This window comes from Alnus glutinosa, chromosome 1 (genome assembly GCF_958979055.1).
Source record: "Alnus glutinosa chromosome 1, dhAlnGlut1.1, whole genome shotgun sequence".
Lineage (NCBI taxonomy): Eukaryota > Viridiplantae > Streptophyta > Magnoliopsida > Fagales > Betulaceae > Alnus > Alnus glutinosa.
In genome coordinates this window covers 17639421-17705415 of record NC_084886.1, presented here as the reverse complement: position 1 = coordinate 17705415, position 65995 = coordinate 17639421, and the positions used below count along the sequence as shown (strand labels likewise).

At 37.7% G+C, this 65995-nt stretch overlaps 4 protein-coding genes and 1 pseudogene across 4 annotated transcripts in view; 1 reads left to right on the top strand and 4 right to left on the bottom strand.

Annotated features, from left to right (window-relative positions):
* Positions 1-28681: 28681 nt before the first annotated feature.
* LOC133858614 (stearoyl-[acyl-carrier-protein] 9-desaturase, chloroplastic-like) lies at positions 28682-30020 on the bottom strand. Its single transcript, XM_062294090.1, has 2 exons — positions 29434-30020; positions 28682-29322 (listed from the first exon to the last, which is right to left on the bottom strand). Exons 1-2 carry the CDS (start codon positions 30001-30003, stop codon positions 28765-28767), a joined length of 1128 nt encoding a protein of 375 aa, XP_062150074.1. The 5' UTR covers positions 30004-30020; the 3' UTR covers positions 28682-28764.
* A 3769-nt stretch (positions 30021-33789) lies between these two features.
* Positions 33790-35631, bottom strand: LOC133858613 (stearoyl-[acyl-carrier-protein] 9-desaturase, chloroplastic-like). The gene is made up of 3 exons (XM_062294089.1): positions 35615-35631; positions 34774-35388; positions 33790-34662 (listed from the first exon to the last, which is right to left on the bottom strand). The coding sequence occupies exons 2-3, from the start codon at positions 35341-35343 to the stop codon at positions 34105-34107; spliced, it is 1128 nt and encodes a 375-aa protein (XP_062150073.1). The 5' UTR covers positions 35344-35388; positions 35615-35631; the 3' UTR covers positions 33790-34104.
* Positions 35632-45797: 10166 nt separating this feature from the next.
* On the top strand, positions 45798-58874 carry LOC133875637 (mitogen-activated protein kinase homolog MMK1). The gene is made up of 6 exons (XM_062313837.1): positions 45798-46156; positions 46289-46418; positions 50047-50184; positions 56547-56879; positions 57247-57427; positions 58450-58874. Exons 1-6 carry the CDS (start codon positions 45933-45935, stop codon positions 58623-58625), a joined length of 1182 nt encoding a protein of 393 aa, XP_062169821.1. The 5' UTR covers positions 45798-45932; the 3' UTR covers positions 58626-58874.
* Positions 58875-59306: 432 nt separating this feature from the next.
* Positions 59307-60389, bottom strand: LOC133880331 (BTB/POZ domain-containing protein At3g19850-like; annotated as a pseudogene).
* A 602-nt stretch (positions 60390-60991) lies between these two features.
* The window catches only part of LOC133875648 (uncharacterized), a 5321-nt gene continuing 317 nt past the window's right edge, over positions 60992-65995 (bottom strand). The window contains exons 2-5 of the mRNA XM_062313848.1: positions 64938-65039; positions 62766-62907; positions 62644-62690; positions 60992-61329 (exon numbers count right to left, since the gene is read on the bottom strand). Coding sequence (XP_062169832.1) covers positions 61108-61329; positions 62644-62690; positions 62766-62907; positions 64938-65039 — 513 coding nt within the window. The 3' untranslated portion in view covers positions 60992-61107. The remainder of the gene's footprint in view (positions 61330-62643; positions 62691-62765; positions 62908-64937; positions 65040-65995) is intronic.

The following is a 65995-nucleotide window of genomic DNA, read 5'->3' as shown; positions in this document are numbered from 1 at the left end:
CAACCCCTAAGATAGACTTCAGTTTAAGCGCAACAACAACACACACAGCAACGGCTTTAGAGAGAACAACTCAGCTCAATAACCTCACAGAATAACTCTCTAAGCACTAGTGAAATTCAATACCGAATTCTTGCAATTCTCAAGAACGAGGGCCTCTATTTATAGCTGGGCGCCGTCTGGAAGGAAAACTGTGCGACCGAAATTCCAAAAATTTCGCTGAAAATCTTTCCTGTTTGAGAATCGCGTCCGGACTGCGAGGCACTGTCGTCCAGACAGTCGCACGTCTGCTGCAAGTAATTTCCTTATAAAGGCTTCGCGCGTCCAGACCAAGAGGAGGACGTCCGAACGGGTGATCTGCTACACGCAATTTCCATATCTGTTGTACGCGAGTCCGGACCATGGTAGACTGGCATCCGGACGGTTGGATTTAAATTGCGAACTTGCCTTAAGGAGTAGCGCGTCCAAACGGGAATGCACGTCGTCCGGACGGTTGCAGCAATCTTCCCATATTTGATTTTGGAAAGAAAAACTGAAGCTTGGTCGAACACTGAGAGACGTCCGGACGGGCTACTGAAACATCCGGACAAATACAAGCTGGAGCAGTTCGAAGCTTCTCGACACAGAGGAAGGTCTAGATGAGAATCCAAATCGTCCGAATGGATGATGCTTTAGTTTGAAGAGTGTCCGGACGGTATGACACGTCGTACGGACGTCTGGAGCTTTGGACAGCCGGGCGTCCAGACGAGATGACATGTTGTCCGGACGGCTGACATGGAACCACATTTTCTGACTTGCAAACTGTGCAGAATCTTCTGGAGATACTTCTGAATAGCAGAATCCCTTATGGAGGACAGCGTCCGGACGGGATCACACATCGTCTGGACGGTTTCATCCGTCTTCCCATAGCTGTGTCTTGAGGCAGAAACCTTAATGCTTGTCAAATACTGAATGGCGTCCAGACGGTATAGCCACGACATCCGGACGGATGCACTTGAACGCTGGATTCTTCTCGAACTCTGAATAGCGTCCGGACAATTTGCCATTACGTCCGGACAGATGCAACCTTGAACTGTTCGAAGCTTCTAGACACTGAAGGGCGTCCGGATGGAAAGTTCTCGTCGTCCGGACGGATGATGCTTTGACAGATGAGCATCTGGACGAAATACAACGTCGTCCAGACGGATATGCTGACTGATGAGCGTTCGGACGAAATACCACGTCGTCCGGACGGCTGACAGGGAACCGAAATAGACTTCCTTGAAAACTTCACAGAATCTTCTTGAAGAACATAGCTGAAGAGTAGACTGTGGATAAAGTAGTATCCCTGTGAAAGCAGCAACATTACATAGAAGTGATTTTGTCCAACGGAATGCAGCCAACACAAAAACTAACACTTAATTTATCCTTATCCTTATCATCATGCTAATTAAATAAATATTTTGATGCATGACTAAACCACATGTCTTTCAGTATGGATCATGTTTAATAGTAGAGTGTGATTTGTATGATGTGAATTTAATCTTTTAAGATGTTCAGGATTGACAATGAGCAATTGAGGTAAGTAAATGCTTACGGATCGGTCTAACGGTTTTTATCATGGAACATGTCTACTAAACTGAATATTATACTTCTTATTAAATAATCATGTTGCGAGCCAAAAGTTTCCAACAAACATTTATAATTGAATTGAGACTGATATTTATCAATTAAAAGAATTATGATAATTAGACATATGATGTGTGAAAATTGAAATTGACTTTTAAAATAAACAGCAAGTGTGTGCTCAAAGTGTCAACAAAAATAATAATGCAGAAATTAAATGACATAGAAATTTTTGTTGACGAAGTGGAAACTCAATTAAGAGAAAAACCACTACGGGGCAGCCAAACCCAGGATATCCACAATTCAGAAGACAAAGCTAGATACAAGATAGTAACACTCACATATACCCGATGCGGTGGTCGTACCTTGCTCTCTAACGTGTAACCCAACACAAACGCTTCCCAACCAAGTCTCCTACCTGAAGGGGTCTTCAATGGAATCCTTTACCTTAGGGCTAACCCCTAAGATAGACTTCAGATGTATCACAACAACAACACACTTGCAATGGCTTCAGAGGAAACTAGATCAGCTCAACAATCTTCAAAATAACTTCTCTGAGCACTTGTGAAATTCAATACCGAATTCTTGCAATTCTCAATGACCATGGGCCTCTATTTATAGGCTGAGGTGCAGAATAGACGACTGTTGTAATATGTATGGACGCCTTCCAGACGGTGAACCTGGGTCGTCCGAACGAACACCAGTGCAACAGGATTTTCTAAGAATTTCGCTGAAAATCTTTCCTGTTTAAGAGCCGCGTCCGGATGGTGAGACACTGTCGTCCGGACGGTCGCACGTCCGCTACAAGTAATTTCCTTATAAGGTTTCGCGCGTTTGGACCATGGGGGATGAGCGTCCGGACAGATGAACTTCAACACGCAATTTCCATATCTGCTATGCATGCGTATGGACCATGAGGGGCAAGCGTCCGGACGGTTGAAGTCGAATCGGCAATTTCCATATTAGTTGCACGCGCATCCGGACCAAGGCTGACTGACGTCCGGACGGTGATATTTGAATTGTGATTCTTGCCTTATATATGAGCGCGTCCGGACGAGAAACCACATCGTCCGGACGGGTATATCAATCTTCCCTTATTCTGAACTTGGAAAGAATCTGAAGCTGATCAATCACTAAGAGGCGTCCGGACGGGCTGCTGAGACGTCCGGACGGATACAAGCTGGAACAGTAGCTTCTAGATACAGTAGAGGTCCGGAAGGAAAATGTACATCGTCCGGATGATGCTTGGTCTGACTGGCGTCCTGACGGTATGGCATGTCGTCCGGACGGATGGAACAATGGTCATATGGGCGTCCGGACGGGATGGCACGATCGTCTGGACAGCTAGCAGGGAACCGAAAACTTCTGTCTTGAAAGCATTGCAGAATCTTCTGACATCACTCTGAATAGTAGAATCCCTGATAAAACAGCATCTATACACACAAGTGATTTTGTCCAAACAGAATGAGGCCAATAATACTAACAATGTGGATCCTCATGTACGGATGGCGGGCACTTGGGTATAAAGGCTTGCCCCTATAACCCATCATTTATTTTTATGTTGTTCTGCCTTGAATCCAATAGTTTTATAGGTGACCGCTGCAACCATGTACAGGTGGTGGTCACGTAGACGGCATCTGTAATACTCCAAAATATTAAATAGGATTAAGTGGGCCTTATTTGAATTAATGGGAATGTTAGGGTTTATTAAAGGGGGTGAATTTTTTACTTTCTCTTCTAATTAAACGTTTGAGGTATTGGTCAAACGTTCGAGTAGCTATCCCTGAATGTTCGAACATTTGTGGCATGGTATAGTTGATCGTATATCATAAAGTACAACCCATGCATTTGGTATGTATGTCAGATCGTACACAGAACTTTCGATTTGTGTACCAAACATTCGTGGAAACCCTAATAGTACATCAAGGTTTGATAGTTAGCCTGAACATTCGACAAGTGGCAGTACTGTGAAAAAACACTCCATCCATATCCAAACTACTTTTAAGCCTATAAATACACCTTCCCTTTCATCCATTTCATCTCCATTCCACCCCTTTTATGCCTGACATTCCTAAAGTGAGAGAGGGTGAGTTTTGGAGAGATAAGGAGCCTTCTAAGTAGGTAACTTTCCTAGCCAACCTTGTTTCATTTGTTGTTGTTATGTTGTTGGTTGGTTGTCATAGCATAAGCTCGTAGGTTTAAGCATCTAGATGGTTTTGTTGGCCTTAACACTAGCTTAACGATGGATTAGCGTATTGATGATGTTGGACGTATATTTTCCTGCATGGGTTCATTATTGTGGCTTAGGACTTTGTTATAGATTATGTTAAGACCTTAGAACTTGCCCAAGGGTAATTTTGTGGCTTTTTGGTTTGTAAATGGGTTTTTGCCCAGCACCAAACGTTCAACCCTTCACTAGATGAACACTCAATGTCGATACCGAACGTTCAACTCTTCTGTTCGAACGTTCAACAATCGGGCAGCAAACCTATTTTGAACTAATTTAAAGCTTAGGATTTGTTTAGCTCAGGTTTAGAGACTAATGACAGATCTTCTCACAGAGTTAGAGGTTAGCGAGTGTCCGAAAGATTACCCAGTGGAAACCTATGACTCAAGTGAGTAAAAACTCACATGGACACTTATTATTATTTTTTCCACAGAACATGATTTATTTTGTGTCCCAAAAATGCATATTTACAACTCACATGAAATACACTTTTGATTACTGTGAACTCTAGTTTGTGAAAATGAGTAATGAATAACAAGATAATGAAAATGATGTGTTATAAAAGCATGCATGTAAAAGACAGTAAATATTAAATTGCATCGTATGACATAGTACACCGTTACGTGTAGGATATCGGTCAAGGGCTTACAGCTATACAGGTTAACCCTTTGGTCAAAGAGATTTATTTTTATATTTGGCATTGAATTCAATTATTGTTTTGTGAGCAGGGCACCATGTACGGATAGGGTCACAATTACGACTTTGCTAGTAGCATGGACTACCTGAGGTCGGACTCGATCAGGTTGTTAGTATTTGACGGTATGCGTATAATATCAGGGGCACCTGTCTTGTATTATAGGTCCCTCGAGACAGTGCCAATCATGCTGGGACATGGTTAATATCCTACGTAGACCATATGAAGTTGAACTATGACATGATTCTCTTATAGCATATACTATATCTATATTTCATTCATTCTTCAAATGAAAACTATAACCTTACATTGATGCATGTGATTTACATCTTAAACATCTTAGTTCACTATATGATAACATGTACATCATGCGTATTTATGTTCACTAACAAACTCCCCCTTTGGCCATTCTGGGACAAAAATCATTTGACCGGTTTGGAAATACATTCTCGGTCCAAACAAAAATTACTCCCCCTTTTTGTCACAAAGGGACAAAGGGTAAAACAGAGTAATAAAAACCAACTGTAATAAAAATTACTCCCCCTAACGGTCTCAGAAGGACCCGGGAAACAGAGTAATATAAGTTAAACAGTTTGACATAAGTCAAAAGTCTTAAACAAAAAGACAACAATACAAGACAATAGGGAATCAAACATCCTCAGGCAGGGGTATAGTCCTATCTGCATCATCCTCATCATCACTGCTGCTAGGATGATGAAACCTCAGGCACTCCTGAAGGTCCAGCTGGTTTTGCTCTACACGCGGGTTGATGGAGTGTATCTCCTGCTGCATGGAGGACATAGTCACCTGCATACTACTCATCCCCCCCTGAATGGCAGCAAGGGCCTCCATGATCTGGGAATAGTTGACCTCCAGCTCAGAGGGAGGGACGGTTTGGGAGGATGAAGCCATCTCCGGAAATCCAACAGGCATGGTAGCAGCTATGGGCACCTCATCATCGGAGTCATCCCTCCACAGCTGCGCATTGGACTTCATTAAAGTCTACTTGCTGATGGGCTGCTGGATCTTCATCTTCGGTTCACCAGTGACATTGACTCCCGACTGAAGGATAATCTGAGTGAGTAGACAGCCAAACGGGAGACCGACATTTCCCTCATCACGGGCCTCCAACATAACACCCAGAATATGCTTGCACAAGCAGAAAGGCAAGCGAAGGTGAACTACATAGACAAACTAGGCCCGTTTCAGGATCAGATCACTGCGCCGAGCAACAGGCCAGATGTTCTGCTGAATGATCTTGGCCAGCATGCGGTGGGAGGGAGACAAGGCACCAATCCTGATGGAGGTAGAGCGCTCCTCGCTTTGGGGAATGGCATGGAAGAATTCCCTGAGATCATCCAGGGAAGGAGGAAGCACCACCTCATTGTATGGGCTGGCAGAAATCTCGAGCACTGGGACTCGGATGATGTGACTGATGACCTGAGGATCAACAGTGATGATATAGCCTGCAATGGTGGACTGAAGCACCAATCCACGATCATCGTTCTGCACCACTTCCAGGTTGGCGTAGAAAAGTTTGACCAATCTGGTGTACACCACACAGGCACGGCTATGGAGATATCCCCAATTGTACGTCTGGATAATGGCATGAATGCTGTCCAGCGGTGGCACCATGATATCAGACCGGATGACGTTCCCCTCAGCAATGACAGTGCGGTCCATAGTCTTGGCCTGGATTGCATCCCTATCTTCCACAGTCCTCTGACGGACCCTGCGCAGTGGACTGCCTGCAGACATGATCCTGCACAGAAACCAACAAGATTTTGCCAAATAGAATCCAAAAAAAAATTGGCAGAATAACAGCAGTAGGAATGACTTTTGCAAAAATATAGGCAGAATTTATCACAATTTTAGTCCTAAAAACATCATCACAAATAATCCCAATATAGCAGATATGCATCACATAATTTCAAACTCATTCCAAAATTAAATCTCTAACAATTTTTTAAAAAAAAAAATGAAAAAGAAAGAGACTAGAAAAAATACCTAGAATAGGGTGAGAATGCACAAAAGACAAGTAGGGATGAAATTACTCCAAAAACACCAAAAACAATCACTCACAAAATGCCAAATAGGAGATTTAGTGGGGTATGGTGGAGAGAGCGGCGATTCTGGGGTATATATAGCTTTTGTGGGGTCCCCATCCGGACGGTGCAATAACTTCGTCCGGACGTGTGCTGCATTGGGAACATGCGAATAGGTTGCCCGCGTCCGGACGCAAGCAGGTACCGTCCGGACGATTGGGCTCCATTCCCGTCCAGACTCCAAGAGAGTACCGTCCGGACCCCTAATCCGTTCGGACGCCAATAGATACCGTCCGGACGCTCCACACTGAAACATCAGAAAACTGAGGAAAATTCACAGAAATCAAATTTTTTCAGGTCAGTTTCAGAACACGCATGTATAAACCACTGATAACACAATCAGAGAGCATCTCAATACTAAACAGAGATAAAGAGTTGAGAAATCAATCAGCACAAATAAGTGCCTACACATGCAAAATTCAACCAGCCAACTCAACTCATGTAATGCGTGTGTGTGTGAAGACAAAAACCCTCAAGGTAAGACTTTCGATGACATGACAAAAAGTAACCAGATTTCCTAGACAGGAGAGAAAATAAATGGAAGATAAGCCAAAAGTCAAACCTTATAACTTACTAGGGCCTAGCCACCCTCATCTGATACATTCCCCCTAAGATGCAGCACCTAAATGATTTACTTGTACCATGAAGGACAACATAAATGTTTTACTTGCACATAGAGGGCAAGGCATAAAGCAAATGTAGCACATAAGCAGTGAATATACACTTAAAAACACAGAAATCATATGATTAACTGCTTGTTTCTTACGGTGCTGCAAACTAAAGGGAATGCCAGAGTTTATAGGTGCTAAGTTCAACTAGCATGTGGTCAATTTGGTCATCTTATCAAAAACTTCTTCTCTTATCGAGAATTTCTAGAAACAAAAAGTCAGAGAAGGAAAGATGTACCTTATAGGGGAGCTGTGGATAGTACACATTTTTCATCGCATGAAAAAAGAAGCTATCCAAATTTTTGCATAAACAGGAAAACACTTGGCAAATTATAGTCAAAAACTCTCAATTATATATAAGCAAAGTAAATTAATACCCAAGGAATTGAGATATCAGGAGAAAATACATGCAAATATCTGATAAGCCAAGAGAAAAAAAAAATATCCTACAAATTCTCCCCAATTTTTTTATTTTTTTTAATATTATTATTATAAAAAAATGCAATATGGAAAAACATCATATGCAAGGCAAGATCAAACCTGATGATGCTAATACAAAAAAACAGTCGCTCGACCTGCTTTTTCTATCTTCCCCAATAAACACCTGCAAAGATCTCCAAACAAAATATGGGGGGCAAAAACAAAGTACCACTAGTTCTTAGATTGCAAATATAACAGCAAAATAAGCAATCAAACCTGATGCCATAGGATTAGGAACCAAATCCTAGGCATGAACACCGAACCTGCTAGGTGTGTCTGTTCCCCCTCATGGGATGACGATCCTTCTTGATCCAAGCCTGCCTTCCTGTGGGTGGTTACTGGTATGACGTCATCATCCACTCCATCATATTCTGCATCCAGATAGGTGGCTCATTGTGGTGTTGATCTGCTTCCACCTTCTGTGGCCTTCTAAGGTGCTTGGCCGGTGCAAACCGTTGCTGAGGCCACTGATGCTAAGATGCCTGGACCCAAGGAGCATGAGACCGAGGTGCTTGATATTGATGAGCTTGATGCCTTGGTGCTTGTCTCCATGGTGCTTGATAAGGTGCCTGATGCCATGGAATCTGATGCTGGGCCGCAGGTCTAGTGCCATGATGAGCTTGTCTGGGCATTTCTTTCTTGACTTTGGCCTTTTGTGCTTTAAGGAGGGAGCACTGAGGACGAACATGCCCACTTAAACCGCAGTGGTGGCATATAGGAGGTCTTCTGATGGAATGAGGCTCCTGAGTGCCTGGAACATCATCGTTGACCTTGTCCTTCCCTTTATCTTCAATAGTGGGAGGAGGCTCTAAGACTGTAGGCTTCACAAATACAGTCTTTGAGGAAGAAGGAGCATCAGAAGAGGAAGCTACATACCCGAGACCAGTCTTGTCAGTTGGGCTCTTCTGGATAGACAGCATACGAGTCAGCTTCTCAGCCGTGACTCTCTCTAGCTGAAGCTGTGTCTCTAGTAGTTTTTCCTCGAGCTCTTGTATTCTAAGCAGCAATGAACTATTTTCAGTTTGCAGGCTATTCAGATCATAGAGGTACTGCTTACGGCCTTCCCTTAGCTTCTCATACTCTAGGTAGAGTGTCTTGTAGGCTTCCTTGAGCTCTTCCCCATTATCACTATGCTCCGAGTAATACGAGTCTTCTTCTTCAACATGTGGGGCTACAAAGGCCAGAAATTTTTCAGACTCTGGAGCATCTTCTTCTGACTCAACACTGAGAGTCACATTGTATGCCTTCCCCTTGCCCTTCTTAAGATTCCCACAATCAGCCCGGATATGCCCAAAGCCTGAGCATTCAAAACATCGGGGTCCTCTGGGGTCTTTCTTCTCTTCTTCCTCGGGTTCAACTTCTCTGGGAGGTTTCTTTACTCTTTCAGAAAACTTCTTCTTGAACCGATCATCTTTCATTAGTCTTCTGAAATTCTTGGCTAACATAGCCACAGCTTTTTCTTCATTCTCAGAGTCATCTTCAGATGAGGCTTCTACCTTCTTCTTGGAAGCCTTTAGGGCAATGGTCTTCAACTTCTTGAACGGGGGTAGAGACAGCTCATATGTTTGAAGAGATCCTACTAGCTCTTCAATCTTCATTTCCTCAAGATCCTTGCTTTCCTCAATGGTGGTCACCTTGATCCTGAAACGCTCAGGCAAAGATCTTAGAATTTTTCGGATGAGTTTTATATCCGAGATAGGTTTCCCAAGACTCACCATGGAGTTCCTCAGGTCACTCATCTTGAAGTAAAACTCTCCAAACGTCTCTTCTTCCAACATCTTAATTTCTTCAAATCTTGAAATCAACATTTGAAGTTTGGCAAATTTAACAAGTTTCGTGCCGTTATATGTTGTTTCCAAGATTTGCCATGCTTCTTTGGCTGATTCACAATTTGAAATTTTTGCGAATTCAGATAGAGAAAGTGCCTGGCATAGAGCATGGAGGGCTTTATCATTTGAAAGGTGTGCGTTCTTTTGAGGAGCTAGTTCAGGTGTTTCATCCTCTGGTTTAGTCCAACCAGTTTCAACAATACCCCAACAGTCAATAGATTTCAAAAAGAAACGCATACGTGCCTTCCAATAGCCATAGTTCATACCATCAAAGGCAGAAACAGAATTAAGAGTTTGAGACATAATATAGAAGTCAAAAAAAATAACACTCAAGAATTAAATCTACACAGAGTGTACCAAGCTCTGATACCAATTGAAAATTGAAATTGACTTCTAAATAAAAGACAAGTGTGTGCGCAAAGTGTCAACAAAATAAGCACAACGGAAAGTAAAAGACACAGAGATTTTTGTTGACGAAGTGGAAACTCAATCAAGAGAAAAAACATTCAGGGGCAGCCAAACCCAAGAATTCTACTATTTAGAAGACAAAGCTAGATACAAGATAGTAATACTCACATATACCCGATGCAGTAGTCGTACCTTGATCTATGACGTGTAACCCAACACGAACGCTTCTCAACCAAGTCTCCTACCTGAAGAGGTCTTCAATTGAATCATTTACCTTAGGGCCAATCCCTAAGATAGACTTCAGATGTAGCACAACAACAGCACACTTGCAATGGCTTCAGAGGAAAAATCACGTCTCTGAGCAGTTGTGGAATTCAATACCGAATTCTTGCAGTTCTCAATGCCTAGGGGCCTCTATTTATAGGCTGGGGGCTCAAATGAGCGTCAAGAAAAATATAGCTGGGCGCCGTCCAGACGGTGGTCATGGCCATCCGGACGGACAACTGTGCGACAGGATTTTATGAAAATTTCGCTGAGAAATCTTTCCTGTTTAAGAGTCACATCCGGACGAGATGGCACATCGTCCGGACGGTCGCACGTCCGCTGCATGTAATTTCCTTATAAGGCTTCGCGCGTCATGACCATGGGGGATGAGCGTCCAGACGGCTGAACTTCAACACGCAATTTCCATATCTGCTATGAGCGCGTCCGGACGGTTGAAGTCGAATCGGCAATTTTCATATTAGATGCACGCGCGTCCGGACCAAGGCTGACTGACGTCCGGACGGTGATATTTGAATTGCGATTCTTACCTTAAGGAGATGCGCGTCCGAACGGGATACTACATCGTCCGGATGGTTGAACGATCTTTCCTTTATCGGAACTTGGAAAGAATCTGAGACTGGTCGAGTACAGAGAGGCATCCGGACGGGCTGCTGAGACGTCAGGACGGATGCAAGCTGGATAGAAACTTCTCGACACAGTGGAGGGTCCGGACGGAAATGCACGTCGTCCGGACGGATGATGCTTGGTCTGACTGGCGTCCGGACGGTATGGCACGTCTTCCGGATGGATGGAATAGTGGTTAGATGAGCGTCCAGACGGGATGGCTCGATTGTCCGGACGGCTGACAGAGAACCGAAATCTTCGCAGAGCTAAGTCTTCTGAGAGTGCTCTGAATAGTGGAATCCCTGTTTACAGCATCTTTACACACACAAGTGATTTTGTCCAAACACAGAATGAGGTCAAAATACTAACATCTGAGACAGAATCTACTTCGAAATCTGAATCTAATGAAAACATCAGGAAAGTTGAAGAAGCCCTTTCAGGACTAGAACTGAATAGGATTCACAAGTCTAAGTTCCCTCCACTAAGTCTCACCAAGAATTGGTATCCTAAGCCAACCCCTCCAGATATCTAATTTGAGGAAAGAAGTTTCCAAAGCTAGTTTGCAGTTTCTGCTGATAAACTATACAAATGGAATATCGATGGTTTAGCAGAACAGCAAATACTTGATAAGTTAACCCATATGACCATGGTCTCTAATAGTTATGTTATGAATCATGACCTAAGTCAACCAGAGGTTGTTGACCTCCTGGTTTCAGGTTTCACAGGAACCCTTCAAGACTGGTGGGAAAAAATCTCACCAATGAGTCTAAAACCAGCATAAGAAGTGCTGTTAAAACCAACGAAGAAGGAATCCTTATATTCAATGAGAAAGTTGGATTAGGAGATTCTGATGAAGTCAACACTTTGTTTTATACAATTATAGAGCATTTTGTTGGCACTCCAAGCCACCTCACGTCTAGAATCCATGACCAACTAAGCAACCTAAGATGTCCAACCCTAAGCAACTTCAGATGGTACAAAGATGTATTCCTCTCTAGAGTCATGCTAAGAGAAGATAGTAACCAACCGTTTTGGAAGGAAAAGTTCATAAATGGTTTACCCCATCTGTTTGCTCATAAGATTAAACAAGTCCTAGTCAATGAGAACAATGTGATAGAGTATGATAATCTCACTTATGGGAATATCATAAGTGCTATCCAGAAAGGTCTTAAGATGTGTATTGATATGAAAACATCAAACCAAGCCAATAAGGAAAAGAAAAAGGCTAAATATGAAATGAGTAATTTCTATGAGCAATATGGTCTGCCTTTGGTAGCACCATCTAAGAAACATAAGAAGTCTCGTAAGCATGAAGAATCTAGAAAGCATAAGAAAAGGTTTAAAAGATTCAAGAAAAGAAGCTTTGAGCCGAATGAGTTCTATAAGAAAGAAAAAAGGAAACCTAAGAAACAAAGATTTAAGAACAACAAAGAAGGTTGTTATAAGTGTGGTAGGTCAAGTCACTTTGCAAAGGATCGCAAAGCTAAAGAAACCATTAAGTAGCTAAAAGTCTCTAACGAAGAAAAAGAAAATTTAATAAGAATGTTAGAGATACAAGACACTGAACCCAGTGACTGTGAGTCTGAAGTAAGTTCAAGTGGAAGTAGCTATTGCTCTTGCAGTAGTATTAAGTCAAGTCCCGACATAAGTTTTAGTTGTCAAGACACCTATTGTAAAACAATTGGTGTTATGACCAAAGAAGAAGAGCAAGAAGAATTGCTTCTTGATCTTATAAGCAAAATTGAGAATCCTGAGTTAAAAAGACAATACTTGGAAAAGTTAAGAAAACTTCTCACATAAAGAGAGGTAAATAAGTCTAAAAGCCTTGAAATAAGTTTAAGTAACACACTTAAAAGATTTGATAAACCCAAGGAACAGATCAAAATAAAAGATTTGCAACTTGAAGTTAATCAAGTCAAGTCTGAGACTAAAATACTTAAGGAAGAAAATCAAGAGTTAAAATAAGATGTTAATCTCTTGAAAATTGAGCATAAACTTTAGTCGGCCGCTAGCAGAAATAATGATAGCAAAGCCGAACCTGAGCCTAGAGAAGCTAAACCATCGATATTCCATTCGTATAGTTTATCAGTTGAACAACAAATACTTGATAAGTTAACCCATATGACCATGGTCTCTAACAGTTATGTTATGAATCATGACCTAAGTCGACCAGAGGTTGTTGACCTCCTGGTTTCAAGTTTCATAGAAACCCTTCAAGCCTGGTGGGAAAAACATCTCACCGATAAGTCCAAAGCTAGCATAAGAAGTGCTGTTAAAACCAACGAATAAGGAATCCCTATATTCAATGAGAACTATAAACGCTTTTTAATCAATGAATATTTATTTTCATAAATATTCATATATTTTTTTTGCCTTATTATTAGGTCTTAAAATATAATTTTAAGACATTATATTTTATGTGTTAAAATATGGGGTGCTACAATTCTAAGTTTTAACCCTAAGTTTTCCCTAACTCCCTATCACTGCAACAAAGCGCCGCATGGCGGCCCTGCAGCACCCCATGGTCCTCACTCGCCTCACCGGCCCTCACGTCACTCCCTCACCGTCACGGCCTACAGCTCCCCACAGTCCCCACTCACCTCACCGGTCCTCACGTCACGCCCTCACCGTCACGGCTTGCAGCAGCCCACTGCCCACTCGCCTCACCGGCCCGCACACATGGACGCACCCACAATCAGTACATCTCCCATTCTCTCGTTTAAAATTTTGGTTATTTTCCTCTTTGTTTTCCCCTATTCGACAATGCCCTTAATGCTGTGAACTTGGTTGCCTCTCCATTTTGAAAATCATCTTTTTCTGTATATTGATAATAAAGAAACCCATTTTGGTCGAGGAACGGTTTGGTGGGTGTTTGCTATTTTTTTTTTTTTTTTTTTCTGAACTTTTGGCCAAAAGGAGTTCGTGTAATTTTAGTACTTGTGTTTGGATAGGGCTCATTCGAGTCGAATTTCATGCAAGAAGTCATATTTTTGGCTGTCTCTTTCATGCGTTGCACTTCACTTATTTTTCTCTCATACACAGTAGCACAGGCCTGAAATTTTGCAAATGTAAATTGTACTCCAATGCCTAATGTTTCTTAGATCTGCATTTGTCGCTTTCCTAATGAGAGATTCTGATCAAGTTCAGATTTGTGCTTTTCCTTCTTTGTGATTAATAATTGAGAATATCTCCATTGTCCAGAGTTCATTCTTATAACATATGAAGGGGGGGACCATTTGTAGTAAACCCATTAAGAAATTGAAGTTTAAGTTTATGTTCAATTTTGCATTGTCTCATTTTGTTGGTACTGGTAGTTCTGGTTGCTGTGTACGTAGGCTGTGGATTCGACCTAACATGTTCGTATTTATTAAATATTTTATACAACTTCTAAAAGATGTAAAAAGTTTTGGCAACTGTTAGGATTTTTCTCAAGTAAGTAAGTGTTCACCCTCACTTACTTGACTTACATGGTTTGCAGGTATTTTCGGAGGAATCACTTTCACGGTTCACGGGTCTCGTTCTAACTTTTAAGGGATTTAGGCTTTGCAGGTATTGTTTGTTCTTTGTTTGGTTTATGAATGATGATACATGTGTGCCTATAATTTAGATTTGAATTTGTGGTTCAAGGGGCATGTGGGGTCTTAATAGAATATGTTAGGATTATCAATGTATGATTATGTTAGGTCTCTATCTGCTGTTGATTATGTTTTTTTTTTCCACTTAAATTGTAAAATCAAGTCATGGACGATTCAACTAGTGCTACTATTGGACCTATTGGTTCTAGTTTTGCTTCATCTAGGTCTAGTCTTTTGGATACTAATATGGGTTCTAGTTCTTCAACTATTGGCCCACAAAATCCTAGTTTAGCTCTCCCACCAAAACCTAAAAAAAATGAGCAAACATTAACGGTTTGAGAACATTTTACCAAGCTAGAGTCCAGTGACCCCGATGATCATAAATCACAATGCAATTATTGTAAGAGGGAGTTTAATTGTCACACTAGAAGCCATGGTACTTCATCTATGCTACAACATATCAAGAAAAGCTGTAAAAAAATATTCTGGTAGGTTTGATAAGACACAATCGAAGTTGAGCTTTGAGGCTAAGAGGGAAGGACAAGCGGCAGTGAATGAAGGATCTAGTGGTAACCTTGTGATTGCTAAGTTTTATGCTTTAAAAATAAGGGCAGCAATTTCTAAGATGATCATAGTAGATGAGTTGCCGTTTAGATTTGTGGAAGGTGAAGGGTTTTAGGACTTCATGAAAATAGTTGAACCTAGGTTTTCAATTCCTTCCCGTTTTACTATAATGAGGGATTGTTTTTAACTCTTTATGTCTGAGAAATAAAAGTTGAGGGGAATGTTCTTGACATCTGGTGTTCAGGTTTGTCTTATTACTAATTGTTGGACTTCAATTCAGAACCTTAATTACATGTGTATCACTGCTCATTTTATTGATAGTGAATGTGAAAAATTGAAATGACTTCTAAAAGTAAAGTGTGTGCATAAATGTCAACAAAAATTAAGGCACAGCAGAAAGTAAATGACACAAGGATTTTTGTTGACGAAGTGGAAACTTAGTTAAGAGAAAAACCACTCCGGGGCAGCCAAACCCAGGAATTCCACTATTCAAAAGACAAAGCTAGATACAAGATAGTAAAACTCACATGTACCGATGTAGTGTTCGTACCTTGATCTCTAACGTGTAACGCAACACGAACGCTTCCCAACCAGGTTCACCTACTTGAAGGGGTCTTTAATGGAACTCCTTACCTTAGAGCCGACCTCTAAGATAGACTTCGATTTATAGCGCAGCACACTTGAAAAACGGCTCTAGAGGAAATAACACGTCTCTGAGCTCTAATGGAATTCACACTGATCTTGCAGCTCTAAGTGCCCAAAGACCCCTATTTATAGTCTAGGGGTCAGAATGAGCGTCAGACAAAATAAGCCTGTGAGCCATCCAGACGGTGGACCATGACCGTCCGGACGGACAACTATGCGACAGGATTTTTCGAAATTTTCGCGGAGAAATCTTTCCTGTATAAGAACATCGTCCGGACAGGATGGCTCGATCGTCCGAACAGACCCACGTCCGCTGCAAGTAATTTCCATAACAGGCTTCGCGCGTCCGGACCAAGGGGCAGGAGCGTCCAGACGGCTAAACTTCAGCATGCAATTTCCATATCTGATGCGTGTACGTCCGGACCATAAAGGGGAGACGTCCGGACGACTGAAGTCGAATCGTCAATTACCATATATGATGCACCAGCGTCCGGACCACAGTTGTCAGATGTCCGGACGGTTCATTTTGAACTGCGATTCTTGCCTTACGGAGATACGCATCCGGACAGTATACCACATCGTCCGGACGGTTGATTGATCTTCCCTTTCTTGGAACTTGGAAAGAATAAGTGAACCATTCGAGAACTGATAGGCGTCCGGACGTGCTGCTAAAACGTCTGGACGGAGCAAGCTGGCACAGAAGATTCTCGATACAGTGAAGTGTCCGGACAGAAGAAGCACGTCGTCCGAACGGATGATGCTGGAGTGTCTGGCCATCGTCCGGACGGATGGAGCAGTAGACAGATGGGCGTCCGGACGGGATGACACATCGTCTGGACGGCTGACAGGGAACTTTGAAATTCTTCTGACTTCACTTCTGAACAGTGGAATCCCTGTTTGCAGCATCCTTACATATAAGTGATTTTGTCCAAACACAGAATGAGGCCAAAATACTAACAAACTCCCCCTTTGGCCATTCTGTGACAAAAATTACTTGACCGGTTTGGAAATACATTCCCGGTCCAAAATAAAAATTACTCTCCCTTTTTGTCACAAAGGGACAAAGGGTAAACAGAGTAATAAAAACTAACTGTCATAAAAATTACTCCCCCTAACGGTCTTAGAAGGACCCGGGAAACAGAGTAATATATATCCAAAAAGTTTTAACCACAAACAGAAATTGTCTCAAAAATAACAAAAAGACTACAAAAAAACATAAAAGGGAATCAAACATCCTCAGTCATGGGTAAAATCCCATCTGCACCATCCTCATCATCACTGCTGTTAGGATGATGATACTTCAGGCACTCCTGAAGGTTCAGCTGGTTCTGCTCCAAGCGCCTGTCGATGGAGTGCACAGCAAGCTGCAAGGAACTCATAGACTGTTGCATGGGGGACATAGACACTTGCAAGCTGCTCATCCCTCCCTGAAGTGCAGCAAAAGCCTCCATAATCTGAGCATAATTTACCTCTGGCTCAGATGGAGGTACAGTATGTGAGGATGAAGCCATATTTGGAAAGCTGACCGGCATAGCAGCAGGTGGGGGCGCCTCATCATCATCAGAGTCATCTCTCCGCAGCTGCGCATTAGACTTCATCAATGTCTGCTTGCTGATGGGCAGCTGGATTTTCTTCTTCGGTTCGCCATTGACATTTATGCCCGACTGAAGAATAATCTGAGTAAGGAGGCAGCCAAAAGGGAGACCAGCAGTGCTCTCATCATGGGCCTCTAATATAACCCCCAAAATGTGCTTGCATAGGCAGAAAGGCAGGCGGAGGTGGATAGCATAGACAAACTGGGCCCGTTTCAGGATCATATCACTGCGCCGGGCAACCAGCTAGATGTTCTGCTGGATTATCTTGGCCAGCATGCGGTGGGAGGGTGAAAGGGCACCAATCCGGATAGCAGTAGAGCGCTCCACACCTTGTGGAACGGCACGAAAGAATTCCCTGAGATCATCCAGGGATGGAGGCAGCACCACCTCATTGTAAGGGCTGGCCGAAATCTCGAGCACTGGGACTCGAATGATGTGCCTGATGACTTGAGGATCAACAGTGATGAGATGGCCTGCAACGGAGGACTGGAGCACCACTCCATGATCATCATTCTGCACCACTTCCAAGTTGGCGTAGAACAGCTTGACCAATCTAGTGTACACCACACAAGCACAGCTGTGGAGATATCCCCAGTTGTACGTCTAAATGATGTCAAGTATGTTGTCCAGTGGTGGCACCATGATATCAGCCCGAAGCACGTTCCGCTCAGCAATGACGGAGTGGTCCATAATTTTGGCCTAAAATTCAGCCCTATCTTCCACAAGCCTCTGACGGACCCTGCGGGGTGGACTACCAGCAAACATGATTCTGCAAAAGATCTAACAAGAATTTCCAAAGAAAAATATTCCAAAAATATTCTTGTTAGGATAACACAAATTTGGCAGAATAACAATAGTAAAGGGACTTCAAAAATAATATCAACTAAGTCCAAGAAATTTCAGCATGGCAGATATATGCATCTCATATTCCAAAAATAAATAACATTCTAACAGTTTTAAAAAAAAAAAAATGAAGAGAAAAAGACTAGAAAAATACCTGAAATATGAGAGATATATGCAAAATGCCAAAAACTTAAAGCCAACCTTACTCACAAACAGCCAAAAAATCTGATTTTGTGGGGTATGAAGAGAATTCGGCGATCTGACCATTTTATAGTCGCTGTGGGGTCCCCGTCCGGACGGTGGATTGATGACGTCCAGACGCTCGCTACCTCGGAAAGGAGCAGAACGGTCGCGCGCGTCCGGATGATATAAAGAAATCGTTCGGACAATGATGACAGCGTGCGTCCAGACTCTGTCAGGTCCTGTCCGGACATGTGGGCTCCATCTCCGTCTGAACTCCAAGGGAGAACCGTCAGGATCACCAGTCCGTCTGGACGTCAATGTAGACTATCCGGACGCTCCACACTGAAACACCAGAAAAGCTGAGAAGAATTTACAGAGATCAAATTTTCTCAAGTCAGTGTTAGAATACACATGCATAATCAACTGATAACACAATCAAAGAGCATCTCAGAAATACACAAAGATATGAAAGGAAGTTGAGATTTCAATTAGCACACATAATTTTTCCTGATTATATAAAAATCAAATAGGCAACTCAACTCAAGCAATGCGTGTGTGTGTGTGGAGACTCTTTTCCCACAAGGTATGACTTTCCAAGACATGACAAAGAGCAACTAGATTTTCTAGACACGAGAGAAAATCAAAGACAGATATGCCAAAAGTCAAACCTTATAGCTTGCTAGGGCCTAGACACCCTCATCTGATACACTCCCCCTAAGATACAGCACATATAATTTTTTACTTGCTCATAGAGGGCAAGGTAAATTTAAGCACATAAGCAGTGATTAAACAAATTTAAAGCACATAATTTTTTATTTTTTTTATGATTTACTGCTCGAATCTTATGGTACTGCAAACTGAAGGGAGTGCCAGAGTTTATAGATGCTAGGTTCAACTAGCATGTGGTCAATTTGGCCATCTAATCAAGGATTTCTTCTCTTATCCAAAATTTCCAAAAGCAAAGAGTCAGATAAGGAAAGATGTACCTTTAGGGGAGCCCGGGATAGTGCACTTTTTCATCACATGAGGAAATAAGTTATCCTACTTTTTGCATAAATAGGAAAAACACTTGGCTAGTATAGTCAAAACTCTCAATTATATCTAAGCGTATTTAATCAATGCATACCGAATTGAGATATAAGGCAAGAATGCATGCAATATCTAATAAGCCAAGAGAAATAATATCCTGCAAATTATCCCCCAATTTTATTTATTTTTTTTATTTATTAAAAGAAATGAACCAACACAACAAGCAATATGGAAAAAGACATCATATGCTAAGGTACAATCAAACCTGTGTGTGCTCAAAGATGCCACTACAGAAAAACAGTCGCTCGACCTGCTTTTTCTGTCTTCCCCAAAAATACCTACAAAGTTTTCTCAAGAAGAAAAAAAACACAAGGGGGCACAGCCAACTGGTTCCTAGATAACTAGCACATAAATATGACAAGGAAAATATGCTAGCTATCAAACCTGATGCCTTAGGATTAGGAACCAAATCCTAGGCATGAACACCTGAATCCGCTAGGTGCGTCTATTCCCCCTCCTGGGGTAACTGTCCTTCTCAGCCCAAGTCTGCCTTCTAGTGGGTGGTGGCTGACAAGACCGCATCATCCACTCCATCATGTTTTGCATCCAAACAAGAGGCTCACCGATGTATTGCTCTTGAGGCCTTCTCAAATGCCTGGGTTTGCTCTTGTAAGTGCCACTCTGATTGGCTGATACAAACCGCTGTTGAGGCCGCTGATGCTGAGGAGCATGAGACCAAGAGGCTTGGTACTGATGTCTTGGTGCTTGTCCCCATGGTGCCTGATGCCAAGGAGTCTGATGTTGAACTGCAGGTCAGTGCCATACTGAGCTTGTCTAGGCACTTCTTTCTTGGCTTTGGCCTTTTGTGCTTTCAAGAGGGAGCACTGAGGCCGTACATGCCCACTGAGACCGCAGTGATGGCAAATAGGAGGTCTTCTGATGGAATGAGGCTACTGAGTGCCTAGAACATCATCATTGACCTTTTCCTTCTATTTATCTTCAATAACTGGAGGAAGCTCTGGGACTGTAGGAGGCACAAACACAGTCTTCGAGGAAGAAGGAATATCAGAAGAGGAAGCTACATACCCAAGACCAGTCTTGTCATGTGGGCTCTTCTGAATGGACAGCATACGAGTCAACTTCTCATCAGTGACTCTCTCTAGCTGGAGCTGTGTCTCAAGTAGCTTTTCCTCGAGCTCCCGTATCTTGAGCAGCAGTGAGCTCTTCTTAGTATGCAGACTGTTCAGATCATTAACTTGCTGCTTTCGGGCTTCCCTCAACTTCTCAAACTCTTTGTAGAGAGTTTTGTATGCTTCCTTGAGCTCTACCTCATTCTCATTATGCTCCGAATAATATGAGTCTTCTTCTTCAACATAAGGGGCCACAAAAGCCAGAAATTTGTCAGACTCCGGAGCATCTTCTTCGGACTCATCACCGATAGTCACATTATAAGCCTTCCCTTTGCCCTTCTTGAGATTCTCGCAATCGGCTCGGATATGCCCATAGCCTGAGCATTCAAAACATCGGGGTCCTCTAGGATCTTTCTCATCCTCTGATTCAGCTTCTCTGAGAGGTTTCTTGGCTTTTTCAGAAAACTTCTTCTTGAACCGATCATCTTTCATTAGTCTTCTGAAATTTTTGGCAAGCATTGCCACAGCCTTTTCTTCATCCTCAGATTCTTCTTCAGAGGAGGCCTCTACCCTCTTCTTGGAAGCCTTAAGAGCAATGGTCTTTAATTTCTTGACCGGGGGCAGAGACAGCTCGTATGTTTGAAGAGATCCAACCAGCTCTTCAATCTTCATTTCTTCAAGATCCTTGCTTTCCTCAATAGTCGTTACCTTAATCCTGAAACGCTCGGGCAAAGATCTGAGAATTTTTCGGATGAGTTTTACATCCGAGATATGTTTCCCAAGACTCACCATGGAGTTCCTTAGGTCACTTATTTTAGAGTAAAACTCTCCAAATGTCTCTTCCTCTAACATCTTAATTTCTTCAAATTTTGAAATCAACATCTGAAGTTTGGCAGATTTTACAAGTTTTGTGCCTTCATATGTTGTTTCCAAAATTTGTTATGCTGCTTTGGCTGATTCGCAATTTGAAATTTTGGCGAATTCAGATGGAGAAAGTGCTTGGCATAGAGCATGGAGGGCTTTGTCATTTGAAAGACGAGCGTTCTTTTCAGTGACTAGTTCAAGCATTGTATCCTCTGGTTTAGTCCAACCAGTCTCAACAATACCCCAACAGTCAATAGATTTCAAAAAGAAACGCATACGTGCCTTCCAATAGCCATAGTTCGAGCCATCAAAGGCAGGAACAGAATTAAGAGTTTGAGACAAAATAAATATAGAAGTCAAATATAAAAACACTCAAGAAATTAATCTTCTCAGAGTGTACCAAGCTCTGATACCAATTGAAAAATTGAAATGACTTCTAAAAGTAAAGTGTGTGCATAAGTGTCAACAAAAATTAAGGCACAGCGGAAAGTAAATGACACAAGGATTTTTGTTGATGAAGTAGAAACTCAGTTAAGAGAAAAACCACTCCGGGGCAGCCAAACCCAGGAATTCCACTATTCAGAAGACAAAGCTAGATACAAGATAGTAACACTCACATGTACCAATGCAGTGGTCGTACCTTGATCTCTGACGTGTAACCCAACACGAACGCTTCCCAACTAGGTTCACCTACCTGAAGGGGTCTTCAATGGAACTCATTACCTTAGAGCCGACCTCTAAGATAGACTTTGATTTATAGCGCAGCACACTTGAAAAACGGCTCTAGAGGAAATAACACGTCTCTGAGCTCTAATGGAATTCACACCGAATTCTTGCAGCTCTAAGTGCCCAAGGACCCATATTTATAGTCTGGGGGTCAGAATGAGCGTCAGGCAAAATAAGCATGTAAGCCGTCCAAACGGTGGACCATGATCGTCCGGACGGACAACTATGCGACAGGATTTTCCGAAATTTTCGCGAAGAAATCTTTCCTGTATAAGAACATCGTCCGGACGGGATGGCTCAATCGTCCGGACGAACGCACGTCTGCTGCAAGTAATTTCCATAACAGGCTTCGTGCGTCCGGACTAAGGGGCAGGAGCATCTGGACGGCTAAACTTCAGCACGCAATTTCCATATCTGATGTGTGTGCGTCCGGACCATAAAGGGGAGACGTCCGGACGGCTGAAGTTGAATCGTCAGTTACCATATACGATGCACCAGCGTCCGGACCACAGCTGTCAGATGTCCGAACGGTTCATTTTGAACTGCGATTCTTGCCTTACGGAGATACGTGTCCGGACGGTATACCACATCGTCCGGACGGTTGATTGATCTTCCCTTTCTTGAAACTTGGAAAGAATCAGTGAACCGTTCGAGAACTGATAGGCGTCCGGACGTGCTGCAGAAACGTCCGGACGGAGCAAGCTGGCACAGAAGCTTCTCGATACAGTGAAGTGTCCTGACGGAAGAAGCACGTCGTCCGGACGGATGATGCTGGAGTGTCTGGCGTCCGGACGGGATGACACATCGTCCGGACGACTGACAAGGAACTTTGAAATTCTTCTGACTTCACTTCTGAACAGTGGAATCCCTGTTTGCAGCATCCTTACATATAAGTGATTTTGTCCAAACACAAAATGAGGCCAAAATACTAACAGAATGGAACTTACATAAAAGAATTTTAAACTTTTTTTTAATTCTTAATCACAAAGGTGAGACCATTGGGGGAAAGATTGAGTCGTGTATGCATGAATGGGGCATTGGTAGCATTTTCATTATCACAGTTGATAATGCTTCTTCTAATGATGCTGCTTTGGAGTACTTGAGGAAGAGAAGTGCTCATAAGCCTGGTGCCATATTAGAGAATCGGTTTATGCATGTGAGGTGTTGTGCACACATCTTGAATCTTATTGTGACTGAGGGGTTGAAAGAGGTTGACGAATCCATTATGAGGGTTAGAAATGCGGTTAAATATGTGAAGTCTTCTCCTTCAAGATTTGAGAGTTTTAAGACTTGTCTGGAAAGAGAAAACATTAATTTCAAGGGGTTGTTGTGTTTGGATGTTCCAACTAGATGGAACTCTACATTTAAAATGTTGGAAGTTGCAGGAAAATGTCATAGTGCATTTGAACTTATGGAAGAATTGGATGGATATTACGGTCCTGTGTTGTGGGATGGTAAAACTGGTTTAGGACCTCCTAATGGTGATGATTGGGCTCGTATTAAGGTTTTTCTCAAGTTTCTCGAAATTTTTTATGAAGCCACAATGCGAATTTTGGGGTCTTTGTATGTGACATGTAATATGTATATTGAAGAAGTTTCTGCCATTCAACTACATTCACAAGAATATTGTGACAGTGGTGATTATATATTGAGTTCTATGGCGGAGAAAATGATGTCGAAGTATAAAAAGTATTGGGGGGATCTTGATAAGGTTAATGTGTTGTTGTTTGTTGCCATTATACTTGATCCACGAACCAAGTTGGGGTCATTGGAATACTGGTTCAATGATATTCTTAGTGTTGAGCAATGCAATGATACGATAATAAAATTGAAGAACCACCTTCAAAAATTATATGATCACGTCAACACTGGAGAGAGTGTATCTCAAGGTGAACATAGTGGTGCACTTCCTCAAGGTTCCTCAAAGGTAAGAGAAACTGGGAAACGTACATATAAATTGTTAAATAGGTACTCAAAGCTCATGACTTCTAATAGTGATGTTCAACACAAATCGGAGTTAGAACGGTATTTGATGGAGGAGATTGAAAAACCGAATGAGAACTTCGATATTTTAAATTGGTGGAAGGTGACCTCAACCAAATTTCCAATACTTGCCCAAATAGCACGTATTGTGTTGGCAATTCTCATTACTACAGTTGCTTCAGAGTCGGCATTTAGCAGTGGAGGGCGTGTGTTGGATCCTTTTCGAAGTTCATTGGCCACAATAACGGTTGAAGCATTGGTGTGTGCACAAAACTGGTTAAGATTAAAACCCATCAATGGTTGTGACACAAAGATGGTTGAAGATCCTGAAAGTTATAAGCTCGAGTCAAGTAAGCTTTTAGCTTTCTATTATTCACTTCTTAATTTATTTTGCTATTTAAATATTCTAAATTTCTAATTATCGGTTCTAATGTTTGTAGAAATAAATTTGAAGAACATCAATATTTTGCTTGAGGAGGATTAGTGAAGTGAAGACTCAAAATTTTAGTTGAAACTTGGGTGCTTGATGCTTGTGGTGACCGATTGAGAGGTGCTTGATGCTCTGGAACAGTGTTTGATTTATGGTTTTCCTTTATCTGTACAAGTGTTTATTTTTTGTACTAAGCATTTTATGACTTTATATGTCTGTATTGGTTGAGATTTATGCGAATTGTGTGGTGGGGTTCATGGATTTTGCGTTTCTAGCTAACATTGTTGTTACTTGTTAGTTTTGTAATTTTCAGATTAACCTAGAACAATGTTGCTTATCTCTAATTATTTCATGTAATGGTGATGTGCTTATTGCGTGGAATCTGTGTTAAGCACTCAGTATTGTTTCAAATTAGTGTGCATATGATGAATTTTGCGTGTTTTGGCAGTAAAGAATATATGATGGTTAACTTGTTCACCATTTGTTTCGAATTTTGTTGGAGCTTTTGTGTTGTACAATGGAACTGTGCTTTTATGTGTTATAAGTTTTGTAGCAAATGGCCATGGTGGTGCACTAGTGGTAAGTACCGTAAGTTGGTAACTGGTAAGGTGTTCATTTGAATCATTTGAATTTGATCTATGAGACCTTTCATTTGCATTGAGATTGTGGCAATACAGGATAATTGGGTTGGGCCTTGATGGGCTCATTGACTCATTGTATATGATGTATTTAAAGTCATATGAGATTGTATATACGTGGACTGCAGATGAGAATGAGATTCATGTGTTTATTATAGTGTGTGGATGAGAACTCACAGCATGTTTTGGCAAAATTTCTCATTGCTCGCACTGACTTTTTATGGTGGGTGATAGTGAACATTGTTTTTCCTACAAGGCAACAATTGTACCTAAAAAAATCTGTATTATTCTTTTTTCAAAATAAATAAAAAAAATCTGTATTACCCCGCGGGGATCCCCGCCCCGCGCGGTTTCAATAGGTTTTTCACGGGTTGCGGGTTCCCTTTGGGTACCCACACCCCTGCGAGGCGGGGTCAAAAAAACCCCATCCCTCCCCCCCCCCCCCCCCCCCCCCCCCCCCGGCCCCATGCTCAGCCCTAGTAGTGACCATCATTAAAGGTAGTACATGGATCGACTTTTTTCTAGTACCATACACTTAACCTTGAAGTCAGCACCTCACCAAGAGAGAAGGCAAAATGTGTGGCTGCGGAACACTTCTTCCAATTTTTTTTTCTTTCATCAAGAACATGTGGATGTGGAATTACCACATTTCCCCTTTTTTTTTGGTTTTTTTTTTTTCTTTGTCTCTTATGCTCTGTTTGTTTCGACATAAAATGGTTTTCGTCGTAAAGTGGTTTTAAGAAAGTCATTTTTCAGGAAAATGTTTTTCACTGAAAACATCTTCTGGTGTTTAGCCCGTAAGGAAAATCACAAATATTTTTTATAATTTCATTCAATCATATTAACTTATAAAAATCAATTTTTATTTACAACATAGAAATATTAATATAAAATAATATAAAAATCACCGGTATCGAGATTCCATCACTAATTGCAGGATTCTGGCCACTTTCACTGGATTTCGGGACAAAGGCCGAAATTCGAACAATTTCGTCAGAATCTGAGCTAGCTGAATTCCTACGAAGGTGGCCGAAATCTGGCCATTTGTGTTGGATCCAGGCCAGTAGGCCGAAAGTCGACCGTTTTGACAAGATCTCGGCCAGCTAGCCAAAATTCGGTCATTCGGGCAAGATCCCGACCACATGGCCGGAATCCAAAGACCAGATTCCGGCGAAGGTGGTCGGAATCTGGTCACCGAAATCCGATGACAATGACCGGATGTTGTCGGATTCCGGCACCAACCAGATTCTGGTGATGGTTGACTATTTGAACATGAAGGTTGACTACGTCGTTTAAAAGAGGTTGGAATGCGTCTACTATCTAAAGAAAATGATTTACGCTTTTAAAAAGCGTAAATAATTTTTTGAAATTACTAAATACTTTTGATCAAACGAAAATCATTTTTCGATTGACTACTATTTTCGCCACCATCAAACACCGAAAAAATGCTGTAATCATTTTCCAAAAGTCATTTTATGCCGAAATAAACGGAGCATTATTTTAAGTTTCATTTTTGTCAACAAAAACTAAGTACTAATAATAAAACAAAAGAAAAAACTTTAAGTAGATCAATTATGTTGTGCCTCTCAATGCAGATAAGTCCGAATAAATTCTCGGCCATCAACAGGAAATACTCAAAATTTATTTTGAATAATAAAATTGTTTAACAAAAAAAATATATTAGGTTTTTTTTTTTTTTTTTTTTTTGTCTTTGTCTTTGCTTGTCTAGGTTAAGGGAATTAGATGATTTTAACATAAAGTGAAGTTGAAAAGATCTTTGATAAGTTCTATTCTTATTTTATTTAAATTTATATCAAAGATAATGTTTCTTTTATTTACAAATTTTTTTGTTGTAAATGTTTGCTAGAAATATGCATTTGAATATATAAAAAAGTTTAAAAAATATAAGAATAAACAAAAATTAACTGAAACTGAAAATAAATTATATAGATTTCATACTAGCAATATAATATTGAATTTCAAAACCTAGAAAAATAATTTTTAAATAAAAATATATTATAAAAATTAAAATAAATTATATTTATATTTATATAAAAATTACCTCATTTAAAATTATTGTCTTAGGACCTAAAATATATTGATCCAGTCTCTATCAGAATCCTTTATAGTTTGACGAAAGCAAAAGCATTGCTTTCACATCAAAACTAAAACTTCATTTATTATACTATCTTAGTGCATTTCAAATGTGATCTTAGTTGTACCTTTGAAAGCTACAAATGAAACAAATAAATAAATAAATAATAAAAAATAAAATTACAAAAGGTACATTTGAAAGCTACGAGCTTTCACTACTTTTACCATTTTTTTTTTGTATTTTTTTTTTATGCATATATTCATTCATTTTTCATATTTTATTATTTACTATTAGCATCGCTACTATTATCTCTATAACCTAAAATAACTTATTTAGCTCCAAATCAAATTCTCTGACCTTTTAATTATCCGTAGTAAAAATCATAGCCTATTAAAATTCCTTAATAATACTTACAAAAAAAAATCCTTAATAATAAAATAAAAGCTTCTAAACTAAATTCTCACAAACCACAAATTATTTCCATAATAGCCGCAAGTTTCCTCAATTTCTCCAAAATTATTATTTTGTCCATAAACTATATAATTTAATTATATGTTAGTCTAATTCCTTTCTCGTTGATCGAGTCGGTTAAACGATAATGATTATTATGAATTACTTTTTCATGGGAGCTCTATGTTTATAATTGATGATAGATGATAAAATCCAAGTTATTTAGTTTCATCTTAGATCAATTTTTTTTTTTTTTTTTTGGCTTTTTGATATATGTTACTCTGATAATTAGTGTTTAATAAGATAGTAATTTTAACTAAATACAAGTTAATTAATTAGTGTAGATACACTACGAATAACACTCTGAATTAATAATTATATATAGTTAATTAATTTTGAAGGCATTAAAAAAACCTCATTCAAAATTTGTAATCTACTGTCGGGTTTGCAGTTTGCTGGAACGTCCACCCCCGGCGAACAAGTTAGCACGAGAGTCAGTGTCAATAACAAGAGGACAAAAAGAAAAAGAAAAAAGTGCCGAAATGAAAAAAAAGAAAAGTAAAAAGTCTGCCACAAATGACACAGCATGCTCTCGTAACGATTCTTCCCCTGGCCTCCTCCATGGCGGAGAAGGATGAGAGGATCATTGTGGAGGCGGGAGAGAGAACATTAATTGTCATGCGCGCATGCATATTGGCCAACTTCCCATAGGACCAAATTGCATACCTTAAAAGAGACAGAACTTTTACTTAATTTCCTAGATATTGAAACTATATTTTGACAAGATAAAGTTCATAGAAGTACTTCATGTATTATATGTTTAGCATCATCGATCCTTACACGTACTACAGAATTATATATATTCAACCAACAACTAGAAAAGCTATATATCACAAAGGAACAAGAACAAACAGTACTTTATAACAAATATTTGGTTTAATTTATTGCAAACTCTCCTAAGTTGCATATGGGTACTAGTAGTAGTAGTAGTAGTAGTAGTAGTAAGCTTTGGCTTGAAGCCTAGCTTTAACATTTTGAACGAAGAAAGCTTTGTCTTTGATAACATCGATCTCTAACATATTGCAGGGTTTAGGGACCAACTCTATGCATTGGCTACACCTCCCTGCCAGAAATCCAGCTGAAAGGAACGGTGGGTACTTTTATCGCCATTGTCAGAGCTCTTTCCTCTACCCTTCTCAGTCTTCGAGCTAATCCACATACATAATCCTGTGCTTCTCGTCCCTCACTCGAGAGTCCAGTTAGTTTCTCCACGCCCCATATACCCACCAAATGTTCCAATATGCCTCCATAGTCCCTGGCCGTGTACACACCAATTCGAGAAGCAACATTTGCAAAGTGATAAAAAAGATTTTCATCATGGCCGTCGTACATCAGGTGGCCTGGCATTGATAGTTTCTTCCTCATCATGTCCGCAAAGACCATCACTGTTTCATTTGGATCAAGCTCGAAAAGCTTCCCAGCCATTTTTGTATAAGCAGTTTCGTGGCGCTTCTCGTCGGCGGCAATTGTGCCGCATATTTGGGCAAGCTTCTCGTCCCCGTGCTTCATGGCAAGCTTGGCTGTATTACCATGGGAGATAAATGTTGCTCTCTCTTGAAACGATGTGTAGATAGTTAAATAGCAGGGACTTGTCCTGTCCAGGCCGAAATCCTAAGAGCAAAATATACGACATTAACACTTGTTGATCGATCAGATGTGTAGATAGTTAAATGAAGCTTTGATATAAAATGTGTATATATATATATATCTCACGATTCTCACCGTTCCCGACCCAATCAGATATTGTGTCGTCTTCTCGATTTGTTTCATGTCCACTCGCCCGGAAAGGAAGAGGTATTTGTTGAGAAGATCACCGTGCCTATTTTCTTCTGCGCTCCATCCCCTTGCCCATGTTGCCCAAGGTGTAGTATCGCTACCTGTTTCGTCGTAAAATAATTCTGTGCTATTCAAAAGTGATTGGTAAGTTGGAAGGGCTTCTTCCGTGATCATATCGCCGACTAAGACGACAAAGTAGTCGTCGGGAATGTCCTTTGCTCTCTCCCTGAGTTCACTGACTTGCTCAATGAATCCATCTGAGGCAGGATTTGGCAAAAAGTCTTGTGGTTGCCAAGATTTTTCAACAGGTTTTAGGAGAGTTAAGATGTTACTCCTCACCCAGTCGTCCATGGATTTGAAGATTTCAAGCTTTTCAGCTGGTATCATGGGACGGACTAGGTTAGCATTAGAGCTGGAGTACACAGTGGAAGCCATAGATACCTTGGGAGATCCCTGAGCTCTCGCCGGTCGGAGAGCCAAGGATTGAAAGGCAAAGTAGTTGAGCTTTACAGCCATGCCTTCTCTTCTGACCTTTTTGCTTTGTTGCTAGAACACTGAGCACTGAGGAAATTAAAAATTTTAAAGAAATTAGACCAAAGTATATATTCCTTCAAATTCATCTATTTCTTGAAGGAAATCAATTTCAAAATAAAAAATAAAAAATGCTATGATAAGTCAAAATATAATTACAAAAATTCTTCTCAAAAAAATCTAATCTTTCAAAACATTCATTGTAAGAAAGTCTTAAAGAAATCAAAGCATAAGCTTTTCTTACAATCTATGTACCTTGACTCTCTTACTTGTAGGAACTCGTTGATATACTTCAAGACATGCCCGCCATTAAGCCATTTTATAAGCTCTTAACTAAAGACGGAGTCAAACATTTTAACAAAGAGATATAAAAAGGGAATGTGCCAAAAAAAAAAAAAAATTGCTAGGGTCAATAGGCAAAAAAACCTTATATTGCCTAACTTAAAGGCAACTTATTTTGGATAAAGTGTTCCTCCAAACTAACCGTCGATTTTAAAATAGCTTCCTAAATTTTTAAGAGTCCGTTTGGGTTTGCGATTTTAAAAAGTGCAATTTAAAATAACGATTTTAAAATGTACTATTTGAAAAAAGTGATTTTTAAAAACGCAGTTAAGCGTGTGACAAAATCTCAGTTTAGCCTTTAAAATCGCGAATTTACCTTCAAAATTTTGTATTTTCAAAAAAGCATCATCTTATCTGCCATTTGAAAAAGCAGATTTTCTGCGTTTTCAAATCGCAATTTTTAAAAACGTAGTTCCCAAACAATTTATGTTCTGCGATTTGGTTTAAAATCGGACTTATTGTCTACGAAATTGCAATCTCAAACGCACCCTAAATATGCTAAAGTGACCCATCAAACTACCAAAGTGTGCCAAAATTGTCACATTTTTTTTTTTTATAAAATCATTGGCCCACCCCAGCCCCAATATTCAAGACTTCAAGTTGATAAATAATAATAATAAAAAAAAAAAAAATAATAAATAACCCAGTGACGTGGGCACATGCACATCTGACTGTGAATAATTGTAATTGGGTGGAGGTTACAGAGTTACAACCTACCTTGAAGGCAACCCACGTAGTTGAAGCTGTACTTTCTAATTACGCCTACCTATACTAATCAAAAGAACCAACAATACTCTGAAGGGATTAAAGTTTCTCGATCGCCAACCAATAAACGTGGATAGATTCATGCTATAGAAAAGAAGGCTCTTAATTTTGTGTTTAATGACTGTGCATGCAAAATTTATTTTTGTTAGAATTTGAAATAAAAATACAAATGTTATGCTCCTCAACTAAAGCAATATCATATTAAGCATTTCGTTGTTGTAGAAATTTGCACAAACAAATATGTAAATGGAAGAGAATGTATTGTAAGTGGACGAAGGAGATCGAGGCACCAGGATTTTTCAAGTGTTTCAGAATTAGAGGCCTATGTCCATCACTAGAATTTTCCTTAGGACTAAATTTTGCTCGTCTTCGATGTCTTTACAATTCAAATGACTTGTATTGTTAATCAAATAGAGCGCTTACGAACATGTAGTGCCACAGATAATTATCGAGGATAATTAGGTTATATTTGAAAATTTAGAATCTTTTGACCATTTGAGTTGACCGAATCAGGAATGTTTGCGGTTTTCCTCCAGGAACGATACTGGTCCCCACCGCGAATGATCATTTGACATGTTGTATTGTGTGTACGTCGAAAAGTACATCACATGTCTTCAGCGTGTGTGTCAGACCGTACCACGAATGATCACCGTCGTACGCTAAAAGATCGTCTAACCCTAACTTTTCCACGAACGTTCGAGATACGCTTGGCAAACGTTTGCCAAAAGCCAGATAAGTTGATTCTTATCCACTTCGAACTCCTCACCTATAAATACCCTGCAGCCTCGCCCTCTTCACCTCATTTTCACCAATTTCGTCAATAAATCATTGAGGGAGAGTGAGAGAGTGTTTTGGAGAGAAAGAATGAGCTTTCTTAATCTTTCATCTTCGAGAGATGCAACCTCCTTAACCAAACTCATTTCTTATATTGTTTTTGCACTGATTAGTTAGTTTTCGTAGCCTAGTCTATTGTTTTTGTAATATCTATAGCTATTTTTACATCCTTAGTTAGTTTTTTTTTTTTGTTTTAATTCTAGATTAATGTTTTATTAGTAAGGTTTAACGTACTTAGTACTGCATGGAGATAAAATTGAGGTTAGGAGTTTGTTAGAGATCATATTAAGATCTTAAAACTTGCTTAGAAACAATTTTATGGCTTTTAAGTTCAAAATTTTTGGATTTTGCATAAGCACCCAATGTTCGCCCTTCACTGGCCGAATGAACAACGTCTGAGACGAACGTTCTCCATTCGCTAGACGAACGAATAAATTAACTGAAACTGAAAATAAATTTAGATTTGATACTAGCAATATAATATTGAATTTCAAAAGCTGGAAAAATAATTTTTAAATAAAAATATTTTATAAAAATTAAAATAAATTATATTTTTGTAAAAAATGCCTCATTTAAAATTATTGTCTTAGGACCTAGCTAAAATATATAAATCCGGTCTCTATGAGAATCCCATATAGTTTGACGAAAGCAAAAGCATTGATTTCACATCAAAACTAAAACTTCATTTATTATACTATCTTAGTGCATCTCAAATGTGATCTTAGTTGTACCTTTGAAAGCTACAAATGAAACAAATAAATAATAAAAAATAAAATTACAAAAGGTACATTTGAAAGCTACGAGCTTTCACTACTTTTACCATTTTATTTTGTATTTTTAATTTTTTTTTTATTTTTTTATGCATATATTCATTCATTTTTCATATTTTATTATTTACTATTAGCATCGCTACTATTATCTCTATAACCTAAAATAACTTATTTAGCTCCAAATCAAATTCTCTGACCTTTTAATTATCCGTAGTAAAAATCATAGCCTATTAAAAATCCTTAATAATACTTACAAAAAAAAAAAGAATCCTTAATAATAAAATCAAAGCTTCTAAACTAAATTCTCACAAACCACAAATTATTTCCATAATAGCCGCATGTTTCCTCAATTTCTCCAAAATTATTATTTTGTCCATAAACTATATAATTTAATTAGTCTAATTCCTTTCTAGTTGAGTCGGTTAAACGATAATGATTATTATGAATTACTTTTTCATGGGAGCTCTATGTTTATAATTGACAATAGATGATAATATCAAAGTTATTTAGTTTCATCTTAGATCATTTTTTTTTTTTCGCTTTTTGATATATGCTACTTTGATAATTAGTACCGTTTAATAAGATAGTAATTTTAACTAATAACAAGCTAATTAGTGTAGATACACTACGAATAACACTCTAAATTAATTGTCATATATAGTTAATTAATTTTGAAGGCATTAAAAAAACCTCATTCAAAATTTGTATTCTACTGTCGGGTTTGCAGTTTGCTGGAACGTCCACCCCCGGTGAACAAGCACGAGAGTCAGCGTCAATAACAAGAGGACAAAAAGAAGAAGAAAAAAATGCCAAAAGGAAAAAAAGAAAAGAAAAAAGTCTGCCACAAATGACACAGCATGCTCTCGATCGTAACGATTCTTCCCCTGGCCTCCTCCATGGCGGAGAAGGATGAGAGGATCATTTTGGAGGCGGGAGAGAGAACATTACTTGTCATGCGCGCATGCATATTGGCCAACTTCCCAAAGGACCTTAAAAGAGAAAGAACTTTTACTTAATTTCCTAGATATTGAAACTATTACATCCGTTGACAAGATAAAGTTCATAGAAGTACTTCATGTATATATGTTTAGCATCATCGATCCTTACACGTAATACAGAATTATATATATATATATTCAACCAACAACTAGAAAAGCTATCACAAAGGAACAAGAACAAACAGTACTTCATAACAAATATTTGGTTTAATTTATTGCAAACTCTCCTAAGTTGCATATGGGTACTAGTAGTAGTATTAGTAGTAGTAGTAAGCTTTGTCTTGAAGCCTTTAACATTTTGAACGAAGAAAGCTTTGTCTTTGATAACATCGATCTCTAACATATTGCAGGGTTTAGGGACCAACTCTATGCATTGGCTACACCTCCCTGCCAGAAATCCAGCTGAAAGAAACGGTGGGTGCTTTTATCGCCATTGTTAGAGCTCTTTCCTCTACCCTTCTCAGTCTTCGAGCTAATCCACATACATAATCCTGTGCTTCTCGTCCCTCACTCGAGAGTCCAGTTAGTTTCTCCACGCCCCATATACCCACCAAATGTTCCAATATGTCTCCATAGTCCCTGACCGTGTACACACCAATTCGAGAAGCAACATTTGCAAAGTGATCAAAAAGATTTTCATCATGGCCGTCGTACATCAGGTGGCCTGGCATTGATATTTTCTTCCTCATCATGTCCGCAAAGACCATCACTGTTTCATTTGGATCAAGCTCGAAAAGCTTCCCAGACATTTTTGTATAAGCAGTTTCGTGGCGCTTCTCGTCGGCGGCAATTGTGCCGCATATTTGGGCAAGCTTTTCGTCCCCGTGCTTCATGGCAAGCTTGGCTGTATTACCATGGGAGATAAATGTTGCTCTCTCTTGAAACGATGTGTAGATAGTTAAATAGCAGGGACTTGTCCTGGCCGGGCCGAAATCCTAAGAGCAAAATATACGACATTAACACTTGTTGATCGATCAGATGTGTAGATAGTTAAATGAAGCTTTGATATAAAATGTAAAGATGTATATATCTCTCACGATTCTCACCATTCCCGACCCAATCAGATATTGTGTCGTCTTCTCGATTTGTTTCATGTCCACTCGCCCGGAAAGGAAGAGGTATTTGTTGAGAAGATCACCATGCCTATTTTCTTCTGCGCTCCATCCCCTTGCCCATGTTGCCCAAGGTGTAGTATCGCTACCTGTTTCGTCGTAAAATAATTCTGTGCCATTCAAAAGTGATTGGTAAGTTGGAAGGGCTTCTTCCGTGATCATATCGCCGACTAAGACGGCAAAGTAGTCGTCGGGAATGTCCTTTGCTCTCTCCCTGAGTTCACTGACTTGCTCAATGAATCCATCTGAGGCAGGATTTGGCAAAAAGTCTTGTGGTTGCCAAGATTTCTCAACAGGTTTTAGGAGAGTTAAGATGTTACTCCTCACCCAGTCGTCCATGGATTTGAAGATTTCAAGCTTTTCAGCTGGTATCATGGGACGGACTAGGTTAGCATTAGAGCTGGAGTACATAGTGGAAGCCATAGATACCTTGGGAGATCCCTGAGCTCTCGCCGATCGGAGAGCCAAGGATTGAAAGGCGAAGTAGTTGAGCTTTACAGCCATGCCTTCTTTTCTAACCTTTTTGCTTTGTTGCTAAAACACTGAGCACTGAGAAAATTAAAAATTTTAAAGAAATTAGACAAAAGTATATATTCCTTCAAATTCATCTATTTCTTGAAGGAAATCAATTTCAAAATAAAAAATAAAAAATGCTATGATAAGTCAAAATATAATTACAAAAATTCTTCTCAAAAAAATCTAATCTTTCAAAACATTCATTGTAAGAAAGTCTTAAAGAAATCAAAGCATAAGCTTTTCTTACAATCTATGTTACCTGGACTCTCTTACTTGTAGGAACTCGTTGATATACTTCAAGACATGCCCGCCATTAAGCCATTTTATAAGCTCTTAACGAAGGATGGAGTCAAACGTTTTAATGAAGAGACGATAAAAAGGGAATGGGCCAAAAAAAAAAAAATTTGATAGGGGTTAATAGGCAAAAAACCTTATATTGCGCAACTTAAAGGCAACTTATTTTGGGTAAACTGTTCCTCCAAACTAACCGTCGATTTTAAAATAGCTTCCTGAATTTTTAAGGGTCCGTTTGGGTTTACGATTTCAAAAAATGCGATTTAAAATAACGATTTTAAAATGTACTATTTGAAAAAAGTGATTTTTAAAAACGCAGTTAAGCGTTTGACAAAATCGCAATTTAGCCTTTAAAATCGCGAATTTACCTTCAAAATTCTGCATTTTCAAAAAAACACCATCTTATCTGCGATTTGAAAAAGTAGATTTTCTGCTTTTTTAAATCGCAATTTTTAAAAACGTAGTTCTCAAACGATTTATATTCTGCGATTTAGTTTAAAATCGCACTTATTGTCTACGAAATCGCAATCCCAAACGCACCCTAAATATGTTAAAGTGACCCATCAAACTACCAAAGTGTGCCAAAAATGTCACTTTTTATGATATTCCTATAATACCCTTGCGACGTGTCATATTTTTCAAGAAAAAAAAATTAAAAAAAATTAATTTTCCAAATACTGATTTCAAACTCTACAACATTTGGCAAACCTCAACTCCCCATCATATCCCACAAACTACTTTTGCATTATCTAGAGGTAGGGGTAAGGGTAGGACTACTTGTAGGGGTAGGGTTCAACCTACCCCACAAGGGCTTCCAGCTTCTTCAATTCCAAGGGTTTCAGCTAGGGGTAGAGGTTAGTCCCAAACAAGAGGGCAACCTCATACCAAAACTATTGTGAGTACTAAAAACCCACATCTTTTGTGTAGTTTTTTATTTGATCTTTTACGGTTTATGTAATTTTGGTCTACTACTTTGATGTATCAGTCTCAATGTATTGTCAACACAATAAGGTTGTACGGACCTCCTCAAAAAAAAGGTCAGTCTCAGTCACAGCCTCAACCTCAGACCAATGCTATTGTGAGTACTCAAAACACTTATCTTTTATGTGTCGTCTTTTATTTAATTTTTTACTCAACCAGTTTATGTAATGTTGGTCTATTGTTTTAATGTGTCTTTACAGTCTCAAGGTACTGTTAACACAGTAAGGTTGTATGGACCTCTTCAAACAAGAGGTTAATCTCAGTCACAGTCTCAACCTCAGACCAATGCTATTGTGAGTCAAAACACTCATCTTTTATGTGTTATTTTTTATTTCATTTTTTACTCAACTGGTTTATGTAATGTTAGTCTACTGCTTAAATGTGTCTTTACAGTTTCAAGGTACTGTCAACACAATAAGGTTGTATGGACATCCTCAATCACACTTGTCTTCTCAGGCAGGAGTGTCTTCTCAACCAATAGGTTCTTCTCAGCCACAATGGTCCTCATCAAAGCCTGTCACTAGAGGTATAAATATTGTTATGACAGTGAAGAAGGCAGTTAAAGTAATAAGAAAAAGAGGAAGAAGCCGGAATGGCAAAAATACTAGAGCAGCCATTTTGTTTTTTTGTTTTTTGCTTGTGTCATAGTAGTGATATCTATTTTTTTTTATATCAAACAATTCATTGTGTTGCAGTGTGATAGCTATGTTTTTTAATATCAAACAATGTGTTGGGTTGTTAGTGTGATGGTTATGTTTTTTTATATCAAACAAAGTGTTAGGTTGTAAATGTGATGACTATGTTTTTTGATATCATTATGTAAAAGCTACACTCTTAGTATCATTGTGTTTTAGACCAATTTGGTAATGAAAATTGATGTTTTAGACCAATTTGGTAAATAACACCATTAAAAGCCTCTCACAATATGGAGAGATTGCATACAATCTCCATCCACAATTTATTTGTAACGTTTCTCATATACAATCTCCATCCCCAATTTTAGTATGCACATTTGATGATCTCCTTTGCATGCATGAAACATTATTAGGACAAATTTAGATAGGACTAGATGCAAGTTCATCAATTGAACGTGAAATTGCTAAGAAAAACAAACCAATTTCGTAAAAAAAAACAAGATCTCAAGCTTAAAGTATCTTGCCAAAAATTCAGAGGAGGTCACTCTAATGCTCAAGACCAATTTGGTTTTGTTTTTGTGGTAAGACTTTTACAGCTTCATTGGCGGATTGAAATGGCATTCTATATAACAATTCCGACATCTTCATGGACAAAGAATTAAGTTCATAACTGATAATCACAAATACATACTAGATCCAAATCATAAATTAATACATGTTGTTGTATAACCAAATCATAAACCAATTTAACCGAATTGTTTCTATAAGTTCATTTTAACATCAAATTACTACCTCTAGATCCACTATAACTTCTAAGATAAAATAGTAAAAGCAAAATGATTACTATTACCGCAACACGAAACATCTTCTCCCTATATTGGTAGAGCTTCCTATTAGTTTGACACAACTCTAACTGCTGCCAAAGTTTAATAGATTGATCCATATTCTCCTTGTATTTTGTTTCTATATATCAATTCTCAAATCTATCAATATCAGCATGTCTTCTTTTTTCCATGTCTTTCAGATGTTCTATTAATTTCTTTTCGTAAGAGGACATATCGTTATCAACCCACCCAATAAAATCACAATCACCAACTTTTTGTGTGAAAAAAAAAGGCAAAAATGTCACAAACTACTAATGAAAAAATATAACACAAAGTTAATTTTAAAAACTACCTACCTTTTTAGATTCTCAAAAAAAAAAAAAAATAGCTAAGCAAATGATTTTAATTGTTCAAGGCTTGGAGTAAGAATAAATACTATAAAAAGAAATTGAAATTGCAAATTGTTGAACCGCTTCTGATTCTATGAAAAATGAGATTTTGATAAATTGCAAACAACCAATTAGCACTTAGATCAAAAAAATGTTTTAGGTATATACCACATGAATGGTGAGGGTGGGCAACTAAGACTTATGAAAAAAATTCTCTTGGGGGTGTAAGGATAATTTTTGGGAGGTGAGGGGGGCATTTGACCCCTCTCGACCCCCTTCCCTCTGCCTCTAGTTGGTGCCTTTGTTGTCTTCTTTGTGTATTTAGGGAGTTTTTCTCAAATCTCATGACATATTGAACATCTTGTTTCTCAAAGTGAATCGTAGGTTTTTGACAAATTGTCTCACCTAACTTACATTTCTCTCTCTATGCGTTTTAGCATGTAACCACTACATTTAGGTTAACGTGTTTGTTTGCAACTTTTGTATGAATCCACTTTCCATAGTGACCATTTTGTGAGAGTAGTTTGTTTGAACATGCATTTGTGTTAGAAACTTGGTTGCATCTTCGGTAAGGGTATTCATGTGGTGGTTAAACGCTGCAACATCCGCTATCCACCCATTTGCATGGGTTACAGGCGGATTTTTAGTCCCTAATCCCAGGCGGGCAGATACCATATTCGCTATCCACACATATCCAGGTGGATAGTGAAATATGGGTAGGAGAAAGTGTATAATATCCGCATATCCATATATATTAAAAAAATAGTTTTGTTTTATTAAACTAAAACATCATTTTAGGGAAATGAGTAGAATAACCAGTGAGTCTTATTAGCAAATTGAAACTACATGTGTACAACATAGAGCCGTATAGGTGTTATAGTTTTAATTTCCTTGTATTGCCTAAAGTTTATAAATAGATGCATTTTTTCATATTAGAATTAAATTTATAAATATTTGTATTGCCCGATGTTTAAAATTCAATTTATATTTTCATATTACAATCTACAAGTATATTTAGCTCAAAAATCAGATTAGGCCCATCTAAAAAAGCTCATAAAAATCTTTTTAAAAAAATGCCATATAAATTAAGTTCATAGTTAAAAAATATATATATTAAAAATAAAAATAAAAAGAAGTCCAAGAAAGAGCCCAAAATGCAAAGCGGATGTCACAGGTTGTTAGTACAAAAAAAAAAAACTACTCGCGCGTGTGTGGTTATGGTCAGATTCTGCAAAGTACTAATGGGGACACGGATACTAAAACTTCTAGCTCTCAGAAAAGTGCGGATGTGAAATAAGGGTATTATCCACCCATGTAGTGCGGTTTACACCCTAGTCCTTGGTTTTGTTTTGGTTTGTAAGGATTTGGTAAGACTGTTGGGTCAATTTGGTGTTGTCTAGTGTGTGTTTTAGTTGGGATAGCTTTGAGTGATTAGGTTAGAGGTCCATGTGCATTTCCCAATCTTTTGGTTCTTCGGGGAATCTTTGTTGACCGTTTCTTGGCATTGTTTGGTTGTTTGATTTGCTGCAGGACATATGTCTTCTCAACCTCACAAGCGCAAGAAGATTATTACTCCTTCAGGGTCAAGCCCAAGGACCGAAAACACAAGACCTTAAAAGCTTCCCACTATGAGAGCCTCCACCTCTAATTGTTGTTGTTGTTGCACCTACAAAGGCCACTGAATTTGATAACCACTTTTTTTCAAAGGCTATTGAAATTTCTATTTGGATTGGTTCAATGGATGCACAATCTTTGCCGAATGTGCAGTAAATCTTTCTAATCTCACCAATGAATACTTTCAATTCATTGGTCAAATATTCAATTCTACGCATTGGACGTATTTTACATCCACACACTCCAAGCCCTTTGCGGATGTCATGCAAACATCTCAGGCTTTCAAAGAGATCCGCTCAAATTGAGCACATCTCTTAGGGGTACCTCCGTTAAGCTTATCCCAGACCTACTTGCTTCTGTACTCAAGATACCAAGGTTCCAAACCCTGTTTTTCCTTACTCCAAGGTAGATAGCCCTACCAAACACCAGTTAGGGCTTCTTTTTGCCATTGAGAGGGGCACTAGTTGGCAAAATTACATGTCCCATTTTCCTATGGGTTATGAAGGATGTCCCTATGAGGCTTTTAGTTCTCATTATTTTGAATAATTTGTGGCCTCTCAACATGCACATGCACAAAATTCAGCTTTGAATGGGCGTGTTCTATGCATGCTTTAGTAAAAGGTCATTGTGTGGATCTTTGCTCCCAATTCATCCTCCTCATTCGGAGTGTCTCGATGTTTGAAAACTATTTCTCTTACTTTTGGTGGTCTCATCACCAAATTGGTTGCTCACTTTGAGATTTCTCCTCGTTCAACTAAGTCATTCCTCACTCTTCGCAGTGCAATCGATAAAAGAACCATTTCAAAATTCATGGCTCAGCTTGCTGCCAAATCTTAACCATCTTTCATTTTTTTTTTATAGTTAGGATTTAAAGTTGTTGCATCTAACAGTATATATATGAAGTCAATATTAACATGTATTTAAAAAAAATTAAATGATGTGATTTCATGTATACCGTTAGATGCACAAATTTTAAATCTTGACCATGAAATAGATGATATCAATTCATTTGAAATAGAGAGGATTTTTGTCCAATGATTACAGCCTAGCTTAAAGGCAAGTTATTTTGAATAAAATCTTCCTCAAAAATGTATTTGAGAAATTTTTTTTCTAATTAAATTTACATGTATTCAAAATACATTATTCTCAATTTTTTTTAAAAAAAAAAACTGAGCAATTGAGTTGTACACTTGTACCCTTCAATATTGTCAAGGATCATTGTCAAAAGCATACAGGCGTCAAGGGTGGAGTACAATGCAGCAGACGTGTAGACAGTGGCCCCGTTTGAAAACCCCCTTGCCCTCCCCTCCCCTTGGGTTTTTTTTTTTGAATGATTGAAAATTAAAATTGATGTGATATAAAGTTGATATAATTTATATGGAAAAGTGAAAAAAAAATTTGTATTGTAGAGAGTTTTTTATTTAAAAAGTAATAAGAAAGTGTAGATGTGATATAAAAAGTGAAAAAAGTTAGGAATGTTTTGAAGTTGATATTTTTTGGGAGAAGTGAAGGGAAGGGGAGGGGAGGGGAAAGTGGTTTTCAAACGGGGCCAGTATGTTGTAAGCATTGATGCGTCTGATTATATGCAAGGACCATCCCTTTATTGCTTACTTCGAAAAAAAAAAAAAAAAAAAAAAAAAGGAAAATTGTGGCACATATATATATTTTGAACCTTGCCTTTTGTTTTTTTTTTTTTTTTTTTTTACTGAGAAGGTAGAAAAATAGTTATAATAATCATATAGTCATAGTACCTACCAAATATAAAATTAAAAACTAATAATATAGTTATTCTTGCAGTTTAGATAAGATTCAAACGGCCACTTTTTTGAAAGCATGGTTCATTCTTCCCTCTCTCATCCCTCCCTGGAGCTCGTCTATTCATTGGGTGATCCCTTTCTCTCACATTCAAGTATTTGCTCGACGTTTAGGCCAATGAGTGAGATTTATGCTCATTACAATCATTGTCAAAGTTTTTCTCAACGTGATAGTATGTTATGAAATTAATATAGGAATAAGTTAAAAAAGTCGTATTAGAGCAAATTATGTTAAATAATGATAATCCGTCAAGTTCGTATTTTAATTAGAGTAAAAAGTCGTAAGTTTGTATTTTAATTACTTCAGGAATCATTTAGTAGTAGGCTTTTATTGTTGTGCTTAAGAGTATATCTCCAAGTTAGAGTAAGAGTTTATTTTCAAGTAATTTATTTGTGTTATGTGTTTATCTATGAGTAGAGATATGAGCTCATCTCCTATTCTATATCTCTATTATATTTTATGTCTTTGTAATTCTCTTATTTATATACATGAGTAATTAATAAAAAATAAAAATAAAAAAAGCATAATTAATTACAAATTTTATGTTTGAAACTGGTTTTAGATTTCTTCAAAATCTAAAGGTCAAGGTTTTCTCGTGACCTAAAAATCTATCGTATTGCGTGTTTGTAAAACCATTTACGTAAGGACCATTATGCCCCGGCCCTTGGTCAAGTAAAGCTGCCCAATTATAAGAGTGTAGTTATCATCCTCATTGCAAGTGGATTGGTACGTGAAATTGGAAGAGTATCCATGATCTTTAAACCTACCGTGAAGATTTTAGGCTCATGTTAATTTGTTCTTTTAATACTCTATCTAGCTACTACTGAATTTCTTTCGTACTTGTTTGGCAAACCATTCTAATTCTTCCTCTATTTCATTTTACTTCTTTAAAAAAAAAAATCAAATAAAAAACATTTTCATTTTTTTACATTTTTTATACACATCAATAATTTTTTATTACTATTCAAATAAAAAAACTCACTATAAAATAAAATTTTTTCACTTTTTTATAAAATATTCTCAAATTTTATATCACATCAATCACTTCTAATTACTATTAAAACAAATATTTTACAAAACAATAACCTACCAAACAAGTTGAAAGATTTCTATAAATTCTTGAGGTTGTACTTGTTTTTCCTACCATACAAGTTCGAAGATTTCTATAAATTCTTGAGGTTGTACTTGTTTTTCATTTCCACGTACGAACCCATGCCGGCCACTAGTTATCCACCGCCCGCTGCCTGCTCCTCTTTCTTTAATTTAATGCTTTCACCAATATTAACATTATTGATAACTCTGACAGCCTACTTTTTACGTTATTTTTTTTTATTTTTTTTACACGTTCACATAATAAGGAGGAGAGAATTCGAACTAGTGATCTCCGCCTCATGAAGTGTGATTTTCAACTAATTGAGCTATCCCTTAAAGACTACTTTTTACGTTATTGAGACAGATACATAGGTAAAAAAATTGCGGGTGAATAATAATCGTGCCTATCCGTTATAGGCATTCAATCTCACTATTTGTTATTCGTATATGCGGCATTAGTTAGCAAATGTAGACAAGGATAGCAATTTTAAAAAATGCGAATACGATTAATTTCTTTATATATTTATATATTAAAATGATATTGTTTTGAATTTGGTAAGTGTAGCTCATTTAAGTTATTGTAATCCAAATCTTAATTATTCTATAAGACAATAATTTTCTATAGCTGATAATCGTAAATTGTGTAACAAATAAAATATTAATTTATTTAAGCTTACATATAATAATAACCGCATTATTTAATCTTGCAAATAGATTTAGATAATAATCCAAAATGTCTATTACCTCATATATGGATAGCGAATAATAACCGTATTTCATAACTGCGCAGATGCGGATAGCAATCATATAATGCGGATATGAATTCAGATATCTAAAAGTGATAATCGAATTTTTTAATTATCTTTTTTTTCTTTTTTACGTATTACATTTTAGTTATCGATTTTCATTATTTCATTTAAATATACGTAATTTTTCAAATGTTTCTTTACTGTTTCTCTAACAATTATATCTTTGACTTTTTATCTTTTTTTAGTGGTCAAGATTTTTAATTGTCATTTTTAAAAAAAAAAAAAAAAAAATGTATACCTACTCTCACTCCCATACTCCATAAGGTAACAACAAAAATTATTATTGGACCTAAAATTTAATGTAATTTATACTTTTCCGTCAAAGAATATACACTTAAATGTGAAACTATGTGTATCATTACTTTTTTTTTTTAATAAATTCATTGGCCCACCCCAGCCCCAATATTCAAGACTTCAAGTTGGTAAAAAAAAATAAATAAATAAATAAATAAAAAAGCCAGTGACGTGGGCACACATCTGCCTGTTAATAAATGTAATTGGGTGGTGGTTTCAAACTTACAACCTACCTTGAAGGCAACCCCACGTAGTTGAAGCTGTACTTTCTAATTAAGCCTACGCCTACCTTTAGTACTCAAAAGAACCAACAATATTCTGAAGGAATTAAAGTTTCTCAATTCTCACCAACTAATAAACGTGGATAGATTCATGCTATAGAAAAGAAGGCTCTTAATTAATTTTGTGTTTAATGACTGTGCATGCAAAATTTATTTTTGTTAGAATTTGAAATAAAAATAAAAATGTTATGCTCCTCAACTAAAGCAATATCATGTTAAGCATTTTGTTATTGTAGAAATTTGTATAAAAAAAATATGTAAATGGAAGGGAATTTATTGGAGGTGGACGAAGGTAAGGCACCAGGATTTTTCAAGTGATTCAGCATTAGAGGCATACGTCCACCACTAAAATTTTCCTTAGGGCTAAATTTTGCTCGTCTTGGATGTCTTTACAATACAAATGACTTGTATTGTTAATCAAATAGAGCGCTTACGACCATGTCGTACCACAGATAATTATAGAGGATAATTAGGTCATATTTGAGGATTTGGAATCTTTTGACTTTTTGAGTTGATTGAATCGGGAACGTTTGTAGTTTTCCTCTAGGAACAATCGTGGCCTCCACTAGTTTTGGATTCTAAAATTTCATGTGCATAACTTATATAAGGAGAAAGAATGTACTACCCCGATGTTTAATCCGAATTAAGTATATATGCTCTAATTGATAAAAGAGAGTGTTGGGATTAATTCCAAGTGTTAGGACGTAGAATTTTGGACTTTTTGAATTTTCTACCTAGACGAACGTTTGAAGTTTCCACCAAAAGTTACATTCAAAAGTGTGGAAGGATTATTATTATTGTTATTGTTATTATTATTATTATTATAAATAAATAAAAGAGAGAGAGAGAGAGAGAGGAACAATCAAAAGTTATAACTTTTTATCTAGACTAATAATAGTAACACGTTATCCGCTTGGAACTAAACTTTAAGACCTCATTTGATATACGAAGTATTTTATTAGAAAATATAATAGTTATTATTGGGAATGGGAAGACGGTGAAATGAAATAGTTATTCTTACTCCTTAATTTGGTGACAACACATATATTCTAATTGAAATTGAATAGAAATTACTATAAAAAAACCCTACATTAGGGTCAGCCATCCATAGCAAAGCATCTGGGAGTGGTCGCGACCACACCAAAAATCAATCGGAGGTGGCCAAGCCATCCCCGACGGTGCTTTTTGATTATAGTATCTTAATATATAAGGATTAAATTGAAATCTCAAAGAAACTTGAGAAACCAACAATAGAGTTTAATCAAAACTAAAAATGTTATAAGCTCGATGATTGCCATGGGCCTTCTTAGGCCCGCCCTGTTGGTTGTTATTTGGGCTTAAGTCCACATTGTTGTACCAAAAAGAAAAACAACAACGACGTAATAAAACACAAAGAAATGACACAGTTCTGCAGAGAAGTTGGTCCGCTTGACTAGAAAAAAAAGCATGAAAACGGACATCAGACGTTCAGAACGCTGGTTCACAATCATTTGTTAGGGCTTTCATTATTGTTACAGCAAAGCGGAGAGAGTGAGAAAGAAAAGAGAACATGGACGGGGCAGGAGCGCCAGCTCAGCCGGTGGACGCCGAGATGACGGAGGCGCAGCCCGAGGCACAGCAGCATCCGGCGATGGGGATGGAGAACATATCGGCCACGTTAAGTCACGGAGGGAGGTTCATTCAGTACAACATCTTCGGGAACATCTTCGAGGTCACTGCCAAGTACAAGCCCCCCATCATGCCCATCGGCAAAGGAGCATACGGCATCGTTTGGTCCCTCTCTTTACTCTCTCTCTCTCTCTCTCGCTCGCTCGCTCGCTCTCTTTCTTTTGTGGATTTCGCAGAGAAGTTATATATCCTTCTTCTTTTTCTGATTTTGTGAATTTTTTATCGGCTTCTGTGTAGCTCCTCGTTGAACTCGGAGACGAACGAGCACGTGGCGATAAAGAAGATCGCGAATGCGTTCGACAACAAGATCGACGCCAAGAGGACTCTCCGGGAGATCAAGCTGCTTCGCCACATGGATCATGAAAACGTCAGTGAGTGATTATATTTCTTTTTTAAATGCCATTTTTCGTTGAATTTCACTTTTTTCGTTTGTTAATTCATTGAATTATCGATTGTCTTTTTACTGGATTGAAATCTGTTATTCTATACGTGAATTGGCGGATACTGATTAGGGCTTGAGTACTAGTGAATGAGAACAGCAATGTGTGGTAGAAACGGTGTTGAAGATTAGGGATAGCTAAAGGAGGAAACCCTAAAGATTGTTATCCGTTTGATTAATGTATATGGAGGTAAATCAAACCACATTGAAAGGAATGTTATTTTTAGATAGCTTTTCAAATAGGGAATGCTTTGTTTATGTGCATTAATGTTGTTATCCTCTTATAATCCATTGTTCATCTGAGTAGAACTATAGTAAGTCCATCATCAAGTACAAAGCACAGTCTTTTTATTGGTTTGTTCCTTGTATACCTTCAGTGTAGTGGGGAATATTCTCCCCCCCCCCCCCCCCCCCCCCCCCCCCACTTTTTTTCCTTTTTTGGGCGATCGTTTATTATATTTGATTCTACCAATCCAAAAATATGACAATAATAATGCAAAGTAGAGTCCTCAAATCAAGTTGAACATGATTAAGAGCATTCACAACAGCTTTCATTTGATTTTCCTTAAATTTAGGGAGTAAAGCTACTTTTTGCTTCCCTATCCAAATACACTTCACAATAGCTTCCATTATCTTTCCTTATATCAATTAAATATTCTTTCTTTACAAATATAAGTTTGTACTTACCCTCACATTTTTCACAAAATTCAACACAATCTTCAATAAAAGGCAAAAAGATGAGAGATGAGAGAGGAAAGAAAAATATTTTGTATCAAAATAATGGATAGGGAACCGATAGGGCATCTGCTGTGGGTGGTTTTTTGTGATTTTTTTTTTACATTTTCCCAATATGTAGGGAAGGGAAGGGGCTATAGGGCAGCTGTTGTGACTGCTCTAATGACAGGAGATAAGATTTGTCAGTCATTCCTCGTTAGCACTTAGCATTGCTGATGTGACCAGTTAGGATTACTTATGCTGTCACATTGCATTGTGTGTTTTTTTTTATTATTATTATTATGAGTAAGAGAACTTTTATAACCAACAAAACAAGCACAATAACATCCTCTTTCCAGCAAACAACTGGAAAACAAGTTAAACAACACGGCTAAGGATACTCTACACCTACCGTATGCAACCTCCCATCCACACCCTTAACAACAACTTCACTAGGAAATTTAGAATCAGTATAAACCTCAACCAATATCCTAGAAAACCCCAACCTAACCTGCTCTTCAGTAATAGAATCAGCATACAAAGGCTTACCAATTCCACTGGCAACATAACTCAAACAGGTGGAATTCCAGAATTCCATCAGAAGGTGATTCAACTTGATCCAAATCAGAACTGATTCCAAAGAGAGCTTTAATAGCTGCATCCCTGGTTCCCAACGACGAAGGTTCAACAGCTTGTTCGCTATATGCCACGGCTTAGATTCTAGAACTTCATCCCTAGTATGTTCATCAGCAAAACGGAAAACGTACATACCATTCTCCATCAGGAAAAATCCACAGTGCCATATTGTCTCCACAACAAATCAATTGTCTTCTTTACCAAGAACGGAAGAGGCTTTTCCATAAATTGACCAACAAGACTCTGCAACCATTTTGCAATCCCTTTTTCAATAGATTGTGGGAAGCTTCTTGGGCAACAACTCAATAAATGAGCTACAATCATTGTGGCCTAGCTAGGTGGCTCTAACCGGTTACCACCATTCTTGTTTTTTAGTAGGAGTATGAGACCATGTGGTAAAAATTAGAGTAGGTTTGGTGAAGTTTTTGAAAAGTGTTTTGCTTTGTGTTTTGAAAAGGTGAAAATTGAGAAGTGTTTTTGCTGGAGGCTACATTTGAAAAGTATTACCTGTGGGGTTCACAGAAAATTAATTCGTTTGTTCCTTCTTCTATTTTTTTTTTTTTTTTTTTTGGGGGGGGGGGGGGGGGGGGGGGGGTGTGTTTTTTTTGAGTGTTCGCAAAAAAAAAATTAAAAGAAACAAAACCAAACCCTCTCTCCTCCACTAGGGGTAGCTGCGTAGCAACCCCCTCTCTTCCATTGCGCAGCCACCCTCTCTACTCCTTGGGGGTGGTTGCGCGGCCACTTCTCTCTCTCTCTCTCTCTCTTAATTGTTTTAATTTGTTTTTATTTTTTTTTATACGCAACAAGTTAGCCTCCACACCCGAAAATAAACATGTGTTTTCAAAATATTCCTATAAAAGGTGTTTGAAGTTTTCTAAAAAGGGTTTTGTTTTTTGAAAAGTATTTTGTGGTTTGTTTTTGAAAGTGTATTAGTTGTGGGAGCCTTATCTGAAACTCGTTCATTAACTAATGTCACTGAAAAATAAACATGTGTTTTCAAATATATAAGTGAAGTTTTCTAAAAAGGGTTTTGTTTTTTGATAAGTATTTTGTGGTTTGTTTTTGAAAGTGTGTTAGTTGTGGGAGCCTTATTTGAAACTCGTTCAGTAACTATTGTCTGAAAAGTGTTTTTCTATATTTTTTTTTAAAAGTAATTCAATCTTATTTGAAAGAGCAAGGAGACGCAACCCAAGTATATAGGGAGTATACAAGAGAAACACCACTTAGGGGAGGAGAAAGAACACATCCAAAAATTCCTAAAAATTAGAAAAGCAAAAACAAGTAGTAGCAGTCATCCACCCGTAAAGGGATTTAAACATAATATCTTTTAATTCTACCATTGCTCTCACGCAATCCTTAAAGTTTCGCCAATAACTTCACTACCTATTGGAACATTACCCACTCTATCCCGAAAAAATGAAAAACCAAAGCCCACTAGTCTCTAGCTACTTCGCAACGGAGTAGAAGGTGATCAATGGATTCCCCATTTTTCTTACACATGCAACACCAATCCATTACTATAACTTGCCAAACCTGGCCTAAAATTTTGAACAAAATCCTCATAATGAATTTTGGGTGTTTTCCATTTTTGCTTAGGTGAACAGATCTCATTATTTCATGTAGATGGAACTCATTTGAGTAAGGTCTCTATCCCCATTTTGGTTGTTGGGACTAGTGAAACCCTCTCCGTATTTGTAGGCATGTGCACAGCCAATTTAAGTTTGCTAAAGCCGTAAGAAATGCTGACTTACTGCATGATTACACTTTTCTTCGGGCAATTTCATGCAAATTAATTAACTTTGACCTTTTGCCACTTTGGGAATATTGTAACGCATAAAATGTAATAACATGATTCATTAGGTTTACTAAAGGTAATTGTATTTTGTTGTAAGATGGTAGCAATTATGATATCCTAATCAAAGTTTTTTTTCCTGCCATAATATTACATGACGCCAGCTATATTTTCTTGTCTTACCTATGCCAATGACCTCTAGCTCAAATGGCACCTCCTTCCTTGTAAGTGCAAGTTGGGGGTGAGGTCATGGCTTCAAGACACGCCGGGTGCATGTGTCACTTACCAATTTAAAACAGAAAAATGGTTCTTGTCTTACCTGTGTAATAAATCATAACAAGTTTACAATATGGTTGGTGGTCATCTTTTTAGCTATTATTTTGGTAATTAATATCGCTTAACTTTGTCTTGCAGGTGGTTGCAATCAGGGATATAATACCACCCCCACAGAGGGAGACATTTAATGATGTCTATATCGCATATGAGCTGATGGACACTGACCTGCACCAAATTATTCGCTCCAATCAAGCATTGTCTGAGGAGCATTGTCAGGTTCTACTCTAAGCATTTAGTTATGTTTAGGTTGCTACTGTGTCTGCTGTATGGATCACTACTTCATTGCATCATCAAAGAACTCAAATACTTTTCTAAGTTTATAATGTTTTCCTGTGAGGCGTTGGTTTTAACATGTCTTGGGGATGAACTAAATTAAATTAGTTTCTTAATTTACTCCTTTAGGGTCATACATCAAGCCAAAGAAGGGCCACCATATCTTTTGTTACTTCCCTTAACATTTGGATTATGATGTTAAATAGAGGAAATCGTGAATTAAAGAGATTGGTATGTTCAGTGAATTATGACGTTAAGGGAGGTCAATCTCATAAAGTGACAGGAAAGGGGAGGGGTGGGGTGGCAAATATTCTTTATGAAACCTAAGATTATATCATGGAATGTGAAAAGGCTTGAATGATAACGATAAAAGGATGGGGATTAGAGGGCTTCTAAGGGAGTGGAAAGCTGATATTGTGTGTTTGCAGGAGACCAAAATGGAAGTTATTACTAGATAGGTGGTTCGTAGTTTATGGGGTCGTAATCATGTGGATTGGCTGTGTTTGGGGTCGAGAGGGGTGTCAGAAGGTATCTTGGTAATGTGGGATAGGCGAGTGGTGGAGAAGATTGAGGAATGTGTGGGTAGGTTTGTGGTAGCGTGTTCTTTCATATGCATTGTTGAGAATTTCGAATGGGCATGGTCTAGAATTGATAGATTCTTGCTATGTCTAGAGTGGGAGGAATATTTCTCGGTTGTTTCTCAGAGACGCCTTCCTAGATTATTGTCTGATCATTTTCCATTGATACTGGATTGTGGTGTGGGGGAGTAGGGGTAGTAGGCATTTCAAGTTTGAGAATATGTGGCTGCAATTGGAGGCATTTGTAGAGCAGGTGAAAAATTGGTGGGGGTTCTTCAATTATCAGAGTTTTCCTAGCTATGTGTTGGCACAAAAATTGAAAGCATTGAAATCTGATTTGAAGAAATGGAATGAAGACGTATTTGATAATGTAGGTAAGTGGAAGAAGGAGATGGTGGAGCGTCTTTGTTAGATGGAATTGATTGCGGAGGAAACATCATTAACTGAAGATGAAAAAATGAAGAAATAAGCTTGTTTTAGAGAGCTGAAGGGGAATATCATTCTTGAAGAAGTATGTTGTAGGCAGAAGTCAAGGGCCCTTTGATTGAGAGAGGGAAACATTAATACAAAAATTTCCTGTCGTTTGGCAAATTTGCATAGAAGAAATAATTCGATGGAGTCTCTAGTGGTTAATGGGAATATGAGGATTAATTCAATAGTAATAAAGGAACATATTGTGAACTTTTATCAACAGTTGTATTCTGAACAATGTATGTGGAGACCAAAGGTGTATGGCCTCTCATTCCTTTCCATTGATGATGGGGAGAAAATTTGGATGGAAAGAGAATTTGAGGAGAGTAAAGTGTTGGAGGTGGTGAGAAATTTCAATGGAGATAAGGTGCCAAGACCTCATGGATTTTCTATGGCTTTTTTCCAGAAATATTGGGAGGTTTTAAAAAGGACATTATGGCAGTGTTCAATGAATTCCATAGTCGAGGGAAGTTCGAGAAAGAGTTTCAATGCTACTTTTGTATCTATTATTTTGAAGAAAGCTGGGGCAGTGGAAATTAAGGATTTTCATCCTATCAACTTAGTGGGTGGGGGTGTACAAAAGTATTTCTAAAGTATTGGCAAATAGGTTGAAGTCGGTATTGGGGAAGATTGTCTCAAGTTCTCATAATGCGTAAATTATGGATTCTATCTTGGTGGCGAATGAATGCTTGGAGGGTCAGATTTGATCTGGGGAGCCAAAATATTATATAATTTTTATTTTTTTATTTTTTAATATATATAAGCAATAAACCAATCTTATTAAAAGCATAAGGGCCTCCTAAGTACATCGGGAGTATTATGTAAATTGGATTTGAAAAATGCCTATGACCATGTCAATTGGAAGTTTCTGTTATATTTATTGAAGAGATGTGGCTTTCGGGAGAGATGGCGAGGTTGGATAGAACACTGCATATCTATGATGCGGTTTTCCATTCTCATCAGTGGGTCTCTTTCTGGCTTTTTTAGTAGTTAGCGTGGATTAAGATAAAGGGATCCACTGTCGCCATTATTGGTTGTGGTTAGGCATTAAGCAGGATGATGTCTACTATGGTGGATAATGGGCCTATATTTGGATTTTCAATGGAATCGAGGAATCAGGAGGAGATGATAGTGTCGCATTTGTTGTTTGCAAATGATATGTTGATTTTTTGTGAGCCTAGTGGTGAACAACTTAGTAACTTGAGAAGCATTTTCTTATGTTTTGAAGTGGTGTCGGGGTTGAAGATAAACTTGTCTAAGTCAAAGATTGTTCTTGTAGGCAATGTGGGGGATGTGGAGGGTTTGGCTAGCATTCTTACGTGTAAAGTGGCTTCGTTGCCAACTAAGTATTTGGGTTTTCCATTGGGAGTTCCTTACAAGGCTTCTACCATTTGGAATGGCATTATTGAGAAGATGGAACATAGGTTGGCGGGTTGGAAGAGGCTTTATTTATCAAATGGAGCCAGGTTAACTTTGTACTCTTTCTAATTTATCGACGTATTATTTACCCCTTTTCCCTATTCTGGTAGGAGTGGCTAATAGACTAGAATAACATTTTTTGATAAGTAAGAGTAATATCATTAAAAAACGCAAAGCGCGGCCAAGTACATAAGGAGTATTCAAGAAAAGCGTCTAAAAATGAGAAGAAAATAAAACAAGGAAATCATTAAAACTAATCACTAAGGGAGCTAGGAACGCAACAGTCCAAGAGAAAAGAAAATAGAAGAAAAAGGTTTTGCACTCCTCAATCGTCATTTTTTGGTCCTCGAAGTTTCTATCATTTCGTTCCCTCTACAAGCACCACAAAAGGCAAGAATGAACCATCTTCCACACAACAGCACTCCAAGAGCGCTCGTCCGTCCACCAGTAAGCGAATAAATCAACCACCAGAAAAGGCATAACCCAAGACAATCCAAAACCGCTGAAAATAGCATTTTATAAAGCGCGTGCAACCTCACAATGGAAAAGAAGGTGGTCCAAAGACTCCCCATTCCTTTTGCACATACAACACCTAACAATCACGATGACATGCCTCTTTCTTTTCTTTTCTTTTTTTGATAAGTAAGCAAAAGTTTATTGAAATGAAAGCATAATGCGCTCCTACGTAGGCAGGAAGTATACAAATGAGAGCCAAAGCTAACCCGCGAAAACCCAACATAAACCCCAAAAACTAAGCCTTAGAACCTCGAAAAAACATCCAAAGAACAACCCACAAAAGAACCCAAGCAACGTACCCACAAAAAAGCCGCCGACCAAGCGAAAAAAGCCATTTCAAGGGAACTATGGTATGCCAAATACTCTTCTAGGGGAAAGGAACTTCATCTTTACAAGGACCTTATAGAAGGATCTAACATCAAACTTGCCTTTGTGAGAAGGGCCCCACCAAACCTTGTCTTCCCCTTCCCTTCTCACTCTAATGGAATACAACAAAGTGAAGAAGGAAACCAAGACATCCACCTCCCAATCGTGGAATAAAGCTAACATCCCACTGAAGGGAACCTCTAGCAGAGTCCAAGTGAGTTGCAATAAGCGCATCCTTATCATGAGCAATGCCATATAAAACCGAGAAAGCTTCCTTGAGGGTTATCTCTCCACACCATACATTATCCCAAAATCTGATCTTGGACCCATCTCCCAACTCAAATGTGGTATGGCTACAAAACAAACTCCACCTCCTCTGTATATTCTTCTATAGCCCCACCCATGAGATCCAGAGGGATCAAAACAGCACCACCCACCCCACACACTACCAGATTTAGCATCCACAATAAGTTCAAAGAGACTAGAATAACTTCAAAGAGATTTTCTTTGGGGAGAATTGATGATGAGTTTTAAGTTTCATCTAGTGAAGTGATCGAAAATATGTACAACAATAATTTCAAAGGGGGGGGGGGGGGGGGGAGAAGGGGGTTGGGGGTGAAAATCTGATACAGTTTAATTGAGCCATTTTGGGTAAGTGGTTGTGGAGGTATGCTACGAAGAGGGAGACTTTGTGGAGATCGGTGGCGGATGTTAAATATGATAGTTTGAGGGGAGATTGGTGTTCTAAAAAGGTTGGGGGGGGGGGGGGAGAGGGGGGGCTATGATGTGGGAGTGTGGAAATGTATAAGGAGTGTGAAAGTTTTTCTAAACATGTGAGGTATAAGGTAGGAGATGAATCTAAAGTGCAGTTTTGGCATGATATTTGGTGTCGGGAGCAACTTTTGAAGTTCTTATTTCCAGAATTGTTCACTATTGCTCTTGGTAAGGATGCGTGGGTGTCAAATCATATGCAATTCCGGAATGGAAACATTCATTAGAATATTTTCATTACAAGGTCTGTGCATGATTGGGAGGTGGAAGTGGTTTGTAGTTTCTTTGAGTTGTATTCTCAAAGATCAATGCATGGAGTGAGGATAAAATTTGTTGGATTTCCTTCTAAAAGGAAATCTTTTGAAGTTAAGTCTTAATATCAGGTGTTATCTACTCTGATAAGTTTCCCTTTTCGTTGGAAGATTATTTGGAAAGTTAAGGCTCCCTCAAGAGTGGTGTTTTTTGCATGGATGGCAGCTTTAAGGAAAATCTGAACTTTGGATAATTTACGAAAGAGAAATGTTATTGTGGTGGAGTGGTGTTGTATGTGTAAGAAAAGTGGTGAGTCCATTGATCATGTTCTCCTCCATTACGAGGTTGCAACAGAATTGTAGAGTGCGCTTTTCCAATTGTTTGGTGTTGCTTGGGTTATGCCTCGAAGGGTGAGCGAGGTGGTGGTGTGTTGGAGGGGACAATTGGGAAACCGTACTACGTTGAAAATATTGAAGTTGGCTCCTTTGTATTTAATGTAGTGTCTTTGGAGAGAACGAAATACAATGAGCTTTGAAGATTGTGAGCATAGTTTGCTAGAGCTAAAGAAGATTTTTTTTTTTTTAATCAATCGGCAAATAGCATTAAAAGCATAAAGGCGCCTTTAACTATACATGAAGTATACAAGAGGAAGCACCTAACTAGAAGGCGCAAAAAGAACAAAGCTAAAGAAGCTGATGTTACAACCCCCTTATGAGTAATGCTAGAAGTCCTTCTTGTGTCCCTCAAAAAATGAGGTGCCTTTTAAAATTATCATTGGACTTGTGATTGATCACTATTAAATTTTGATCAAATAATGATTTTAAAAGCCACTTCATTTTTAGAGAGATACAATAGTGACATATGAAGAACTTCTAGAATTACTTCCCCTTTATACATGGAGAGTAGCATGGAATAGTTTGCATGTTTCTAATTTTTCTTAGTTTTTGGATTTTTGTTCTTTTTATATACTTTAGAGGTTCTCTTGTATACTTTATGTGTACTAGGGTTGCGCCCATTTGCGCTTTTAATGAATTTACTTTACTTAAAAAAAAAAAAAAAAAATTGCTTCACCTTCATTTCCTTTTTCTTTTTTCTTTTTTTCTTTGGTGAAAATGAATGATATTTTTCCTTATCAGTTTTGTCATTTTTCTTCATTAAATGTGACATCAATGCACATGAGTTGAAAATCTGATGATGCAAAACTAAAGTGGTATCATTCTCAATGAAAAGATTGTCTATAACCTTCTTGAATTGTTCATCAATGAATTTATCAGCTAGCTGGTAAAAAGTCAAAAGAATCAAAGCATGGCCTTTGAGGGATCAGAACTCTCAGCTTTAAATCTTTCTGATGCTGGACACGCCGTGTTAATTTCTTGAGGTCTTAGATATGCTATGTGAAAACCTATTACTAAATAACATTAGTACCAGAACAGAATGGTTCTGTTGACAAAAGCCTTATCCTAAGATGAGCATAGAATGGACTAAAATCTCATCTTGAGTTGGGAGTGGAAAATTTCTTGCAATAACTTCTTGTGTCTGATTAGACCCGTATGATACCTGACCAATCAAAGTTGCTTGGAAATTTTTAGCACATGTAATGTTTAGGTGATGTCCTTATAGAGATTGGTTGTTTAGAAAGCTGTGGAACCTTAAATATTTCTTTGCCTGTGTGATAAAGGTGATTGATTGGTGCAATGTAACATTAAATCAAGATGAGAAATATAATATGTCATGTATGCTATGCCCAGACTTAGGCTGGTTGTTTTTTTTTTCTTCTTTTTTTCAACTATGGCTTTGGCTTGTTCAACTTTAATAGTTTCTTGCTTCTTTCTTTTCCTTTTGTTTCTTCCTCTTTTTATTATGATTTTCAAAATTCACCATATCTATCAGCCACGGATTATAGTAACTACTACTTTTCAATGTTTTATGCAGTATTTCCTGTATCAGATCCTCCGTGGATTGAAATACATACATTCTGCAAATGTGCTGCACAGGGACTTAAAGCCCAGCAATCTTCTTTTAAATGCCAATTGTGACTTAAAAATATGTGATTTTGGACTAGCTCGTGTCACCTCCGAAACTGATTTTATGACAGAGTATGTCGTTACAAGATGGTACCGTGCACCAGAGCTGTTATTGAACTCTTCAGATTACACTGCAGCTATTGATGTATGGTCAGTTGGTTGCATTTTCATGGAATTGATGGATCGAAAGCCCTTATTTCCTGGCAGAGATCATGTACACCAGCTACGTTTGCTCATGGAGGTAATCCTATTCTCCTCAGTTATAGTGTTATATTGTTAGTTTCTGGAAGAAATAGGATCACTAGAATCTGGTAATTCCATGTACAATTTCTCTTATACTTATTTCTTTTTATTCAAGAAGACCAAATATTTTCCTTAATGTTTTCGTAAGGCTTAAAAATTTTCATAAAAATTTTACACTAAATTTGGCACTGACAATTGTGGTTGCATTTTTGGAGTCTTTGAACGGCATTCCTTTGATGGCATTCTTCCACCCCGCCTTTATTGAACTGCATACTTTTTCAAATGCACAATTCAATCTTCATGCTCTTACAAAACAAACATATGACCATGTGTAGTACAATTAATTGCACTAAATCATCTTGCAGCTGATTGGCACCCCATCAGAGGCTGACTTCGGGTTCTTGAATGAAAATGCTAAAAGATACATTCGGCAACTTCCTCTTCATCGTCGGCAGTCCTTTACTGAAAAGTTTCCACATGTCCATCCTGCAGCTATTGATCTTGTTGAAAAGATGTTAACATTTGATCCCAGACAGAGGATTACTGGTGAGTTTATGTTTCCTAATATTGTGTGCATAAAAATACAAGTCGAAACTCAAATCAACTAAGCCTTAATCTCAACTAAGCATTGCATTATGCTACTAGTCTAATTGTAATAATTATACCACATGTTTTACCTTTTTCTATATTTTGTTGGCTGGGAAACCTGTTTGTATTTCCAATTTTTTGTTCCTTACCTTTGTTTTTTGTTTTTGCCATTCCAAGCTGTTCGAAGGAACATCTTGTAAGCCATCAAGAACCTTTTGAATGACAGCTTCGATTCAAAAGATTCTTAAAAGGCCACACATATGTTAGAAGTCTATTTCATCCTTTTTACTTTGAACTTAAGTCACACTTGCAAACTTAAAAAAATATATATATATATCATACTTACGAGAAGAAAAAAGAATTTTTTTTTTTTAAAATGTTTGAAAAATCCAACTATAGGTTGTTAGAAAGGCCAAACACATGTTAGAAGTCTATTTCATCATTTTTATTTCTAACTCGAGTCACGAGATGAAAAAGTAATTATTATTTTTAATCCAAGTTCAACCACAGTTATTTTGGATAATCTTGGCCAAACACATGTTAGAAGTCTATTTCATCATTTTTATTTCTAACTCGAGTCACGAGATGAAAAAGTAATTATTATTTTTAATCCAAGTTCAACCATAGTTATTTTGGATAATCTTTTGATGCTGAATGTAATCTTGGCATTCAGAATCTGAGGGTACTACCAAACTTCCAATTCATATTCATACAGGACTTGATCTGTTGCCATTGTTTTTTTTTTTTTCCCCCTTTAAAAGGGTTTTGCACATAAATGTGGCATGAGAACCAGCTTGTCCATTGTGTCCAGGAGCACATATAAACAGTGCCAAAGATGGAAATAAGTTAGTGATATATTTAGTTTTGTGAATCACTAGTAGAAGTCACTAAATCCATGAAAGTTGTGTTTACTGCTTGTAACAGTCTTATTATGTGGGATGTCTCTGTCTCTAAGCAAATTTATTTTGCATTTCCGACAGTTGAAGACGCATTGGCTCATCCCTACTTAACGTCACTGCACGATATCAGTGATGAGCCAGTGTGCATGACTCCCTTCAACTTTGACTTTGAGCAGCATGCACTGACTGAGGAACAGATGAAGGAGCTGATCTACCGAGAGGCTCTTGCATTTAACCCCGAGTATCAACACCAGTAAGGTGTGATTGATTTCTTCATTGTATATATGTTCCATTCCAAACTGGGTGGCTCTGGAGTTAATTTTATTTATGAGCTGAATTCAGGGACTGGAACAAAATGTAATGATGTTTGTATCGGCTCTTTTCCATTTCATTGTTGCTCTATTTTTATTGGATCGAGCCAACTTTCCAGTGTCTCTCCTTGTTTGTTTCTCTTTTTTCAAGAATATCTCCCCATTTGCAGCATTTCCAGACTTCACTTACCCAAATTTTGATTGTGGTTTGCTTCTTAGTTTATATTTTCGAATGAATAGTGGAAACCTAATGACAGTGCCTCGCTGAAGGAACTTTTTTTTTTTTAAAAGACCTTTGTGCATCTTCAATTAAAACAAATGCAAGTAGATGTAAACATTAAGGTGCACTCGGAGGTTTGTTTACAGATGGCTCTTGCGCAAATTACTTTATATATATATAATAGGGTGAAGCTTTGACATGTTACAAGTTTAATCGCAATTATAGCCGTAATAAAGTTAAGAGCACTCACAATGGCTTATGTATATTTTAATTTATAATAGCTAATCAAAATTCATTTTATCTAGTTTAGCTAATGAGTTTTAAAAAGCACCATACATCCGATTATCTATTCTTAACTCTATATTTTATTTTATTACTTTTTTTCATTATAGTATTTTTTTTTATTTTTACATCTCACCCAAATACTTGTCAATCAATCTACCACTTTCTTAATCTTGCATATAGACATTTCATCACTACTAACAAATATCTTAATCAATCTTAAAACTAGATTAACATCATAAACACCCCTGTTATTCCCAGAGACCAGCAAGTCGTCTAGTGTCGCTTTGTCAAGCATACTTCCAATCAATTTCTCCAACCCATCTCTGTAATCTTTCTTCAGACCAAAACCAGAGACGACCCTTAAAATCCAACAAAGCAGGCTTCTGCAAGAAAATGCTTTTTTCTTCCCACCATAATAACAACCATGAATAGCTGTATCTGCAAGAGAACTATACTTAAACCTTGAGTATGCATTATTATTAGCTCTTTTTTTAGCCACAGTTTTCAGGTAATGAAGGAGAAATTTTGTGAGTACTCAACTGTTGTTACCAGTCCCATAAGCCCCCAGACTCTGAATGACTTTTTCAATGATCTTTGGGGGTAAAATGGCCAAATCATCAAACCACCATGCTCTGCTTGAGGATGATGGCTTGATTGAATCAGGGGTGGCTTTGGATGAGGAGGAGAATCTAAAAGTAGTTTCAGGAGAAGATGAAGATGAAGAAGACGAAGTGATGAAGTTTATATCTGAATTTTGAGCAATCCTTGCTAACGGTACAAATATGAGCTTTAGCACTAGACCAGATGAATCAGCATGTGTAAAGAATGAACCACAGCTCTTCAAGCCTACAAGTATATCACTCCACGACCAGTAAAGCATTCCCTCTAGAAAGGAATGTGTTTGCTGCAAGAGATTGCAGGATGAAACCTTTTCAGTCATGCCAAGAAAGACTGCCCAATAGTGGAGAAAAGGAACACATTTGAAATTGTGATTGAGATTCTGCCATTCTTGTAACAGAATCTAGAAACCAGCTCGAACCCGGTTGCGCCTCCCGGGAAGTCGTGGATTTCGATACCCAAATTCTTGATATGTTGGTGAGGCAAGAGTACTCGAGCATGCGGCATTGGAAGATGAGCTCCAGCATGAGAGAGTTGGTGCAGAACCAGTTGTGGAAGCCGAGGATGGCTACGAAAGCGCAGAACATGGATTTGTGGAGGAAAAAAAAAAAAAGCGCAGAAGGTGGAGATAATTAATAATAATAATAATAAAAAGATAGATATGTAATATAGCATTGCACTATTTATGAAATTAAGCAAAATCTATTCTAGAGTTCGAATAAATAAACCGATGGAATCTCTTTTTAGCACTTTTGTTATTTATTCTAATCTAAAATTGCAAATAGATAATCCATTAAGAGTGCTCTAAATATTAAATGTTCAAGCTTTATTTATCTATTTGAGCTTCTCACTAAGCTAGATAATTTGATCAAGCTTTGCTTATTAATTTTTCAAGCAAACTCGAGCTTGTTCACGCATCGTCAAACAGGCTTGTTCATTTACGGCCTGCTTATTTACAGTCCTAACCGCAACTATCACAATAAGCTTATTCACTTCTATACTCCTATGCACGTTTATCAGCAACATCTAAGGAGAGTTTATGCTAGAATTTTCCCCCATGACTAAAATTTCCCCCCTCTTAAGTTCTATAAAATTCTTTGCATGAATTGACATTACAAAGTTCAATACATGAAATTTCTCTTTTTAAAAAAAGAAATATTATCACAGAGAACTCAACAAAACCAGAAAAGGGAAGAAACAAATTCGATCCATATTTGCTAAGAGCTAGTCAAGAAAGAACAAATTCATCTCCTATAGTAGGAACAGAATTTTTATAAGTACACAACAGTGTTTTCAACAATGTAATTAGGTCTTTACACTATCGAAGAATCTTGAAAGTGGCACAGGACCATCAGCCTCTTCATCATCACTGCTAGAGTGCTTGGTTCTTGACTTCTGCTTCTTTTCCTTCCTCGCTTTCCTAGACCTAGATTTAGATCTTCTTGATTCTCTCTCATCTTCATCACTGCTGGATGAATCTGAGGATGAACTTGAGGAGATAGACCCAGAAGATCTCCTCCTTGAATGCTGCAATGACAAATGAGAAAGGGTTCAGATATTCACAGTTTTAAACAACTCTAACAATTGAGTTGCATTACTATGATCAAGTAATTCAGAGACAGGACACCTAATAAATAACCATGTGTAAATTTTAATAGCTCATTTTTGTATTCCATCAAAATTTACACATAATTTTGAAAATTTAAATTCTGATTTTAACTTTATGTCAACTCCATGAGAGTTCACAAGGGTTTGAAGCCACTACACAATTGAAGGCAAAATCATAGAAATGATAAAGGTTTCAATTTCTTTTCTGTCTCTTGTATCTTAGAAAAAGGTGAACATGAATGGTAGAGATGAAATCTCCATGTGATTTGTACTACATGGAGTATAGGGTACCCAAGTGGATCAAGGCTGTCGATTGTGAATCCACCATGCGCAGGTTCAATTCCCGTTTGCCCATAAATAACACAGTTAATTACTCCTATTTTCTATTTTTTTTTTGTAAAGACAAAGAAACAAATTCTATTTTCACTCCTATCCTCTTATTTAAAACTTTGATTTATTATAAATTGCTTCCAAGATAAAAAAAAAAAAAGAAGATTAGAACTACGATTGCTGCAGATCAGTTTTAACCACAATCACTAAAGATCAGTTTTTATTATTTTGTATCAATAAATAAAAGATGTATAGGTCATGACATGCTAAGAAACACCCAATAATGTGTACGTCTCAAGAGTCTGGCAATGGGAAGCAACCCAGAGCGAAGATCATTAAAGCGCCAAAAAGAGAGGAAAGTAAGAGAAAATGCATCTATCCACCAGTGCCTCTGATTTACGACAAATTCATCAGTTCCCTTCAATGCTTCCCTCCTCTCTAACCAAATTAGTTTTTTCTCTCAAGAAGAGAAACGGATGAGCAAGGGGGACTAGGGGATTCAATTTTACAGCCAAAAGAAACGGCATATGCATTTAAGTTCTAATGGTCTCGTCTACATAAGGCATGTCATAACAGATGTCCAGAACGACAGAAGTTATTATAAATGGACAACCAAGATTCCAATTCAATTTTCAAGCATCCCTGGAAATTTACTTCAAGACTAACATTATGAATGGTCCAACAGGTGCCATCTTAACTGGATGTTATACACAAAAGATAGTTCCCTCATTATGGTAACCAATTCAGAGAAGGAGGTGGTTACCCTATGTGCTTACATTTTCATGGGAACAATGGTCAAGTAACATCAAATCTAGCATCACGTTCCTTATTTCATGTAAGAAATTTCTTTTCTAGAATGTACAAGTCTAAAATCTTAGTAACAATTTAAGGAATCGTAGGCACCTTTCTCTTTCTGCTGCTCCGTTTCTTCAAATCTTTGTCCTTCTTATCTGCAGGGACACTATAACCTTCAGTATTTTTTCCATGGGATGGTCAGAGTTCTTTCTGTAATTTATTGCACATACCTTTTTTGTGATTAGATTTACTACTGGAGTGGTTTTGTCCATGGGCAAGCTTGTGTGCCCTTTCAGCATCCAGTTGAGCTCTGTACTCTCTCATCATTCTATTCTTATCTGCTTCCAGTTCCCCTTTTCTAATTTCATCTTCCTAGTATATCAAGAATACACCAAATGAAAGAAACACATTTCATAATGTAGCATACTTATCAAAAAAAATAATGTAGCATAGTAAAAATGTGCAAGTTCAACAGTAGAAACATTAGCACATATATTGTAGGCATGCATGTGGAGAGTAAAACAATATATGAACACGATGATGTCCTAAGCATAATATATAACAAAATTCATTACTCAATGGAAATTTAACCAAATTATGTGAGTGTGTTGATAATAACCAAACTATCCAGCAGTTAAAGTGCTCAAGAAAGAAGACTTTACATCAAGAAAAGGGCATTCAACCCCCTCAAATGACCATTCGTTTCCCTCCAACAAAATGCACCCAATCAAATATAAACCAGCCTCACATGAACATGATGAAGTGCTAAGCATTATATATAACAAAAGTCATTACTCAAATGAAGTTTAACTAAATTATGCGAGTGTATGTGCATGTGTGTGTGCACCTGTAATAGCCAAACTATAAAGCATTCAAAGTACTCAAGAAAGAAGCCTTGAGATCAAGTAAAGAGCATTCAACTCCCTCAAATGACCATCTGTTCACTCCAACAAAATGTGCCAAATCAAACATAAACCAGCCTCCCAAATTAAAATATGAACTGTAAAAATTTGGATAATCTGTGACATCCACTTTACCAATTTCCCCGAGAAGACCAGAACATTATGTTGCAATTTCTTCATTGATCTCATCATCCATTACCTCATTTAAGGGGAAAAAAAATATTATTCCTTCTCTTGTAAGAAAGTTTGCAGACATCCCTGCTTGAGCCACTTTACGTTTTAAACTCATGGCTTGAACCATGCTTCTATGGCCTGACATTTTACTGATTTAGTTGATGCAAAACTTTTGTTGGACCAGGTTTGACATAGAATGTGTCATTTTTATCACATTGTTTAGGGGAGCATGCGAAATGTGTCACTCGTAATGGGACAAAGAAAACCATTACTTCACCTCCTCCTTCGAACATTGGGAAGAACACAGTGACGAGTTCTTTTTCTTGTCTTGCCCAAAAAACATTCTTCATTCACAATGGAGAAAGACTCACCGATTTACACATAGGGACATCACATTGCAGCTTATATATTGTGACACTTTCTTGTTAATGTATATATCAAATGATCTGTGTTCACAACCACATCATATTTGTCTTTAATTTCTTTAATAAGTAAATAATCATTTTTTATTTTTCAAATTTGGCAACTCAGCTATGATATTCTCTCCTTGATTGCACTATAGCAGCAACGGAGATAAAGATTTCAAATATACTCATTCTATTATTCTTGGGCTGATATTTGCATATAAGAAATTACTTTTCTTAAGCACATCCATGCATTTCTAATGTTCAAATGATGTTCCTATTTACATTCCTTTTCCTGTAAAGAAATATATAACATCACAAACCAAAAACCTTTGAAACAAAATGGTAAACCACGAAAATCATATCCCAAATTCACCATTTTGAATACTCATATTTTTTAAAATCAGGATATTTACATGACAATGACAAGGTGCTTTATACTGTTTGGTCATTTCAACATGTATAGGCAAACTCCAAACAGTTATATAGCAGTTCAGGCTTCTTAAAGTTCAAACAGATATGGCAAACTCCATGGTTCCATAAAATGCTTAACGCATTGGCTAGGTGGCAAAATGTATCACTTCACCTTCAACTTCACTTCGTAATTGATACATAAATTCCATCATTAAAATCAAAGGACAAAAGACAAACAAATGGAATATTTTCTGCAAGTGTCCATACCATATATAACTTTCATAAATACACATGTATATGAACAAGTGAGTGCATGTGAGAGAAGATGTATAGACATGTATATGCATAAGTACAAGTGAGTGCATGTGAGTGTGTGATTAACATAAAAGACAAAGAAAGTGAGTTGCATGAACGTGGGACACAATAAGACACACTGAAGAAACAGATAAAGAAAACTCTTGCACACTCGCTATAAATATTAGCAAATTAGCTATGTCCAACAGATTACCTTCTGCTTCTTTTTGTACTCCTCCCAGGTGATAGTGTGAGAAGTTTTGAGACTGGCCAAACGAGCAGCATGCCACTCTGGTGAATGAAATGAACCATCCACCTGCGACTGTTCTCATCAGATATGCTCCAGGAAATATAACATCAAACAAACAACTACTATAGTGGATTATCAGATCAAATTTTCTGATCTACAGAAAGACAAGCATTGCTGAAGATCTCACTATGATTTAATCATGAGAGAGCCATTCAAGTTAATTAATAAGATTCAGGAAATGTCCTACAAATTGATATGGTATGGCATCAACAAGAAGCTCTTCTCTAAATCCTCTAGAATTATGGAATTGATTATCACCCATATACAGTCAGAAAAAGATTTTCAGATGGGATACAACACTGAAACCAATCTTTCTACCATACTGGATGCTACTAGAGGTTATGCCATATGCTTTATACTACTTTAAGGCTATCAACCTCAGCTAAAATTCAACACAAAAGCATTACAATCTAAAAAGAGTGATCAATCTTAAAAAACACAGTTGAAAAACCCACTGCCTACATAACGGTAAAAATCTAGGTCATTACAACAGTCAAATTAGATTTGCTCTTCTTCTTTTTCTTTTTACTCTTTCAAACTTTTAGTGCAAAATGTTAGAGCTATCCTAAAGCTTCTATATTTGTAAGAGGAGGACAGTGATCTAAAGAATTCAAATGAGCATTTTGATTCACCAATCAACACTTCTCGCTTTCACTAATCAAGTAAAACTAAGAACCGTGAAATCATTAACTCTACACAATTCTAATCGCAAACTTTAAAGCCATATCTTGCAAGGAAATCTTATGCACCATCATCAATACTGTACGATTTCATAAAAACACGGCTTACCCATCAAAAAACCACAGATTTATTTAACAAACACTAATCAATTAATCACAATCATGAAATTGAAGTAATTGATAAATGATACAAATTAACAAACTGCTATAAGAAACAAAGAAAAGAATTAAATTTATGAGTGAGAAATTCAACAAGTAATGGTAGTATGGAAGGGTACAAAC

Bases quoted from the DNA above. Each gene is read 5' to 3' on its own strand.
- LOC133858614 (XM_062294090.1), bottom strand. From the start codon at position 30,003: ATGGCTGTAAAGCTCAACTACTTTGCCTTTCAATCCTTGGCTCTCCGA. The intron at 29,323-29,433 runs GTGAGAATCGTG...TTTTGCTCTTAG, and splicing joins ATCTGATTGGGTCGGGAACG to GATTTCGGCCTGGACAGGAC.
- LOC133858613 (XM_062294089.1), bottom strand. From the start codon at position 35,343: ATGGCTGTAAAGCTCAACTACTTCGCCTTTCAATCCTTGGCTCTCCGA. The intron at 34,663-34,773 runs GTGAGAATCGTG...TTTTGCTCTTAG, and splicing joins ATCTGATTGGGTCGGGAATG to GATTTCGGCCCGGCCAGGAC.
- LOC133875637 (XM_062313837.1), top strand. From the start codon at position 45,933: ATGGACGGGGCAGGAGCGCCAGCTCAGCCGGTGGACGCCGAGATGACG. The intron at 56,880-57,246 runs GTAATCCTATTC...ATCATCTTGCAG, and splicing joins AGCTACGTTTGCTCATGGAG to CTGATTGGCACCCCATCAGA. The intron at 57,428-58,449 runs GTGAGTTTATGT...CATTTCCGACAG, and splicing joins TCCCAGACAGAGGATTACTG to TTGAAGACGCATTGGCTCAT.